We start from the raw sequence: 72,089 nt of genomic DNA, 5'->3' as shown, positions 1-72,089 counted from the left end.
GGTGATGGAATTTCTGTTGATCAGCACTCCAGTATTCTTGAATTCGGTACGGATGATCTTTCAGTACTCGATATTTCTTCTTATCAAGAATTTGGTTATACTTTATTCAGAGGAATCATGCTATATTCTAGACATCGAGGCAGCTGAAGACGCTCGAGACTCAAGGTCTGGCTCTGGACTTGAGCTCGCAGCGATCTTATTGATTGGAAGATTTGGCAACGTTTCATTACGAGGATATTTCCACGATCTTTTCGAATCTTAGAAGTTGAAGGATTTGTTTTTATTTTATCTACTATCTGATTTTGATTGTCCGATTGATGAAATATGTTACCGTATTCCGTACAAAATGACTTTCAGACAGGACCATATGATTGATATTTTTGTCAGAGGTCGTCTGATGTCATGTTTTGCCGAAGTCTGTCAGTTTAGACAGAGATCCTTGATGCACTCGTTCTTTCGGCATAGACTTCGAAGAGACATTTGTTGTTTGATTACAACGTATTTTATTTCAATATCCTCATAACGATGGACAGTCAGATCAGACGAGACAAACGTTAGAGGAGATGTCATGAGCTGTAGTGCTCGACTTAGCACTAGTTGGCAGAATCCTTGATTCTTGTGGAGAATTTGTACAACGACAACTATTTGATGAATTATTGAAGGCACTTTTCAAGAGTTGTACGGGAAGAGAGGAAGATCCCCATTAATTCGAGATGATTTTCTGTGTCACATGAGTTGGAACCAGAGATGATTCGATTTGTGACTGACATAGAAGGATTTTCTGACGAGAATGAGACGACTTTTGATAGACGAATGGAGTATTGCTGAATTAACCGACCAGAGTTTCTTATGTTCTTTAATTGTTGAGATGCCAAATTTCTTGAGACGAATGATTCAGAGTTTTGACCAGTATTAGAAGCAGCTTCGAGACTAACCGAATTCAGTTTTTGATAGTGCAGTGATTTGAGAGACAGAGTTCGAATTGGAGCAGAATTTCTGGACTTATTTATGAGGAGTGAATTCTTATTGTAGTCTTTTGATTCTATCTCGTCCTTGTGTTGAAATCGTATTTGATTTCGAGGACGAAATCTATCCTTAGGGAGGGAATTGTAATGCCACAAATTTATCTTAAGTGAATTTATTTGAGATAATCGGAGATTACAGAATTCAAGAGCCGATTTGATTTTGATCAGGGTCTATTTTGCAATTTTTGGATTTTTTAGGGACTAAAATGCAATTTGGACTTTAATAGATATTTATACAAGAGTTGACCTTTCTCCTTCACTTCACCTTCTCCCTTCACGCCCAATCCCCATTGAAGACGCCCAAGTTCTTCTTCAAGCTTTGTGATTTTAGTTTTTGGTCGATCCGTCTGTTAGAAATTAAATCTGAAGGTGGTTTAGCGATCACAGCATTGAGAGCTCCGTTCTGAAGTAAGATTCTTCCATTTCTACAATTTTTGAATTTTGAAGGTTGTTAGAATCGATTGATTTTTTGGAGAGGTAGTTTTCAAGCTAGCTATTATCGTTTATTCTCTGTCATATCGGAATTAGAGCGTCGTTCGAATTTGTTACGAATTTATTGTTAAATTTCAAGAATTTGGGTTTTGAGATTTGTTTGTTTTGAGTTGTTTTTGATTATGTGATATTGGTTTGAGTGTATTCGATGTAATTACTTCTGTCTGTGATTTTCGATTGATCAGAATATAGTCATTATGCCTCCGGTTTGATTTGAGGGCTATAGTTTGGTTTGAGTTGATTTGAGCCGTATTCAGTTGAGTTTGAATGTCGATATTGATCTCGAGCCTTTATTACTTCTTTTACAGATTCGTTCGAAGGTCGTTGAGTTGCGAGGTTGCAGGAGTTGAATCGTTTTGAAGATTGAAGTCGGTATAGTATCGATTTCTTATTATCGATTGAGGAAGTTTGAATGAGTTTTGAATGAGTAATTTGTTGTTTTACAGAGTTGAAGCTTGTAAAGCATCAAAAGAGGTATAAGACGACTTAGACCGGAATGGAACGAGTGACTCGAATCCGACTTGATTCGAGTGTTCCGGAGAAATCACATACTTGCATGTTAATTGAATTACTTGAATTTATTGAATGAGTTACGATTTGCACTTGCATTCATATTGAGCCAATTGATTCATTTAATTTTGAATTAGACGTTCTAAAAATTATAGTAGAGGGAATTGGTAGGCGATTTACTATAATGACCGACTTAACTCTCTATAATTGCTTCAGAGTCTAGAGGATTGAAATATGCACTATCCACCTCGAAGGGAGAGACGGCGTAATTTGTGGGATATTTCATCCTCGAGATCCCATAGAGGAAGAGAATAACCGGAGTACCTTTTGATTATCCAAACTTGATAATCCCGGACTTTAAAGACATGCACTTCATTTTAGATTCCTCTTGAATTGCATTGTTGATATTCGTATATCATGAGCTGATATATTAATTGATATTGCATGTTTGTTGCTTTTACTGGTAATATTATTCTCACCGGTTTATCCGGCTGTTGTCTTTTCTTTGTATGTGTGCTTGGCAACAGGTGGGGCAGGACCGAGTCAGAGTTCGCATGGCTAGATGGTTGAGTTGATAGAAGTGAGGACTTGGTGTTTTAGAATTCGAATATATAATCGAACTTAGATTGTATTCGTACTCGTTAAGTATTGTATTGAATAAACTAGACTGAAGCATGTTCTACTAGTTTGAGATTGTATAACTCTAGATCTACCATATACCTTTGTATGCATGTTTTATGAGTTTGTAGCATTGTGGAATTGAAGAATTGGATTGTGTTAGCATGGTTTTTGTTCTGTCATGCTTTTCCTTTTCTGGTGCAGCAGGGCACGGACCCCGTGCCACGTCCGTGCAAGGGTCTGTATCCCCTCGCAAGCTTTGGAGTCTGCCTTTGTTTTGAGTGCACGAAACCCGTGCCACCTCCGAATGAGGGTCCGTGTGGTCGGACAGAAACTCAGGTTTTTAGTGAAATGTTTAAGCACGGAACCGGACACGGAGGTGGTGCGGGGTCCGTGTGCGCTTCAGTTAAATGCACGAACCTGTGCACGGTTGTGTGCACGGGGTCCCGGCATGTTCTTTAAAAAAAATAAATTCTTTTATTATTTTTATTCTTGGATCTTGTATGCTTAATTATTGTTTAATCCGAGATTAGATATTTATAACCGAGGTCTCACATTATGTTTAGAACTGAGGTTTCACAAAGGGAGTCGAGACTAGCCTACGAACAAGGTTTAAATAATTTTAAGTCAAATTTTTTATTTGCACAAATTTTTATTTTAAATTTGAACTTGATATTTAATTTTAAAGTTAAATGGGAGTTGGGAGTGTTTTTAAGTTAACGGGCCAGCTTTCGGCCCATCAGTTTACTGCCAAGTCTTGCGTCAAATTATTTCTCCCTTAACTCACTCTTCACGCAGCCGTCTCTCACCTTTTCCCCTCAATTTATCTGCACATTTTGAGCAAGAAGATTCGTCGTTCGTTCATTCTTTGAAGGCTAGATCATTCTCAACATCCGGATTTCTCCCTAACAATGAAATAGACAAGTTTCTTCAAACTTTTGAAACCATCATTCAAGAATATAGATATATTGATATAAAAATATACATGTCATGTATATGTATTATTTATTGTATGGATTTTTGAGAGATTTTGAAGAGCATGATGTAAAGTTGTGAAACGTGAATCGTTCTTGATATTTTGCGTAAAGCTTTTGGATAACTGATGCAAGAGATGTTTGAATCTCAGATTTTGGTATGTGTATTTTGTAAGCAAAAGTTTTTATTCAAATCTTTTGAAGTGGGTAGTTTTCGTACAAATCGTTTTTGAGTTTTGAAGACTTTTTCATAGTTTTAATAATCTTTTTCAACGTGTCAATGAGTATGTTTGAATTGGGATTGAAAAGACCGAAAAACCAAAAATCGCATACCCTTTCCCCTTGCGCCGCTGTCTGGCATCCGGGGAAGCAGCAGAAGTGCCACTTTATAGGAGGCCCAACGTTGTTGGGTTGCTGCCATGGCGTAGGGGAGCCACTTTATAGGCACCCCCGCGTGACTGGTTCTGTTCGAAAGTTTTGTTTTGCCTTTTTGAATCTTAAATTCATGTTTGTGATATTTTAAGGTGTTTTTTAAGATTTTTCATGTAAAGATTTTCTAGTTTTGAAGTTTAGAACAAAGAGAATGGTTCTGTTCTAAAGTTTTGTTTTGCCTTTTTGAATCTTAAATTCATGTTTGTGATATTTTAAGGTGTTTTTAAAGATTTTTCATGTAAAGATTTTCTAGTTTTGAAGTTTAGAACAAAGAGAACGACTCGCGTGGATCGGTGACACTATGTAATGCATTATAAACTATTATTTTCTCATGAAATTTATCTTCTATACGAAAGCATGAAATTTATGAAATGTTTAATGGACATGCTTATCTCTTTTAATTTAACATGCATGATTTCTAGGACAAGAGATTCAAAGAGCATGACGATGATGTTTTATGAAACATGATGATGATGACGATGTTATGAAGATTCATGAAAAGTTAATTTTGATGTTTGAAGTGTACTTGTAGTGGCAGCATGGGATTGGTGCCTCAAGATGAGCTCCGGAGAGGTCCTTTCGAAAGAATGAAAGTTTATGAGCATATCGGTGATGACCGAAATGAGACGGTACGCATATTGGCTCCAGCTAGTATGGGTTGTACCAAATGTTATATGATGTTACACAACTATTTACATGATCATGGACCCAATAATGTGCTCTAATTTTTACCACAATTACATGAATCTCATCACACAAAGGAAATGAATGCCATGTGTTTATGCTATAGTCACGTCCTATGCATGTTTTAAGACTTTATTATGTATACATTATTACTTAAGTATGTTTTTTGAGTCTGTAGACTCACTATACTTGAATGATACAGGTGAGAAAGATACAGTAAATGATTACGATGTCGGACAAGATGTGGAGTAGCCGAGGAGGCGAGGAGTTGAATGCCAAGACTGTTTATGAACCGCGTTTTAGCAAAGATTTTATGCTTTCCAAACAGTTTCCTTATTATTGGTATTTTGAAATGGGTTTATACATTGAAAGTTTTTTTCAATTAGCATATTGATAGCTTGGAACACACAATGCTTTAGTATGCAAGTTGACACATATTTCTTTTTCAAATTTATGAAAAGTATATTATGCAAAATTTTCTTTTCCGTATTTTTTTTATTTATGAGAATGTATGTTGGTAACGTCGTGAGAGACGTCACATATGTGATTTATTATGTATACCATGGAATCCGCCTGATGGGTTATGACCCAATTTGATTTTCTCTCGTGTCCAAGCCCAGTGACTCAATTCATCTGAGTTTAATATTATTTAGTTATTTCTTTGGACACTTTATCAAGGCCCATAAATTCTTAAAAGCCCATAAAAGGCTTAAACCCATGAAACTTTCCAACTATCTATAAATAGCTCAAGTCCTCTCATTTTTAAGGTACGCCCTCTATAGTCACATGATCTAGATCTCTAGAACTTTTATTGGACAAATACTGACTTGAGCGTCGGAGTGTCTTCGCCAGACAACCTCGACGCCATTCACTTTGCTTTGTGATGCAGGTAACAGTTCACGAAGTTCTCTCTCTGGAACTGTTCGAGTATTAATCCGGCCACCCTGATCTCCACAAATTACCCAAACTTTCTCTAATCAGGTAATATCAAATTTTGGATCATCACCGCCTATCGACACCTAGTCCCCCCCCTAGGCACCTCTGATGGGATCAATTTGGGGGGGAGGGGGTTAAACTTCTTTGATGTCACTTGATAGGAATTGGTTTGGTAAACTGATTGGCACTGTAGCAGTTGACACCTTAATCTTCAAGATTGAGTTTAGTTGAGGTTGTTCAACTGAATTGTTTCATTCTCGAGTGTCGATGTTAATTTGAAAACAAATAATATGTGCAGAACGACGCCAACTAACAAATTAGAGTTGTGATCAAGTGACTTAGTGAGTAGGTGAGAGTGCTCGACTGAAAGTAATATACGCAAGTGTTTGTTTCTGGATTTTCGGAGATTTCAAAACTCCTACGTCACCCATTCTTCCACCTCAAAAGGATTCACTCTAGAAAACTTTGGCTATTACAACACTTTACAACAGCGCATTCCAAGACTAGGACTTATACACAATCGCCTATCCCAGAATTCCTAGACTCGAGAACTCAGCCCTCGACTTATTTTTGTTACAACAAGGTTTGCAGTACCTCAACTGATAAACGTAAATACAACACTTGTATTACAACTCAACACTTAGCACAAAATAATCCTCACTGATCTTATACACTGATATGCATGCTTGTGTTCTTCGGTTCTTTGAAATATTCTTCTAAGTCAGCTCTATTGAACGTTCTTGTGGGTAAACTGAAAGTGTTCAGTTTACCTCTGATAGCTTGAATATATGCGTGAGTTATTTTCTAAGGAGCCGGATGCATTTTCAAGCATCCCTTGATATGTATTTATACTTGACGGGCAACTACTCTTTCAAATTCAAATAGTGGTTGTTAGATTGTCTTTTCTGCGTACATTCTCTAGCATGATAGTACACTGTTGTGCTTTGGTTCTGCGATGTCGGATATGTACGGAAAAATCTATCCACAAGAGTTAGGTTGATTCAGTCTTCCTTACTCAGTCTCTTGGGCAGTTCAGTCGAGTATTCGTTTAGCTTTGATATTTTTGTTTGGCTTGACTAAAGAACTTTAGTTTGCTGGAGCAGTTTAGCTTAAGGGAAACTGATTCAGTTTAGCTCCTTAAACTGAATGCAGTTTACTTTATATCTTCGGTTGAGATTTTTTTGTCAACGGTCAACTCAGTTGATGTCTACAATTCAGCTCGTCCAATCTATGTCTTTGCTTCGCTTTACTTTTGATGTTGGGCAAGATCAGTTGACCAATGAATTTAGCTTAGTTTTGCCAATATCCAAAACCGCGTATGTTCCAACAATTTCCCCATTTTTTTGTATTGAAAAAACTCTCTGACAATTTTCCTTTTTGACGTTTATCTAAATTTTGTTGTGTTGGTAGTTCTTTGAATGCATTGATTTTTTCGGTACTTGACTGCTTCTTCATTTCTTCTGGCAATCCTTGATTCTGGATTTTATATCTTGCAACATCTTGACTGCTCTTTGGTCTATAACTTGTAGTTGTTATCTTTTGAGCATGGCATTTCCCCTCAATTAATGATGTCCTTCAGTTGAGACATTTGGATTTGATGAGATTAGTAGAGCTCATCGACTGACATTTCTTGTTGGGGTTTGATCTACTCAATTAACTTTTATTTGTTGACCATTGCAACACGTCTTCATTCTCCCTTAATCAATGAATCTTCTGCAACAAATGTGTTGTGAATCGTGTTATCTCTTCATATTCTCATGAGTACCTGAAATGTTTATAGAGAAATGTGAGAACGTGAGTGCTCTTCGTATTCGCAACTATGTCTATAAAAGAGACGCTCAAATATTTTTAGTTCAACTACAATATTAGAAACGAGTAGAATAATTTATCATGGAGGCGCTAATCAAAAGGTATGAAGATGATGTTGCCAGTAAGACAGATTCAGTGAATGCTAAAGTGGAGATGCTGCAATTGGTTTATGCTCCTCTTTTGCAGAATGAAGACAAGAAGCTAGAGAAATATAAGCAACGACTTGGTTCTTCCAAATCCGTAGATGTCTTCATTCCTGAAGGCATCTTCCTTTTCATGCTTATAACGGAGCTTCAGATGCTGAACAAGATTGCCGCTGTTCCAGAATTCCAGGAGGCTTCTGCTGGTGAACTGGGCCTCTGGATGGGTTTCTCGATGATGGCTTTGGAGTGGAAAATATGTATTACAAAGAATCATCTATATACAAATTAATCTTTACTTATTGTGTTGTTTCTCTTTTATTTTAGTTTATGCAACGTCTAGCTTATAAGTGATTGACACTAATATTACATAATCACATTTAACAGTCGTGAAGTAAATTAAATTAATGAAGTCAACTAATGCTTAAAATTTAAAAGGATAAGGATGAAAATGGTTTAGTCTTGAATCAAGATAATTGATTCATTTGCTGTCTTCAAGATTTAAACAATATTCTGCAAAGAATTTCACAATTGATGTTCCCCCTCACTTCAGTTTCCCTCCTAAATTGATATTCTCTCTGTTTAGTCAACTTTTGTATGATTAAACTGACTTCTTGAAATCTTCTTTGCCATATGTGACTTTAGTAGTGTGGGGACCTCGGGTGCTAATCTCATCTTAAAGGGCGATTAATAACAAGAAATATTCAATCAGAATATTAATCTGCTTAAAAATCAAATAAATAATACAGGATATTTGGCGACGCAAAACCACACATTTGGCGACGCGAAAACACGTCGCAAAAGATCAACAAATTTTTTTTTTTTTTTAGTAGACCTTGAGGCGCGGGTGCGCCTCATGTGGCGCGGGCGCGCCTAAGGCTCGGACCAAGGAACCCAAGGTGCCTTGGTTAGGCGCGGCCGCGCCTCTGGGCTGGGCGGGCGCGCCTGGCCCTCGGATTAGGCTTCCAAATAGCAGAAAAATAAAGGTTTTGCCCCTGTTTTGAATCTCAAACATCCTCTAACTTATTAAGCATGAATTCAACATCCAAATCTAGAAGAAAACATGTAAATCCATGAGCTAATCAAGCAACTAAACATGGAACTTGAAATACAACCCATAAGATCTTACATTGTTCTTATTCTTGCCAAACATACAAGTCTTAATGTGTAAGTGTTTATAACAAAACATATACAAGATCTAGATACAAAGGTTGACATCGACTCTACTGCATAAACCCGAGTTCACCACATGCTACTCTTGATCTCGTTCTTCTTACAATCTTCTTTGTCCTGTGCTCGCCCCATCTATTCCCATGCACACATACAAACATAGAAATAGCCGGATATCTCCGGTGAGAATTGAATCCCAGTATAAAACAACTATATCATGCATATCATAGAGTTTAAGGAAATACTCATATAAACATCTCAACAAGCATTAAACCAATCTATAGCAATGCATGACTTAAAAATCTGCTATCAAGTTCTATATCGGTTCTTGGGATCTCGGGGAATAAGAACACAACAAATCTCCCACCTACTCTCCCTTTTGGGGTGGCGTTGAGCTCTTTTCCTGGACTTTGGCATACTATATCAAGTTTCTAACCATAGGAGTTGATCTATCTCCTAGGTTCCTTTATATATATCCAAACGTCCGTATTCTTTTGGCGAATCTGCCATTTCAAATCTCAAAGGGTTTTTGGCTCAAGATGAATGCATCAAAATCTAGAAGCATAAGAGTAAAAGCCAACTAATAACAAGCTAAGTCAAACAAGCAAGTAAATGTGCAAATACAAGATATATAAGCACATAGTATGTGGTTTTGGAAAGGGCATTCAAGCAAAATCTCTTGAATATACAAGCCCTTATTCAAAGGTTATCTTATACCTTTCAAACTTGGTTTCAAAGCTCTTCAAATCTGATATAGCTGCACAACAAGAAAACAATCAAAATTTGCTTATACTCTTCTCAATCTTCAAGGCTAACAAGTCACAAACCTTGTTCTTTCGTCGATCGGTTTCGAAGTCGTGATTCTTAACTTAAAGTCCCATGTTTTCAATCTGAAAATACATCAAACATGTCTAAGAACATCAGCAAGAACTCACATAATACTCAGCTCAAACAATCTAGACTCAAACTTGATCATTTTTTAAACCGACGGCGTAACGGTACGGAATCGGTAACCGAAACTGAAATCCAACCAATCTATCATTCATATCTACTTCAAATACATGATATACCAGCCAAAATACATCAATATACCAGCATATCAGCAGCTACCATTTCGAAATACATGCTGAAAAATTCATAAGAAATAGAAACGGCATCCAATCTTCGACCCGATTGCGATAATACAACACATAGAATCTCAAGAACATATATCCATACTCAAATTCTGAGTTCTTCACACACACAATTTCGAAATATACTGAATCTCATCAATACTTACATCAATTCATATCTCTTGACGAGAGGATCGTAGAACTATGCCCGGAATTGAAATCGGCCGGACGGATCTTGAGATATTGAAGATTTAAGATGAAATCTCAAAGAAGAAAATGGGAGCTATCGGTTCTTGGCTGAAGGAGTTGATAAATTCTGATGAATTTCATACACATTACACGTTATTATGCAGGTGTAGACAAGTGTCCCACTCAAAAAGCCATAATTGCACTTTGGCCCTTCATTTCTTCACTATTTGAAAATTAGCCCTCGAAACTTCTTTTTAATTCAATTTCAATCCTAAATAATTTAATAATATTATAATTTAAATCTAAACTCCAAAAATTATCAAATTAAATATTCTCGGATTAAAATTAAATAATCTCAGGCCTTACAGGTAGGCTTTTTAAAGCGGTTAATATCTCAAGGCTAGTTGTAATGTTGAGAGATGAGGATTCGGTAGACATCTTCAAGTCGGTAGACATCCTTAAATCGGTAGATACCCTTAGTTGGTCGGTTGAAATCCTGAGCAGTTGACATCTTCATATAAAGCGGTTGACGATCGGTTGACATGAACCTATGTTACATTGAATTGGCGGCAATCCTATAACAATGATATATTGTTTTGTTATCACCAAAAATTAAAAATCAACAATATAAATACAATAAAAATTGAGTTAAAGATTATAAATAAATTAGATTAAAATAGAACAAACTGATAGTATTCTTTAAAAAAATATATAATAAAAATAATTTTTTTGGTCCATTAACTTGTCTATTTTTGGATTTTGGTACACTAATTAACTTTTAATTTTCGGTGATTTTGGTTCAATTGCTGACGTGACAGCTTGACAAGTCAGCATTTTCCGGTACCACGTTATATTTTCTCGATGTCACGTCAGCATTTTCCGATGTCACATCAACGTTTGGACCAAAATAGCCGAAACTAAAAGTTAGTGTACCAAAAATAAACATTGAAAGTTAATAAACCAAAACAAAAAATGAACAAGTTAATGGACCAAAAAAACTATTTTCCCAAAAATATATTACAAAGTGTGAAGAAAATGGCAAATCCGCGAAAAAAAAAATCTAAGCCAGTCATCCTCCAAAAAAGATACAATAGAGATTGAAAATGATGAGAAGATTGCTGATTTTAATTGAAGGATGAAGAATTTGAAACAAAACAAGGACATGGTTCAAAAAGTGAAAATTAATTAGCAGGAGAAGAATTTATAATGCTTTTTAATATCAAGAGTTTAGAATGAACACTATTCTTTTCAATATTAAAATTTCTCAATGAAGAATTAATCTTTTGTTTTTTCAAATAAATCTATATAAGTATCTATATTCCAAATATTACGTATCCCAATTGCAAATGGAGAATGAAGCTTTTGTTGTCACAAATAAGTCTATATAAATATCTAATTTTCATTAGCCTAAAAAACTTAATGTTAATTACCATGGTGTATCTCATGTGCAACGCACTTAACACTTACTAGGTACCGTTTGATACATTGGATGAAAGTGAGGTGATCCAAAAAATTTTATGCAACCCATTTTCTCTCATTTTTTGTTAACTCAATTATATCTCATGGCCCGGTATGATATTAGATGTTGGCTTGATAAGAAATACCTTCTAGCCCATGGTATTAGAAAAGGATGAGTTTCATATTGCTGAAATTTTATAGATTTACCCCTCTCCACAAAACCCCACACAACGTGATAAAACACTACACAACGTGAGAGACATTGAATCTGCAACCGCTACACATGGTACTCTGTCGACAATGCTTAGTAGAAGCGGAGTTGGGTGGAATGAAACTGAAAAGATGATCTATGCCACAAATGAAGCTTGGGAGTTCATTATTAAGGTAGTATCTATTATCTTTCTTTTCTGTGTTATGAATAAGTTATTTATTATTGCTTGGACTAATGCTTTTACTCTCTTATATTAAATTTTCATACAGAATGATGCTATTGCACGTATGATGTGCTACAGGCACTGGCCATATTAATATGATTGGTGCAAAATTTTTGGAATGACCGTGCCAATGGAAAAAAAGTGGAGACCTTCACTGAAATTAAGTACTCAACATGACTAGTGAAGTACTAGGGCTGGAAATGGAAGTTGAGCCGGATGACGTGCTTCGTACCATCTATGCTACTAGTGAATCTATGTATGGAACAAATCCACATTCATGGACTGTAGATAGCAAAAAGAAGAAAACTAAAAAGAGACAATTAGAAACTCAAGGTGAGGAGCATTTTATTGATGCAATCAATAAGTTCATTGATATGACCAGGGATACCATGTATGATCTTATAAAAAAGTTTGGCCATGAAATAGATGCAACAAATGATGTATATTATGCCTTAAGAATGATTGAAGAACTGATCAGGGAGGAGAGGTTGGCTGGTGCTGAGATGTTAGTTGAGAAACCAAAAAAGTTATCGCTGTTCTTGAGTCTCCCAGTTGAGGAAAGGCTAGCTTTGGTCAAGAAGCTACTGAAATCAAGCTACTGAAATCAATTGGGATGTGCTACTGAAATTAGGTTAATAAGCTACTGAAATCAGATAAACTGGATTTGGATGCTTTATATGCTTTTTGGTACCTTGTATTTAGCTGCCATCTTTCGATTGCTTTTGACAATCATGGTAACAATTTGTTTTGTCAATGCAAACAGCTAGCACAATTTCTTGATTCTAATAAGCATCGAACTTAATATCCTTTGCTTGTATGCTTTACTTGCATATGTTTCTTTTTATACAGCGTGTACTTGGAATATTTTAGGAGGTTTGAGGATGTAAAGGACTAAAAAATTGAGGAAATATAAAAATGTTCATGAAATGATGTTGTGAAAATTATACATGTTTTTTTAATATAAAAATATACTTTTTTGTTTTAATATTTTTGTTACTGTAAAGAAATATTTTGTTTTTTTATATAGATATTGTTATCCATAATTTTTATTTTTTTATGTTTCAATTCATGCAAAAGAGAACTTCAAAATTTAGGAAAATCTAAAAAAGTACAGGCAATGTTTTTGTAAAAATTATGCATGTTTTATTATAAAAAAAAGTGCCTCTAAATGTTTATATAAATATATTTATTTATTTAATATAATAATACTAAAAATAAATCGAGACTTTATTTTAGTAGGAAAAATTACCTCCCACATAAATGATTTCATATAGATCAAAAAATTTCACTTATTCTCCAAAAAAATTTATCATTAAAAAAAAATAAACTTTTATATAAGATTGTAATTGTGTGAAATTGGCAAGGGCAATTAAGAAAATAAACATAATAATTCTACAAAATTTAAAACATACAAAACAATATATTATTCATATCTATGTATTGATTATTCATACCTCATCATATTTCGATCATACTTTTACTTATCTCGCATACATCTCATCCATGATACTTAACGGTGTCCTAGTAGATAATAAAAGGAACAATTAGTTCATTAGTAAGTGTATTAATAAAATTTTAACATGACAAAAGACACATGTATATTCACGATTATGTAATTAAAAGCTTAAATTATATTTACAATTGCATGAAAACATAAAGAATTTAAAGAAAAAACGTTTTTTGGTTTATTGGTTTCGGCCAATTGGTTTATGGGATCTATTGTTTTTTTTTTTATAATGCATTCAAGTATTCTGAATTCAGACTTGCAGCAAAATTCGAGAATGTTAACTTCGAATAGAAACTGACTGTTAGACTCTCATTTAGTATCATTATTTGACATGATTTCGAGTTAATTCATCAATTAAAAGTCTGAATTAGCAACTTACTATTGACACATGCTGCTGAATTTCTTTGTTAGATCCAGTGGAAATCCATATGTGTCCCATAAGTCTGATTTAGCAGCTTATTACTGACACAGTCTGCTGAATTATCAAGTACAACAGAGCATTGAAGCGGATATATGCCATGCGAGATAAGGTCAATCCTTTATTTTTGTTAGAAATAGATGATAGTAATGAATGGTTGTTGGGAAAGTTGGATGATATTGATAAAGACAATGAAAAGATGATGATTTTGTCTATGAAGATGATGATTGGCGTTGGAGTGATGTAGCACTAGTGGCTGGGGTTGGTGAAAGTGCTTATGGTTTTCGATCTCGAAATGCATCTACTTCAAAAGGAGCATCATCATCCACTTCAGCAAAAAGAAAGCAATCTTCAGCTCGAACTAGTCTTGTTGATGAAGAAGAGATGAACATTGATGATGTAACTGAAGAAGAAAAAGAAGAAGAAGAAGACACCGATGGATACAAATCAAGCGATGGTGCTGATGACGTAGATTTGGAGAATGAAGATGATGACTGTTATGATATTTGATGTTTTCTATCACATTTTCAAAGACTTATTACTCTATTATTATTATTATTATTATTATTATTATTATTATTATTATTATTATTATTATTTTGTTTAATGTGATTTTTTCGAAAAGCGCGCTCTTCGCTTTGCGCTTTAAGCCCCAAGACAATTGAGAGCTTTTTTGTGCCTCACGCTTTTGAAAACTATTCGGACTTTAGAAATTGCTCATATTATTTTATCTAGAAATTATACGTGTAGTACGAGGTTAGAAGAAATCTCGGCTTCCCCACCAACCAGACGTGTAGTACGAGGTCGGGAGAAATATCGGCTTCCCTACCAACAAGAAGTGTAGTACGAGGTCGAGAGAAATCTCGGCTTCTCTACCAATTCAGATGAGCAATGTGGTGTCGGGAGAGATCTCGATATCCTTTCCGGCATAGTACTGTAACCATTGATCGATCAAAACTATAGTCACAATCGAGGATCTAAATTCGCAAGATAATTAAAAAGGAAATGTTCATGAATGTCATGTTTTCATTGCATATTGTAAAGGTTCTACTTCGGGCATGAGTCGTGTTTCATTCGGGTGAGTTCATCGTATACTTATTATTATTTTTAGTATGATGCATGTATTTTGAACCCTCGTTATTCATAGTACAATCTTGTTGAGTCTTTAGGCTCACTACTATGCTTGGTGCAGGTTAGACTTTGTTGAGATCGAGGGGCATGACTCTCGAGTGGACTACGATGCGGACACGACATTCCTCCAACCTATATATGCTAGTCTTCCGCAGAGTTTATTCAAACTTAAATGTTTAGAAGTAGTTATTTTGTTTGTTGAGTAAATGTAAATGTAATAATCTTTAGATTTGTTGTTGGCATGAAAATATTAAATTGTTAAATCTTTGGATGTTTGAAATGTCGTATCCCTTTTTTTAGATTCTCATTCATTTTTCTCGTTCTTGTCTATCTGTGTTGTTGTTTGTATTTTTAGGTTGCTGTATGTGACTAAGTGGGTTTTAATATAAACAGATAGGTCATGTCGAAGATTTTTAATTTTTTATTTATTTATAAGATTGAAATTTGTATATTATTTTTTTAATTTTTTGTTTTTTTTATGTGGAAAACGACAACGGATAAAATCTGTTGTCGTAGGGGGTCTAAAATTGTTGTAACTGATTATATTGTTAAAAGCACGCCCCTACGACAACGGATAAAATCCGTTGTATTTGCCCTCAAAGACAACGGATTTTATCCGTTTTTGTAACGGTATATTTTTAACAACACCATCAGTTACAACAATTTTAGACCCCCTACGACAACGGATAAAATCCGTTGTCTTTTTTTCTTTTTTCTTGTAGTGCGCATCTTTCTTTGGGAAATATGACCTAGTCTAGTGTGTCATCTATGCGCAGAGTTTTGATTATTTTATTTTCTTTTGTTTGTTGTTCTTAACGTTTGGACATTGTTTAATGAAATATATTTCAATTTTAATTTATATAGATCATTTTGTAATTTGTCAGTTCCAATCAAATATTCATTCTTGTGATAATTGCAAACACTTTTAGCAAAAACACAAGAATAATCATCTCTAGATCAAGCATTGAAGTAGAACTAATGTTTCTTTAACATAATCAGGAACATATAAAACGTCTCTCAAAATTAACTTAAAATTCATTGTTTAAAAAAACGTCTCATATGGTCTTGGAAGCAACCATTTGCTCATTTACCAAAATCTCATAAAGCTCTCTCACTCTCTAAGATTCTAGTCATCGTTTGAAAATCATTGCAAAATTGATAACCAATCTGGTATCCAATACCCAAGAAGAATTTATTGAGACATTAACAAAACACAGCCAGACCACTTCTGGATTAGATATTCCTTATAATGTCCATATGCTTTTCAATGGTAAATAGATTTGTTCAGTTTTGTCGAATTCGGTGGACTTTCTTGTTGGTCTCATCAAATGAGTTTGTGCACCATACAACTTCTGCATGTGAAAATGAATTTCAACTACATCCACAATTCTTCGAACCATCTCTATAGTTCTTTTGATATAGAAATCAACATATAACACTTTGCTTGCAGATCATAGTCTCATTATTTCTCAAGCTTTATCAGTTCTACAAGATTGACAATATTGATCATGTGCATCCGTTGGATGGCTTTAGTGAGTTCATATGTGATTCTTTCCGACATTAGAACAATCTTCAAATTTATTGGTCAGTCTTAATTGTTAGTTTTGGTTGATAATTATGAATAATGAATTAAAATAAATCGATTCAAACTGATTATGAAAACATATAAATATTGCCGACTATTTTAAATAATTAAATAAGATATAAAATAAGAACTTTAATTTTATAATTTTTCCTCCCACTATTTTTACATTTTCACCACCCTCTAATGAAAACGGAAAATCGTATTTTCTTAGTGAGCATGTGGAGTCCAATGAGACAATCATGATCTTGAATAATATCAGTCAATCATAATTTCTAAAAGGTATAGCCCAATTGCAATCCCATGCAACCTTCACGTGTTTCGCCTCACTCTTAAGAAGGACCCAATAATATGACGTCGTTTATCTTTGAGTGTCAAGCCGACCCATCAATGTTGAATTGTAGTGGACGGTCGTCATATGTTCCCTCAATAATATGAGCGAAGTCATGGGAGTTCCACCCAATTCACATCACCTATGTCAGTGGAAGTCACAGCTTTCCGATGTCCATGTCTCCCCAATAATATGAGCCAGACGCTGACCGCAGGTAGCGTTCATCATGCAACAGCCGTCGATGGAAGACAAGAATATTAAATTAAACTCTTTTAATTTTTACTTTTGTGGCTTGATATAAATTTTGAATCTTATTCAAAATGAGTGATTTTAAATTTGGAATTGTCTCATCATTTTATTTTAAAAATCGTGTGCCATGATGTTATATGTTTGTCAGATTCATGCAACTATATTATCTAATAATATACATACATTCATACTACTAGATATCATATATATCATAATATGATAATTAAATAAACAAGGATGATCGATTGCCAATACTATTTTGATCCATGTGAGCCAAATATGGATCCAAGCCCAAATCCTAGGTAAATGCAGGGATGCAAATGCAACTTATTACATAAGCTTCCAATATTTTACATGTCTTCATCTTGATCATTGGGTCCACTATATATCTTCCAATTTGATCTCCCACTAATGCTAATAATTACATTTGAATAGCCATGACACATAAGGGATACATCTCATGGGGGTGGGAACGGACCATAAACCAGGCCAACTTTTATTCAAAATAAAAGAAATAATAAAAAACAGTAAAATATCCTAACATACAACTAGCACTTGGTCATGGCTTTCGATCATCCTTCATGCATATAATATCACATATTATAAAATCCATCAAATCATGTATCTTGTAATTTTATTACTAACCGCCATAATTATTAAATGAAGTAATAAATTAAATAAACTCCTTTATTTAATTTCCAATTAATTCAATAATAATTTCCAATTAATTCAATAATAATTAATTTCTTGTAAAACCCATTTTACTATAATTAATTAAAATCACATTTTAATTATTTATTTCATAAAAAAATATTTATAATTTTACTAAAAATTAATTTTAATATAAATTAGTCAAATTTTCATAAAATTTTCATTTTAACCCAAATTAATTCACAAATTATCAAAATGGCATCGGGCCCGAACTTCTCATCCGAGCCCATTGTCGGGACTGCCCAAAAAAATTTTGGGCAGCCCATTTTTACCCCAAGGGATGCCCGAACGATTCGGGCAGCCCCAACGGTTCGGGCAGCCTCCATGATGTCACTGCTTACAAAATTCCTGGACAACTGGCATTCTATGACGATCGGAGCTTCCGATCCACTTCGGAACTTCTGAACGTACCAGAGCTTCCGAACCCAAAACTATGGCTCCGATCACTTCTGAGCTTCCGAACTCTGTTCGAAACTGCCGATCCTTCCGAAGCTCAAATTAAGCTCTACCGGACGATTCTTGATCTCTCTAGATCCATTCATCAATTCCTTAAACCCATTTGAGTATCCCTTAATCATGTATTAGCCAATTCAACATAATTAAGCATTTGATTAACTTAATTTGGAGACGGTTTACTACATATCTAAAAAGGGTTTGAGTGGGTGAGCGATATGATCGTCAGTCGGTAACCAGGGGTGATCCTCCAGTAATGAGGGGTATCCTCCCAGTTTTTAATTTTTTTAAAAAACATAAATCTCATATAAAGAAATCAGAGAAGATATCACACATTTTTCAGAAATAATCAATATTAATTTTATGCAAACGAAAAATTATGAGTGTCATGGCTAATAAACTGATATCAGTCGTCTCTTATATTTTAATCCTCTAAAAGGTGAGGCCGAATTTAGGAATTAATATGAATCAAACGTATTCAAAATTTATATTTCTACCATTTGGTCGTAAGTTTCAGTGCTTCATGAATATTTACATATTTCAAAATCCATACTTAATTTGAACACACGATATACAAGCTGGGACGGATTTAAATCATATTACAAGGTTTGAAACAAAAAATACACTTATTGTACTAAAATGCTAAACAAGGTTTCGGATGTCACTTGAAAAGATAAGCTCTTGTTACTGGACTGCTGCTCGAAATGCACTCCTATGGCTAGCTCGAAAATTATATATGCTTCCGAATTTAGATATTTTCTCAAAATTTGTTTAACACCAACTCAGAATTTAGGTGTTATTTATAGGAGGAAAACTGACTGTTAGACTCTCATTTAATGTTATTATTTGACATGATTTCGAGTTAATGAATCAATTAAAAGTCTGAATTAGCAACATAATATTGACATGGTCTGCTGAATTTCGGATGCGGAATTCTGTCCGCTGAATTCCATCTGATGAGAAATTATGAGCTGTTCAATTTGCTAGGTGCTGTTGAATTAATTGGTTGAAAATTTGGGTTATTCTATAATATATGATCATGCATGAGGGATGATTTTTTTTTATTATTAATTCTAGAATATAATTTTTAGGTAAAAGTGTATATATTACTATATATTGTTTGTTAATTGGTCACACACGCTATAAAATTTTATATAATTTTATAGATAATGAAAGGAACATTAATTTAATTCATTAATTTTAACATGACAAAAGAGACATGTATATTCACGATATATATATTATGTAATTTTAATTAAAAGCTTAGATTGTAGTTACAATTGTACGTACGCATGAAAACTCAAAGAATTTAAAGAACAAATGGCAAAACAGATCGAAAAATAGCTAGCTAGCTAGCACGCATGCACTATATTGTGATTTGTGAATAAATTCGATCAATTGACAATCCTGCAATTTTTTCTTATCTCACCATTATTTCCAGTAAGGACGTCAATGGAGCCCATTTTGATCATGGCATTGGCGAACTTGTTGACCCACAAAGCTCCATTTTTGGCGTTGCTCTTCACCATGGAAGCAGTGGAAGGACTAGTGGCAAGGGTCTGGTCGGAAGTGAGCAAACCACGTTTGATGTTTAGAAGGGAATAATACTTGTTATCCAACTTGTTGGGAGAAAGGAAGTCTAGAGGCACCGTTGGATCATTTCTAGCATTAATAATACTAGGGCACCTTCTTCTCAGTTGTCTAGCAAAGTTTGGGTCCATGGAAGGATCAACGGGATGAGTGGAATTGAAATTGTAGATCCTGTTGGAGAAAGAAGAGCAATGGGAAATTCCGATGGAGTGTGCCCCGGAAAGGGTCACCATTTCGTCGGTGGACAGTCCTTTTCTTGCGAAGTTTTGAACAAGTTGTGGTGCGTTGAAAAATGGTGGAGGAAGGTTTTGAGTGACTTCGTCTTCTATGGATACTCGTCCGTCCAGACGACCTGATGGGACCGCGTAGTTTATGCCTGCACCGAGCTTGTAAGCGCTGTCACGAGCCGCAAAGGCGAGTATATCAGCACACGAGACTTTTCGTGGGCAGGCTGATTCCAGCTCAGCCTTGGCTGCATCAATCACTTCGAAGCCGCGCAAGCTCGGGTTGTTGGCCGGGTGTTCTTTCTCTGAACGACGGCCTGGCGTGGAATCAAGGAGAACCGATGCGTCGCAACCCTGTACTTAACCAAAAAAATAAAAGGAAATTAAAATCTTATAAATCAATATATATATATATATATGAGATTACTAAAATTGTAAGATATATATGCATCATACCCTTACAAAACAATCATGAAAATGCATTCTGATGATGCCCGCACCGAGTCCAGGGTTTCTTGCCAGAGCTTTGTCAACTTGTTTTCTTATAATGGCTTCAGCAGACGGGCAACTATACTTGTAATAACCCACTTTAAGTGAACCCAATGATACTGGGGATATGATGGATATTGTAAGAAACAAGATTAAGAAGCCCAAGCCTCCCCAAAATTTATTACCACAAATCATCATCATCTTTAATTATTATTAAGATAAAAAGAAATCAAACAAAAGATTATATATAATCCCAAATATATATACTTTTTCGTAAGAATAGAGGTGATAATTAATGAGAATGGTTAGAAGCATTGGCAATTGAGGGGTATATATAGAAGAAAAAATTACTATAATATATAATATTATATCATACTCAATGAAACTGTAGTCTTAATTGTAAGGTGCATGTACTTTTATATAATTTAACAGCTTCTTGTTAGCTACGTAATTAAACAAATTGGTGTTTTATATATTTCTTTTACCGAGTACGGAATTGAAACCTTCTTTTACGATCCATTCGTATATATGTACGTAGACTCGATCAACTAACCAATGTCAGCGGTTTATTTCATATATTATCAAACTTCATTATATTATATTTTTTGTTCATAGTTGATCAATTGCTACAACCAACGGCGATGACATGACGCTTTTGAGACCTAAGTTATTATAAGAAAGAAAATCATTAATTATATATAACTAACGACAGAAGCACACGCAATTTCTTGTGTGATGTAAATCATGTAATCTATAAATATTTTATGAATTTTTTTATGAAATAATGTATTATTTAGTAGTTGAAAATTAATTATTGGTAGGATAATATAAATTTAATATGCTAATTAATATAATCAAATTGAAGTTTGAGAAAAAAAAAAGTTAAGAAAAAGGTGTACCACAAAGGGTAGAATTGGAAAATTATTTTTGGTGTGTCATGACGTACCAAAAAAGAGTTATTATATATGTCACTCAACCTTTATATAATAGTATATATTAATTACGCCTTTAATTTGTACGTACACTTATTATTATTATTATTATTTTATTTTCTACTTATGATTTAAACTAAATTTTATTTTCAAACCGAAATAATCTTATAATTTTTTTTATTTTATACTTTTGTGTATTTAGTTCAATTATCATTGAAGTTTTTGGTAATTAATATGTCAGATATTCGATGTCATGTCAACACTTCGGCGAATATCAGATTTACTATTTTTTTTAAAAAAATATGTTTATTGTGTTGAAAATAAATATTAGCCAATAATTGGTTCAAAAATTCATATAGACCTGCTTACAAGACTAATTTTATATTTTTAAATAGTTTTGATTTGAATTTTTTTATGTTAACCTTGTGGTTGATTTCGATATCTTGAGGTTAATGAGATCCTACACTATGAGTATTACCCAAATCATATATCCGACAGTCAATATCTGTACATATGATCATAATTAATAGTATATTGCATGTTCATGTAGCAAATCATGAGACATTAGATTTATGATTAGGGTAAAATCCTTAAGGTAGGTTGAACTCCACCGAGATATTGACTGTCGAATACATGATTTGGGTAATACTCATAGTGTATGATCTCATTAACCATGCTCATGTGTAGAGATATTAACTGTTGGATACATGATACCCATAGTGTAGGATCTCATTAACCCAATATCTCTACACATGAGCATAATTAATGGGATATTGTTGATGTGAAAAATTATAGGACATTGGATTTATGATTAGGCCGGGTAAAACCCTTAAGGTAGGTTGAACTCTACACTTGAGGTTAATTAATGAGATCATACACTATGAGTATTACACAAATCATGTATATAATTAATGGAGGTAGAGTTCAACCTACCTTAAGGGTTTTACCCAAATTACCATAAATCAAATGCCCCATGATTTGCCACATCAACAATATCCCATTAATTATGCTAATGTGTAGAAATAATGATCATCGGATGCATGATTTGGATAATACCCATAATGTAGCAAATCATTAATAGGATATTGTTCATGTATCAAATCATGGGAACATTGGATTTATGATGAGGGTAAAATTCTTAAGGTAGGTTGAACTCTACCGAGATATTAACTGTCGGATACATGATTTGGGTAATACTCATAGTGTAGGATCTCATTAACCATGCTCGTGTGTAGAGATATTGACTGTCGGATATATACAAGATTTGGGTATACCCATAATGTAGGATCTCATTAACTCAATATCTCTACACATGAGCATAATTAATGGGATATTGTTGATGTGAAAAATCATGTGACATTGGATTTATGATTAGGGTAAAATCCTTAAGGTAGGTTGAACTTTACACTTGAGGTTAATTAATGAGATCCTACACTATGAGTATTACACAAATCATGTATCCGACAGTCAATATTTCTACACTTGAGCATAATTAATGTGATATTGATGATGTGACAAATCATGAGACATTTGATTTATGATTAGGGTAAAACCCTTAAGATAGATTAATAAAAGTTTAGCGTCTCTTTTTAGCAATTATTATATATAGAAGTTAATGATCATTATTAAATTATACTCGTAATACTCATATACAGGTGATGATGAGAATACAGGTGATGATGAGAATGGTTAGAAGCATTGGCAATTGAGGGGTATATATATATATAGAAGAAAGAATTACTATAATATATAATATTATATCATACTCAATGAAACTGTAGTCTTAATTGTAATGTGTACTTTTATATAATTTAACAGCTTCTTGTTAGCTACGTAATTAAGCAAATTGGTGTTTTATATATTTCTTTTACCGAGTACGGAATTGAAGCCTTCTCTTCCGATACATTCGTATATATGTACGTAGACTCGATCAACTAACCAATGTCAGCGGTTTGATTCACATATTATTATCAAACTTCATTATATTTTTTGTTCATAGTTCAATTGCTACAACCAACAGCGTCACAGCGATGACATGACGCTTTTGAGACCTAAGTTATAAGAAAGAAAATCATTATATATAACTAGCGACAGAAGCATATGCAGTTGCGTGTGTGATATAATATATAAATATTTTATGAATTTTTTTTATGAAGTAATGTATTATTTAGTAGCTGAAAATTAATTATTGATAGGATAATATAAATTTAATATGCTAATTAATATAATCGAATTGATATTTGAGAAAAAAAAAGTTGGAAAAAAGGTGGACCACAAAGGGTAGAATTAGAAAATGATTTTTGGTGTATCATGACACAAAAAAAAACAGTTATTATATATCACTCAATATTTATATAATAGTATAGATTAATTACACCTTTAATTTGTATGTACACTTATTATTATTATTATTATTATTATTATTATTATTATTATTATTATTATTATTATTATTATTATTATTATTATTATTATTATTATTATTATTATTTTATTTTCTACTTATGATTTAAACTAATTTTTTTTTCAGACAGAAATAATCTTACAAATTTTTTGATTTTTATACGTACTTTTGTGTATTTAGTTCAATTATCATTAATGTGTCAGATATTCGATGTCATGTCAACACTTCGGCGAATATCAGATTTACTATTTTTTTTCTTTTCAAAAAATATGTTTATTGTGTTGAAACTAAATATTAACCAGTAATGGGTTCAGAAATTCATATAGACCAGCTTACAAGACGACTAATTTTATATTTTTAAATAGTTTTGATTTGAATTTTTATTTATGTTAACCTTGTGGTTTAACTCTACCCTTGACGTTGACAAAAGTTTTAGCCTCTCTTTTTAAGCAATTATTATATATAGAAGTTCATGATCATTATTAAATTATACTCGTAATACTCATATAGTCACAAAATTTTTTATTTTGAATTTATTACTCCTAAATTTATGATTTATAACGACATATATATTCTAGTGATATTTATTGGTTATTTTTGTGATGGACAATTATATCTTACTTTCCAACATCATTAGTCCTACTTTATACTCATCCAATCTAATTAATGAGCAGGTTGTTTGTAAACCGGTTTACATATATATATAGATTTGTGAGACTGGTCAACGAGATTCTGTTTATAATGATTTGATAAAAAAAACATTTTTTTTTTACAGGTCGGGTTGGGTCGTAGATCTGTCTCACACAATTATACCGTTAAACGATGTCATGGGATTTTTGAATTTAATCAAATAGATGACAAAGATTGTGCAATTGAACTTGTAAGTTGGTTTTTTTCCATGTTTTTGATCCTAAAATAAGTAACTTCTCAATTCCAGTATAATAACTCTATTCATTTTGTAGGTGGGGTTCGTTGCACCAAAATATATACCCTATGAATATATTGAAAATGCACACTTCACTTTTGTGAAAATTAAATGTGTATTAGCCTTTGTATTCTTATAGGTTAGCTAAACAAGAACAAATTTTTCTTAATACTTAAAAAAGGAAAAATTGCGTTTTTGGTCATGTATGTTTGTCACTTTGCGATTTTAGTCCTTTATATTTTCAGATTTCAGTTTTAGTCTGCTATCTTTATTTTTTTGGCAATTTTAGTCCTTTTTCCGACGTGGCGCTGGCGTGGCACCAATTCAATGCTGATGTGGAGCTGACGTGTACAGTGCCACGTAAGTATTTTTGAATAAAAAGGACCGAAATTGCCAAAAATCAGAACATGTAGGACTAAAACTGAAATGTGAAAATATAAAGGACCAAAATCGCAAAGTGACAAACATACAGGACGAAATTTGCAATTTCCCCTTAAAAATGGTTGAACCACAAATATAGTGCAGAAAATGGTCCAATAGCTTTTGTGATGATAATTACTCAAACAAGATGATGAAAGTACTAAGTAGATGACAAAAGAGATTATAGAAGTTCGAAGGAAAAATCCTTCTACGTCTCATCTTCTTTCACTTAGAAGGAATTCATTAGAAGATTTAGGTCTTAAAATTCTTTGCAGCAACGCGTTTCAATCTTAGGATTTATCCACCTCCTAAGTCGAAACTCCTAGTTAACTTCACAACAACGGTTTGAACAACAAGTTACACAACCAATATATGCAGTAACCCGATCCGGATCACCTATTTTTTAAACCAAGACATGCATGCAATTAATTTATAATTACAAACATAATCAGAAAAATTAAGTGTGGAAACTTAAAGCCAAGAAAACAAATCAAACCGGCAGAATACAGCTCGAAAAAAACTGAAAACCAAAAAGAAATAATTATTACAACTCGATTGATCAATCGAAGAAATACCATGAATAACTTAAAAATAAACTACCGGTAACCTCTGCTCCCATGCCATAGTCATTGACCGAACACTGATCTTAACATTTAACCACGTGGACCCAAAATCACATCAAAGATCAACTAAGTTTTTTGTCAAAAATAAATACACAATCATTTTTCCTAGAGGTCAAAACAACAAACACAAGACACAATCTTTATCAACTTACATATCCTATACAACAAGACATGCAAGAGAATAATCAATAATCATACTAAATTAATTCCTTATGATGCAAGTGCATTCTGAAAAAGTAAATAATCCTAGCCATAATGCCCAAAAGTAAAATTTTAACCAAACAATTCTATACCTACACGGATCTAATTTTCAACACAATTAATCAGAATTAACCAAAGTAGGTTGACTCAAATCACGAAACAAGCACTCAGTTTCATTAAAGTAAAATCCTTCTATTAACCCGATTAGGAAAAATAATAGCAGTCCCAAATCAATACTTTCTTCCAATAAATCACTCTTTTTAAAGGATACTCTTAACCAGATCAGATCCACCACCGTCACAAACCAAAAATCCCTCCGCTCAACAAAACATATTTTCTTTTAAATCATGATTATTCATAATTGTAAAAAAATCATAATTATAACTTTAAAACATAAATCTTACAGTCATAGAGGCAGGATCATTCGAGTCCTTGGCAAGAGTGCATGCACGAACTGGCTTACAGAACCAGAATCTCTGATACCAACTGAGACCTTCGTATTCTTGGACATTTTTAAGAATTAATATGTGGAAAATTGTGGTAAAATTTTTAAAATACAGCAGTGCAGGCATGCATCATGCTTGAAATTTATTCAATAAATCATGCGTGAAATTAAAATCTATTTAAATAACACTTAAAAATCTCATGAGTCAATCGTGCATAAAAGAATATAAACAAAATATGCAACCCTACAATCAATGAACGGTTCTTATACGGGCATGTCAAAACTTCTACTTGCATATCACAATCTCAACCGGCAATTAAAATCTTAATAAAGCAGATGAAAAATGAGTTTCAATAAAATAAACTAAGTGCGGAAAATACTTTTTAAAACATTCGTGAAACCAAGAATCAAATTATCATAACCAAATAAAAGACATAAAATGTTGAAAACTCAAAAATATTAAACCCATATTCACGAGACTGTCACTGAAAATACATAATTTAAACTTTTTTACCACTAATTTTTAACAGTCGTGCAACTAAAAATGTAATAACAAAATAACAAAAAACAGATGCAAAACTTCTCTCTTTAAACACTAGAGATTCGAACAGTCGTTTCATGCAATTCTTTCGCCTATTGGACTCTTAAGCCTTTCTACCAAATTTTTTACTTTATTTACTTCTCATTTTTAACTTCACCAATCAAGCATAGTGAGCTAACGACTCAACAAAAATTATTAATATACATAATAATCATCATGTTTTGGACATATAAAACATAAATATAAACATCATGCATAAAAACATAAAAGTATACTTCTTCATTCTGGGGTGATGAAATATGTGTAATTGTGGTAACCACATCTTATGAGCACATGAAATTCCCGTGATCACGGTCTTTGTACAACAAGAATATAGATGTACCGTCTATACTAGATTTGGCTACTATGCGAACCATGTGCACACTAGTCTTGGCCAATGTGCGCACCTTCATTCCTTGGAAAGGCCCTTCCAGAGCTCATCCCGGAGGACCAGCCCCATACTGCTACCACAAGAACATAGACAACATCAAAATATTTTATCATGCATCATCAAAACATCATCATCATCATAAACTTCGTCATACTTTCTTGTCATAAATATTTTCATCATAAAACTTCATAAAACATTATCGTCATAAAATATTCCTATCATAAACTTCATCATGCTTCAAAGATTTCTTTTATAAACATCATGAGACATTATCCCAACATATTAAAAATATCATGTCATCATGTAGGGAGTCTTCTAAATGGAGTAGGTTATCTCATTGTCTCCCATTTGAAAGAGAAACATAAGTTTGAGTGAATAGCCACACACTTCTTAGAAATGTACTTTCTTCCTTCAATCTGTCACTCATTCCTACTAAGCATATCATCCCTTGGAAAAAATAATACCTGATATCTTCCCCAAATATCCTTTATCATTGTAAATTGATTAAGTGGATTCAATTGCTTAATTTATTTACAAAATTGTGAAAGATTAAATGCTTTTCATAAGTTTGTGTATCAACTGTATTCAGCATCGGCATTCTAGCTCTTAAAATTGTGAAGAGAATGAGTAACAGAGGATTTACCTGTTAGACACATGCAGCTGCCATATTTGACCAACCCACCAACCAAATTCATTTCACATGGATTTGTCAAATGTTGAGGCCTACAGGAGTTGTCAGATTTGAAAATTGAATGGAGAAGACCGAGTGCAATTTCTTTGTTCACACTTTTTGGAAAGCCTATAAATAGATGCATCCGTCCCTCATTTCAGATATCCCACAGCGTAGAGAAAAAAAGAGAGATAAGAAACAAAGAGAGTTTCTTGGTATTTTTCTTGAGTGTTTTCTTGTGTGAGTTAGAGAAATTATTTTCTCGGTAATACTCGGGATTGGGATCGTGTGAGAGATATAGTATTTTGTATACACTTGTAATATTTCTCTGGTTATAAATATTGCAGCAGCTCCGTGGACGTAGCCTATATTGGGTGAACCACGTAAATCTTGGTGTTCTTGTTGATTGTTTTATTCCGCAATTATTATTATCGTCATGTTCGCTCCGGCATAATCCTTAACAACTGGTATCAGAGCAGTTACGGTGTCCGGGAGCCTTGGTGAAAAATTTCTTAAAATTCTGAGTATGCTCTGTGGTTGCAGCTTTGTCTGATCTTCCACATCATAAAAGATTTTTTGAAATTTTATTAAGGCAATAGAAGCGATGGCCGAAAATGACGGATCGGGACCTGGAATAAATAAGTTCGACGGTACAGATTTCACGTTCTGGCGCTTACAGATTAAAGATTATCTGTATAGCAAGAAGCTACATCAACCTCTATCCGGGGTGAAGCCAGAAAAGATGGAGGATGATGAGTGGGAGCTTCTTGACCAACAAGTGTTAGGGGTAATACGATTGACCCTAACAAAAAACGTGGCACACAACGTGGCGGAGGCAAAAACCACGGAGGAAATGATGTCCATTTTGTCAGACATGTACGAGAAGCCATCAGCAAATAATAAAGTGTTCCTCATGAAAAAGTGATTCAACTTAAAGATGGAGGAAGGTGCTTCGGTGGCAGCACACATCAATGAATTCAACACGATTGTTTCCCAACTAACATCGGTTGAAATTAAATTTGATGATGAAATTCGAGCCTTATTCTATTGGCGTCTTTGCCAAATACTTGGGAGCCGATGTGGGCAGCGGTTAGCAATTCTGCTGGAAAGAAAAAGTTACAATTCAATGATGTCAGAGATCAAATCCTTGGTGAAGAAGTTCGCAGGAGGGATTCGGGAGAAGCAACATCATCGAGATCTGCCCTAAATCTTGAAAACAGAAGTAGGGGCAGGAGTAGCGAAAAAGGTTCTAACCAATGGCGTGGCAGATCCAAATCAAGAACTGGAAAAGAAAAAAATACCTTTGAAAAGAAATTGAAGTGCTGGAGCTGTGGTGAAACTGGTCACATGAAAAAGGACTGCAGATCACCCAAGAATAATGCAAATGCTGTTACTGAGGATGTACATGATGCCTTAGTACTATCCATGGAAAGCCCGATTGATTCTTGTGTTATGGATTCGGGAGCTTCATTTCATACCACCGGTGATCGTGAGGTATTCAGTAATTACATTGCTGGTAATTACGGAAAAGTTTTCCTGGCTGATGGAAAACCATTGGAAATAGCTGGTATGGGTGATATCAGTTTTGAAAATGTCAAACGGATCCATCTGGAAGCTCAACAAAGTGAGGCATGTACCAAAGTTGACCCAAAATCTGATCTCAGCGGGACAGCTCGATGACGAAGGCCATAAAGTGACCTTTGGTGATGGCTCTTGGAAAGTGAGCAAAGGAGCCATGATAGTTGCTTGAGGAACAAAACTGGAACTCTCTACATGATTTCTAGTTGCAGAGACATGTTAGCAGCTGTGGATATTGGAGCTAACTCAAGTCTATGGCATTGTAGACTTGGACATATGAGTGAGAAGGGAATAAAGATGCTGATATCAAAAGGAAAGCTACCGGAGTTAAAAACTGTCGAACACAAACTGTGTGAAAGTTGTGTTCTTGGAAAGCAGAAAAGGGTGAGCTTTTCAAAAGGCGGTAGAGAACCAAAAGCAGCAAAGTTGGAGCTGGTTCATACTGACGTATGGGGGCCATCTCCTGTGACATCTCTCGGAGGCTCACGATACTATGTCACATTCATCGACGATTCGAGCAGGAAAGTTTGGGTTTATTTTTTGAAAAAATAAATCTGATGTTTACGAAACCTTCAAGAGATGGAAAGTCATGGTGGAAAATGAGACCAACTTGAAAGTGAAGTGTTTACGGTCTGATAATGGTGGAGAATATAAAGATTTTGAGTTCAAGAAGTATTGTGCACAGAACGGGATCAAGATGGAGAAAACCATTCCTGGTACACCTCAACAGAATGGTGTAGCTGAAAGAATGAACAGGACCCTGAATGAGCGAGCTAGGAGCATGAGATTGCACGCTGGACTGCCGAAATCATTCTGGGCTGATGCAGTTAACATTGCAGCGTATCTGATCAACAGAGGACCTTCGGTACCACTTTATTGTAGAATACCAGAGGAGGTCTGGAGCGGCAAAGGAGTAAACCTTTCGTTCTTGAAAGTGTTTGGTTGTCTCTCATATGTTCACATCGATTCAGCCAACAGAACGAAACTTGATCCGAAATCAAAGAAATGTTTCTTTATTGGTTATGGAGATAATGAGTTTGGTTATCGGTTCTGGGATGACCAAAATCGAAAGATTATTCGGAGCAGAGATGTCATTTTCAATGAGCAAGTTTTGTACAAGGACAAGTCAGACATTGCAGCAGGAGATAAATGTCCCGAAGTCCTGAAGTCAAATGAGGTGCCATTGATAGATATTCCTATGAATGAGTCGGAGGATAGTAACCAGGAAGAAGAAACTGCACAAGAAGTTGATCCACAAACTCCGGTGATTGAACTCAGGAGATCGTCGAGAACCATCAGACCACCTCAGAAATACTCCCCTTCACTTCACTATATTTTGCTGACTGATAAAGGTGAACCTGAGACCTTTGAAGAAGCGATGCAAAATGATGATTCAATCAAGTGAGAGTTAGCCATGAAAGACGAGATAGATTCACTGTCATCCAATCAGACTTGGGAGCTCACAGAACTTCCGAAAGGCAAAAAGGCATTACACAACAAGTGGGTATACCGGATCAAAGAAGAAGTTGATGGTAGCAAGCGGTACAAGGCGAGACTTGTTGTGAAAGGTTTTCAACAGCGGGAAGGCATTGATTACACCGAGATTTTTTCTCCAGTGGTGAAGCTGACCACTATTAGAACTGTACTTGGATTAGTGGCGAATGAAAACTTACATCTGGAGCAGTTGGATGTAAAGACGGCATTTCTTCATGGTGACCTAGATGAAGAAATTTATATAAAGCAGCCACAGGGATTTGAAGTACGAGGGAAGGAGAAAATGATATGCAAACTTCAGAAGAGCTTGTACGGTCTCAAACAAGCTCCAAGACAGTGGTACAAGAAGTTTGACGGATTCATGAATAACAACGGTTTCCTGAGGTGTCAGGCGGATCACTGTTGTTATGTGAAAAAGATTGATGGTTCTTATATCATTCTACTGCTATATGTGGATGACATGTTGATAGCAGGATCTTGTCTGGAGGAGATTGATAAACTCAAGAGAGAGTTATCAAAATAATTTGCAATGAAGGATTTGGGAACTGCAAAACAAATTCTTGGTATGAGGATCTTGAGAGATAGGGTGAACGGAGTCTTGAAGTTATCTCAGGCAGAGTACGTGAAAAAGGTGCTTAGCAAATTCAACATGGATGAAGCTAAACCGGTTAGTACTCCTTTGGCTAGTCATTTCAAACTAACCAAAGCCCAATCACCATCGACGGAGCAGGAGCATGCTTATATGAATAAGGTTCCTTATGCATCTGCTGTCGGAAGCCTCATGTATGCAATGGTGTGCACCAGACCAGACATAGCACATACAGTGGGAGTTGTGAGCAGGTTTATGAGCAATCCAGGGAAACAACACTGGAAAGCTGTGAAGTGGATTCTCAGATATTTGAAAGGTACTATCGGTTCATATCTGTGCTTCAGAAAGTCAAATTCAGGCTTACAAGGTTTTGTAGATGCCGACATGGGTGGTGACCTAGATGGTAGGAAGAGTACTACTGGATATGTGTTCACATTGGGTGGTACGACAGTAAGCTGGGTATCCAAGTTGCAAAAGATTGTTGCACTTTCGACTACTGAAGCTGAGTATGTTGCAGTGACAGAAGCTAGCAAGGAGATGATATGGTTGAGATCATTCCTTGAGGAATTGGGTCAGAAGCTTGAGGATAGCACATTACACTGTGATAGTCAGAGTGCTATTCATTTGGCAAAGAATCATGTTTATCATGCTAGGACGAAGCATATACAGGTTCGGTACCATTTCATCAGATCAGTTTTGGAAGATGGAATCTTGATGCTTGAGAAGATTCCTGGAAGCAGAAATCCAGCTGATATGTTCACAAAGGCGGTGACCACTGACAAACTGAAGTTATGTTCGACTTCAGTCGAACTGCAAGTATGAGAGAGGAAGCATGAGCTGCTGCATTGATTGTGTGAAGCCATGATTGAGATCAAGTCTTCAAGTGGGAGAAATGTTAGACACATGCAGCTGCCATATTTGACCAACCCACCAACCAAATTCATTTCACATGGATTTGTCAAATGTTGAGGCCTACAGGAGTTGTCAGATTTGAAAATTGAATGGAGAAGGCCGAGAGCAATTTCTATGTTCACACTTTTTGGAAAGCCTATAAATAGATGCATCCGTCCCTCATTTCAGATATCCCACAGCGTAGAGAAAAAAAGAGAGATAAGAAACAAAAAGAGTTTCTTGGTATTTTTCTTGAGTGTTTTCTTGTGTGAGTTAGAGAAATTATTTTTTCGGTAATACTCGGGGTTGGGATCGTGTGAGAGATATAGTATTTTGTATACACTTGTAATATTTCTCCGGTTATAAATATTGCAGCAGCTCCGTGGACGTAGCCTATATTGGGTGAACCACGTAAATCTTGGTATTCTTGTTGATTGTTTTATTCCGCAATTATTATTATCGTCATGTTCGCTCCGGCATAATCCTTAACGTTACCCACACTGATCTTAGCCTCAACCTTCATGGCCATGTACAGATCATGTACTGTTATTTATTTTGGTTATTATTATGAAAATTATCAAGTGAATTAATTTCTCATGTACTAAATTTTTGCAGGCATGGACACTTTATAAAGAAGGGAGGTCATTGGAACTAGTCAACACTTGCCTTTAAAAAATATAAGAAAGCTATTTATTTTTTTGTTTTACTTATTATTTTTAAAATCTCTTTCTTATTAATAATATAATTTGATACTTGAATATTTTTTATACATGGTATTTTTACATTGAATTTTTGTTTTTTTTTTGTTTGAAATTTTGCGGCTGCACAGGCTGCGGTGGCAGTTGTGAGGCTCACAACCAGGGGAGAGGAGCTTTGATGGGTGGTGGACCGATGGTGTGGAGAGGTTGGCTGCTGTAAAGATCCATAGTGTGTTGAGAGGTTATTTGGAAAGTGGTAATTGGATTCATTTTGGGCGGACTCTATAGAAATTTTAAACTGCAGTGAACACTTCAAACATTATTATTGGCTTCATGTTTTCCCACTTGATCCGAAGACTGAAATTGGTTCTATTCCAGGCCAGAAAATGCCTCAAAGCTCTATAAGGACTAGTGAAATTTCAAGCCATTGTTAGAGGCTATCTCGTGAGAAAACGGGCTGCAACAACTCTACAGAACATTGCATTCCTCGTCAATGTGTATGTTATCCATTAAATTTTGTTTTTGTCTATCCTCAAACTTAACAACATGGTATTTCTTAAACTAAATTGTGAACTGGTTTATTTTGTTGCTACTACAAGTAATTCTATTAGCCAAAATCAGATTACACTCATTGCATTCCTCATCAATGTGTATGTTATTTTCCCTACCAACGTGATAATAATAAGTCTTTTCGAAATATTCACCTTCTCTAATCTTAGTTCTTGATTTTATCAGAAGTAAAGGAAACATTTTTTTGCTACATATATGAGAATTAATTTGCTAGAAATAGAGAGAATCAATTTGTGTGGATTTAGAGAAAATATTAGGAGATTTAAAAATTTTGTCACGATTGATTACAGTCACAGGAGTTCTTTCACTTATGTGCAATGTGTTACTTTGTATTTGATCCTGGTACGTATAAGCTTTTGAATATACAATTGTGGTTTCAGATTTTTTTATTTTTTTCACTTTTCGATATGCATTATTGTTTGAGTACATCTTGGAATCTTGACTGTCAATCACATTTTAAAATATTCAAGGATTTCATGATGGTGTGTATTCAATTGACCAGAGAAAATTTCATTCACTAATTTCTTTCGTAACTTATTTTTCATCATTTTTCATGGTCATCATCATCCAAATTTCATGGCTAAATTTACTTGTGGATTTCCAGTAATGCTCTTATTCAAATTTCATTTGTTAACTTTGCACTTACTCTATCATACAGAACTTATTACAGACATTGGACGACCTAACCCACTATGCTTTTTCTGTTGTGAGTACCACCATCCACACTTGAACTTTACTTCTTTGGGCCTAATATTGTGGTTTGTTTATTCTTGACCAAATTTCATCATTTATCTTTACTCATAGCTCATGGAAAGGGAAAGACAAAGATATTACTTTGTTGTGGCATTGTTTCTTGATACTTGTACTGTAGGGTCTTTTCGAACAATCTAAGTACATAAGAAGATTTTTCATATGCACATTGGATTTAAATTTTGTTTTTGCAATACATATGGAGGAAGTTTAGGGTCCAACTCAAGCTCGTTCACGTAAAAGTCGGTTTATATCGGATTAGTTTCATATATTTTCTTCATTTTGAAAATTTTGGTGCTATTGGTTGTTTGATTACCAATTTATTCTATTGTGTTAATGTTATGATACTGCATATGTGATATCTATTTATACAACCATCGATTTTAGCTTCAAAATCCTACGTTTTAGTTAAGCTAATTTTCTGCATTGTTGTCTCACTGGTGCCACTAATAACCAACTGCGTATTAGACAATGAAATGTTAAAACCGTTGAATTTTACCGGTTGTGGGCTATGGGCATACAAAATTTTATTATCTTTTGGAGTTTGTGGTATATACTTTGTTACTTAAATTTGTCTTTTAAGATTCATTACTTGAATTGTGTTCATGGTTTTTGTTTTTCAAATAATTTACAGTTTGGATAGACAATTTAAAGGAAAAAATATTGATGGGGCTTTTATGAAAATCTCGGGTCAAGAAAGTGTAGTTATGAAATCAGTACTATTTCGAGCCGGCTGGTAATGCCTAATCCATGCTGAAGGAAGGGTTTCAAGTATATCAAGATTAGTTTATAGCTCTGTTTTTTAGTGTGCATTGAATTAGAATTTTAATTTTGAGTGATTTGTAATACTAGAAAATTGTATATTAAATATTATTTTTGAAATAATTTTGATTAATTTATAATATTGAAATTTTATATATTAAATTTGAATGTTTTTGTTTTTTTTTTGAAAAAAGACAACGGTTTTTCACCATTGTCGTAAGTAGTTTAAAACTTTTGTTGAAAGCATTGTTGTTAAAAAACGCTCAAAGTTTTCACTCTTTGAAGGAAAAGACCACGGTTTTTCACTGTTGTAAAACTATTGTCTTTGCCTTCAAAGACAACAGTTTTTTAATTGTTGTCTTTGAGCGACCTCTTTAACAACATTGTATTTAACAAAAGTTTTAAACTACCTACGACAACGGTTTTTCATCATTGTTGTTAGGATTTTTTTCTTGTAGTGTATCTCGAATAAAGTGCTTTAAAGCCTTGTACCAGCTATTATGATCAACTATCGGTACGTTGAGATATGCTAGGATTTTAGAACATCAGTACTTGGTCAGTTCGGAAGGTTCGAACTCTATCGACATCTGTGTTGTTCAATCACAGGAAACGTGTTTGGTGGCTAGAGATCGGAAGCTTCGATTAGGAAAATTGGAAGTTTCGAAGAGTGTTCGGAAGCTCCGAACAGAGAATCAGACGTTCCGATCGTTGCTTATATATAGGGTCGGACTTTCACTTCCATTGCGCATTCTTCTCTTCTCCCCCTCGTCCCTAATTAGTTATTGGGGGGTTTATAGGAGTCTTTTCGGAGGCTAGTAGATAGCAAGGTGCTACCGAGATCGTAGTGAAGTTATGCTTAGAGTTTGGGTCCATCGCTATCAAATGGCTGACGACGAAATCATGTATAATGCTAGACTATGATTAGCTTTTGTGAGTAGCTATTAGTCTAGTTAAGGCTTTTAGTGAGCAATAAGTGTTATGATATTATCTTATCTTGTAGGCTTGGACTGTAGACAATTGTACGGCTAGGCCAGTAGTTGTGGTACAGACGTACTATCAGAGGTATCTTGGTTGAGTATGGATATTCTATTTTTGTGTGGCTCGTAATATTTATGTTTTTGTTATAATATTCCTTCGTTCTCATCGTTTTAATATGCTTAATTGCTACATTTTTATGTTATTTTGTTGTTAGAGGGAATTTTCAACAACTTCAAATGCCATAGAAATCACCTTTTTATGTTATTTTGTTGTGGAGGGAATTTGATGGCCTTGGAGAAAATTTGGGCTAAAAAGGTGATTTCTATCGCATTTAAAGTTGTCAAAATGGAGTTTTGAAAGAAGGACAAAGACAGAAGAGGTCCTGAAGCAAGGCATGAGAACGCCCTGTGACTAATTTGCAGCTGCTTTAGACTGCATGGAAGTGCTCGAAAATTTGGAAACAAATACCATATTTTAGGAGTCCTATATTATGGTATTTAAAATATGAAAGACTTTTGAATATGAGAGTTTTTGGATAAAGAAATATTGTGGGGATTTTTATTCCATAAAACTCTCTAGATTATCTTGTAGATAGATTTTATTTTTTTCTAGATTTTATCTTTTCTTTATTTTTATTTTTTCCTACGCTCAGTAAATATTTTCATATTGGAGATTTTCTGCATCTTGTTCTGCATGTTCTGAACAGCGAGGGAGAAGGGCATAGACGCAACATTTTCTTCTTATTTCTTTTCCATAATTTCTAGGTTGGATCTTTTTTATTTTTAAGAAATTATGAAGCCAACTATGCTTGACTAAGGTTTTAATTTTGATTCAATGGAATTTTTTTGTATTTCAATTATATCACTGTGAGGTTATGGGTTTAAATTGATATTCTTGACAACTTGCAAATGTGATAGAAATCAACTTTTTAAATTTCAAAACTCCATCTTCACAACTTCAAATGTGATATAAATCACCTTTTTAGCCCGAATTTTCTCTAAAATCATAAAATTCCCTCCAAAAACAAAATAACATAAAAATGTATCAATTAAGCATATTAAAACGATGAGAACGAGGGAATATTATAACAAAAACATAAATATTACGAGTCTATCAGTTTGCATGTTTTATGACATGGTTTATATGCATATATTATGTAATGATTATTATGATGCTTGTATTATCATGTTGAGCATGTACCTTCATGTAACTCATACATTTGTACTGAGTGTGGTTATCGCTCAAGTCCGTGTATTTTATTTGGACACCCTATTCGGCGAAGCAGTTTCAGGTTGCTCAGGTTTTGGATTAGTGTGTAGTTGGCGACCAAGGGTTTTGGTCTCAGTTGATGCCAGCATTTTTAGTTAGGATTGATCCTCTTGTACCTAGGACTTTCGATTGGGTTGTATATTATTTCTGGTCCTATTTATGTTACTGGTTGTATACTGTCGGGTTAGTATTTGATTTCATTTTTCCGTAGTTACCTATTATTATTGTTGTTAAGTTTAATTGCGTGTTTAAATCTCTGTTAGTAGGTGATTCCGGAGTGGGTCAGTACAGTGACGAACCCGGACAATCCTTCCAGTCCCAGGGCTCAAACCGAGGATTTAATGATTGTTTCTGGAGAAATTCCAAACTACGTGACACTCAAATACATCATCAACTTCGTGCCGACTTAGTTGAGCATATTTGGGCACAATACAACAACAATCCGTGAATTTAGTTTATTACCAATTTCAAAACGTTTGATCTATATGTTGTTTTTTTATTTAATGCAATTTTTTTTTTCTTATGTTGTACTCCTTCATTCAAAATTATAATAAAATTTTGACTTTAAATAAATGAATCTCGTCAAATTATTAACAAAATTTTTAAACAATTTAATTATAAAAACATAATATTATATTATTTTAAATAATTATAATTTATATTTTTAAATGATAATAGTTAGAGCCCCAAAGGTCCTTTCATATTTTTAAATAAATTTTATTAATAATTTTATTAACATATTGGGCTATATATGTTTATTGAGATTCATCTCATACAAAGAATAATTGTTGACTTATTTCATATAATTATGTATCAAATGATTGAATATTAGAATCCCGAAATAACATTTTATTTTTTATATATATATTTTAAAAAAATTATTAATAATTTGATTAATTCATATTTATCGATACAATACAATAATGTATGAACCCCTTAGAATAACCACCTTGGTCAAATTAATGAATGGACAAAAATATCATTGCTACTTATAACTACCTTCTTTCAATTATATTTTTGAATTTTAAAATATAAAAAAATATTCATTATTTTTAGATATAATATAAACTATTTATGCACGCCAATTTTTGCATGCGTAGATTACTAGTAATTATTTAATTATAACAAATATAGAATAAAATATGCAAATCGTCCTTCATCTATTTAACAAAATTTAATAGTTAATCTGTATTTTGAATGTAATTTGTACCCGAATATTTTATCAATAATAATTATCTGATGCATAGTTGATGTTCTTCTTCGACAAAAATGTGAAAATACAAGATTTTCATATTTTAATCACTATTTTTGCTGTTAAATTGGGTTGTACATGAAAACATTTCGTGAAAAAATTACTTGATTTTAGTTTTTGCGTACAATATTTTGAGTTTTATAATCATCAAATTTAATAATAAACATATATAATGATCTTGGTATTCACTAATATGTTTTTAGTTGAAAGTATGATTCTTATAAGTTTTTAGATAGTTTTTTTTTTAAAAAAATATTTAAAAATAGTAACAATTTATTTTAGTTTTCAGAAAAAATCTTGAACTATTATTCTTAATATTTCAATATTATATTTTTCTAATTGAATATTTCTTTTTCCTTTAGACAAATAAAATTATAAATAGTATTTAAAAAAAAACATTAAAAAAAATTTGGACAAAATTTTGAATATAAAAATATTATCGGGATATTCTCTCCCTACCCGACGAGATCCTGAATATTCGAGATCCCGAATATTCTGGTCCCGACAAGTATCGGGTACGAGAGCAGGAGAAAAATAGCTTCTTGATTTTTATCGGGACGTGAATTTGGTAGAGAGATTACGGGATTGATCTCTACCCGATTTTACCCCTAAATGTGAATAGAGCTGTCAAACTGGCCAACCCGTGGCGGAGCGGGACGGCCCACCAAAAACCCACCTTTTGGTAGGTCGATGGCGGGCCGACCCACCATCCTGATGGGCTGAAAATCCTCAACCCAACCCAACCCAAGGTGGGTTGCGGGTTAGGCGGGCCGGCCCGCGGGTTGGCTCACGACAAATAAAAATAAATGAATAATATTATAATTAATTATAAATATCATTTCATAAATAAATATTAATAGAAACATATTAATAAAAATTTTAATTATTGATTTCATATGTGTAAATTTTATATAAAGTAATTAATACAAAACAAATTCATAACTTTTATTCAAAAATACATATATCACAATAAAAATAAAAATAAATTATTAATTCTTCAGGCCCGCGGTGAGCCAACCCGCGCGGGTCGCGGGCCTGGCGGGTTGGCCAATCTAGGCCCACTTTTTGTTGGGTTGAAAAAATTTCAACCCAACCCACTTAAATTATGTGGCGAGCCGGGCCAACCCGACAGGCCTAACCCAAATTGACGGCACTAAATGTGAATGTGTAGTAATAATTGTAATATATTAATATAAAAAGTATGTGTCATGTAGACCTCACATATTTTGAGGAGTTGGAATGTGAATTAATGCGGATTATTAATCCACATAAATACGGGTGGTGTTAGAAATGGTGGACATCAAATTTTTTTTCTTTCAAAATTGCTCTTATACTACATAAATATATAAATTTTATTCTATATTTACGTATTTTTCATAATTTTCTCAACTAACGATAGATAAGATAAATAAATTTTAAATTTATTCATACATTTCTTTGAAAATAAAAAAATCGTAATTAGTAAAATCAGAATTAAATTAATTAATTAAAAATATAATATATAATATTTATATATATAATATAATAATGAATATATTATATTATTACTGTAAAAAATATATATTATATCTAGACACACATCGCGTATTCGCTCTCATCAAATAAAACTTGTGTCATGTTGCACTAAATGTCATATTCACAATAAAGTGGTTAATTTTTAGTTATTACTAGCTACAGTGGCACACGATATGCGTGTGTAATTAATAAAATGTGATAGTACCAATTGTAAAAAAAAAATTAGATTGATGATAAGAAATCAAAAAAATTCACTATAATGAAGCATAAAAATCTGACAAAGATATGAAAGAGAAAAAACAAAAACAGTAGCAACACACCCTTGCATTGGAGAAAAAACTTCCTATATTTGCTTGATATTTTGGCTTTCAGAATTGGACGATTCAATTCTTTTTTACTTTAGTGGAAAAGTGTTGTCATGGATATGTGGGAAGGTGTGAGAGATAATGAAATAGGAAGATGGAGGTAAAACGAAGGTGGCAGAGAGAATGAAATACGAAGATAGAGGTAAAACGTGAGAAAAAAGTTAAAGTGAGGGTAAAATGAGAAAAAAAAAACATTATGTCATCTTGTCATACCAAATACAATTATTATGTATCTCTCAATTATTATAAGATATCATAGATATTTATATATGTTTGAATAAAAAAAAGGTGCCAACCAATAGTCGAAGGATACCTCCTATCTCTCCGTATGCTTCCTTTTTACTGTTGCGTTGGAACGTAATTAAGGCACTTTGTCATCACCTAACACTGATAACTCCACTCTTCCTTCCATTATATATATAATATATATATATATATATATATATATATTATATGTATATGGATGCAAAGTTCGTGTTCGTGTTCAGGTTCATATTCATATTCCTTAAACTGAAACTACCACAACCTGCAATTATGAACCCATAATTAATAACCCATTAAATATAAGCGCCATTTAGCGTTCTTTGTACCTGTACTGTCTCTGTAAACAGAACACCTTTGTTGTCATCCGGATAAGTGTCTTAAAAGAGTGGTGTCCAAAAGTACACTCCAAGAAAAAAGAAAATTCATCGAGATTTTTCCATCGGGGGAGTTGTTTTTGAGAAAATATTCGATTTTGAAAGAGATGTGGGTTCTTTGAGGTTGGGTATACGTTTGGGTGACAGGTTTGCTGACCATTTTAATGGTGATGTCGGGGTTTTCAAGATCTGGGCTTTGAAGGGTCATATTATTTATCTTCTCGGGATCTTTTTGAGATATACTGGTCACTGGTCAGGTACTTTTTCCCCCTTCTTTTCGTCTTATTTTTCGTTCACAAAGTGCATTTTGTTGTTAAAGGGCCTTTTTTTCTCCCCTAGTGTATTAATTTTCTGGGGCATAAAGATGTTAGAGATGGAAATTTATGCTTAATCTTTGTTTACATTGTGCTATTGATGTACTTGATGGTTAATGGGTCCTGTTATGCTCTTGTTCTTTTCTTACCTAGGCAATCATTTTTCATTTATTATATGATTGGTTCGATTTCTGTTGGAAAAGACATTGCTTGAATATGTAGGATATCGACTTTTACGGGGCTGATCTTAAATGCCGAAAGTTTAGGAGCAGGGACACATTTTTAAGCTGCATATTGTGTATCTTTCATGTATAATCTTTAGAAAAATGCAAGGGGCTCCGGGTGATCTCTGTTACTGTATTTTTAGGGGTGTGAAACTTGGACTTCTAAATAAATTACACATAAAATTTAAAAATTTATTCAGTTGAGAGCCTCCCTTGCCACTCATCGCGCCCGTAGGGTCTGCCCGATTAGAATGGTACACAAACCACGTCCTGACTAATGATGATGGTGTGAGCATGAACAAATTTTTTCACCGAGCGAGTGTTTCGATCCCATAGTAAAAGATTGAAATGATTGAAGTCCTGTAGCACTCTATCCATCTCTTGCTCAACTTTGTTGGTTGCATCATATAAGAGTCAATTTTGTGTTCCTTGTGCTGATTTTGATAATTTTATTTCCACATATTAAAGGATGGTTTCCGATCTTAACGCTGGACTCTCTCAGAATTCTGGAATTTTCGGTCTCGAAGTATGGCAAGTAATTGGAATAATGGTTGGGTTGTTAATAGTGGTTATCCTTTTAATGTTGACATTTTATCTCGCTTCAAGAAAAAAATCAACAAGTTCCCAAGAAAAGACTCTTCCCCTCAGCCAAATACCTACTGTTTCAAAGGAAATAACGGAAGTGAGAGTCGAGCGGGTATCAACCAATGAATTTGTTCCACGTGATGGGATTCTTCTCACCATTCATGACAAATCAAGTGACAAAGAATCAGACAAGGTTTTAGTCCATCTAGGAATGCCGAAAATGAGAATTGTTGACAGCAACAGTCAATCAAGTTCGTTCAATCATCTTGATAAAGATCATTGTGGATCAAAATCTGTGGAAGGGAGTTCTGGAACCTTTTCTGTACATAAACCATCTTCATCACACTCGATAGCTGCTCCTTCGCCTTTAAGTGGTTTGCCTGAATATTCTCATTTGGGTTGGGGTCATTGGTTTACTTTAAGAGATCTTGAACTTGCAACAAACCGATTTTCTAAGGAGAATGTTATTGGAGAGGGTGGCTATGGAGTTGTTTATCGAGGACAGCTTATTAATGGCACTCCAGTTGCTATTAAAAAGCTCCTCAACAATCTGTAAGTTCAAAATATTTTTCAGATACAGTTTTTTTAGTATTATCAAGCAATTTTGTCGTATTTCCTACATTGATATATTAATGGGTTTATGTTTTCCAACCAGAGGTCAAGCAGAAAAAGAATTTAGAGCAGAGGTTGAAGCTATTGGCCATGTGCGGCACAAAAATTTGGTTCGACTTCTGGGATACTGCATTGAAGGGACCCATAGGTATATACTATTGTTGAAATACATTTATCTTCTTTGCCATTCGAATCAACTTTCACTTTAAAAATATAACATTTGATATGACCTTATTTAACTTATTCTTAGTGTTTCAGGATGCTAGTTTACGAGTACGTCAACAATGCCAATTTAGAACAGTGGATTCATGGAGCTATGCGTCATCATGGATACCTTACTTGGGAGGCGAGAATGAAGGTGCTTCTTGGCACGGCTAAAGCGTAAGTTTGTTGCTAATTTTCCAGAAACAAATCTTTGGCCTTTTTTTGTTATTAGCATTACCGATATTAATACACGTGACACTTTTCCTGTAGTCTTTCCTACTTGCATGAAGCAATTGAACCAAAAGTGGTTCATCGGGACATAAAGTCGAGCAATATCTTGATTGATGAAGATTTCAATGCTAAGGTCTCAGATTTTGGTCTGGCAAAGCTGCTTGGATCTGGAAAGGATCATATCACAACTCGAGTCATGGGCACCTTTGGGTTAGTTTTCATTTTTCATGTTCGATATTTGATGGCCTTTCCTTGACTTTGGAGCCTCTACAGTGCTCCATTTCGAAGGTTGAATCCCTGTTTTTTTAAGTTATATCAATATAGAAACGTCCGTCATTCTCTTTTCTTTCTTTAAAACTATGTATCTGTGTATGCCAGTTATGTGGCTCCGGAATATGCAAACACTGGGCTTTTAAATGAAAAGAGTGATGTTTATAGCTTTGGGGTGCTTCTATTAGAAGCAATTACTGGAAGGGATCCAGTAGACTATGGCTGTCCTGCTCCAGAGGTATTTGTCTACTTTTTCTAAAGTCATTCTTCCTCTAGTGTTCTAATATTATATGTTGTATTTAGGTGATTGATTTATGCCTTTTGATACACAGAGAGCACTAGTTTTTACCAGAAATATGTTGACTTAAACATCGTCTGAAATTGGAGATTTGAACCTGTGAAGATGCATTCTGAACTTCAGTTGCTTTAAATGAGAAACTTGCAGGTTAATCTGGTCGACTGGCTGAAAATGATGGTGGGTAATAGGCGATCGGAAGAAGTGATAGACCCAAACCTTGAAACAAGACCGTCAACTAGAGCCCTCAAGAGGGCTCTTTTGACTGCTTTGCGATGTGTCGATCCAGATTCCGATAAGAGACCTAGAATGAGCCGTGTTGTCCGAATGCTCGAATCAGAAGAATATCCTATACCAAGGGAGGTTAGTGTGCAGTTTATGTTAACCAATCTTGTCATCTAAGTCGCATTCAATTGAATCAGACCCAACAGTACGATATTGTCGTTTTTACACTAGATTGGCATCAACTGTATTCTTGCTTATAAGACAATACTTTCGCCTTTTTTTTAGACTCTGAAACTTGGCCATAAAATTTCCTCCATCATGTGTCGTATCAACAGCTCTTGAATATTCTTGATTTTATCCATCTTTACAACACTCGAATTTCTTAGTCGAACATGGACAATGACTTGTTCTTGATGGTTAATATACTTCATCGTGTAGGATCGAAGGCATAGAAGAACCCGAGCAAGCAGCACTGAGATGGATACCCAGCAAGAGAACTACGACACTGATAAAAGCGATAATCAAGATCAAAAGCGATAATCAAGATCTTAAGTGAGGGATGAGCAAAAACAGTCGTTGAACAGGATCAAACTTGAAGAAATCTTGTGAATATAAATGTCTATTTGTGCAGCAAAAATATTAGTTCTGGCTAAGAGTTATTTGATCAAGAAATGTGGCCAAATGGTAGAATGAGAACTGTTTTCTTCTCTAATATTTTATTCTCTAATATTTTTTATATTGTGCTTGCTGGTTCCTGTAATTTTTTATATTTCCATTTACCTTTTCTACTAGGATTCTTGTTGTATTTAAAGGCGGCCCTTTTCCCAGTTGATAATTTATTTAAATAGCTTGTGATACAAAATGACGAAATTATCTACTCCCATCTATTATTAGGAGACAAGAAACAAAGGAAAAACCTTATTTATTTCCTATTCTTATCGCATGTGAGCATTCCGTCAGATAGGTTTTATATTTTTGGAGTAATTATTATTTATTTATTATTATAAAAATAATTTTATGAATTAAAAATTAAAAGAGAAATAGTATAGATTTAAAAATTAAATATTTGGAGTAATCAAATTTCACCGTTGTGTCGTTAGTAGAAGAATACGATGAAATCATTTTTTTTTAAAAAAAATTTACGTAATTTTGTGATGATAATCTGTATAGAAATTATCAAGGAAAACAAATTGCTACTTTTGAAATTTATTATTAGATTATTATTTGACACGAAATTTGCAGCATGTAAATGTACCAAATAAAATGTGATAAATGATAATATGACTTTCTAATAACAAGTAGAGCTGTCAAAGGGGCCAACCCTTGGCGGGCCGGCCCACCAAAAACTCACATTTTGGCGAGTCGATGGTGGGCTGATCCACCATCCTAGCGGGCTGAAAATCCTCAACCCAATCCAATCCAAGGTGGGTTGCGGGTTAGGCGGGTCGGCCCGCGGGTTGGATCACGACAAATAAAAATAAATAAATAATATTATAATTAATTATAGATATCATTTCATAAATAAATATTAATAGAAATATATTAATAAAAATTTTAATTATTGATTTCATGTGTAAATTTTATATAAAGTAATTAATACAAAAAAAATCACAACTTTTATTAAAAAAAATACATATATAGCAATAAAAATAAAAATAAATTATTAATTTTTCAGGCCCGCGGCCCTAGGCGGATTGGCCCATCTAGGCCCATCTTTTGTTGGGTTGAAAAAATTTCAACTCAACCCACTTAAATTATGTGGCGGGCCGGGATAAACTCGACGGATCTAAACCAAATTGACGGCTCTAATAACAAGTGCCTCGTAAAATATCCAAATTTCTGTTTATCACATCTCTCCTCTAAAAATTCTAAAAAGAACATAAATATCAAATTATCAATATTGAACGATTAGCGGAAAACATTTTAAGATTCGAATGAGTATCTCTCAGCTCTGAACTGCTATTCTCGCAAGCAAACACTACTCAATCTTCCTTACCTAATGAAATATAATAAGCTTAGAAGCCCAACTAGTTATTTCGTATAATAACAAATAAACATGTAATAAAAATCACATGCATTTCTCATTTTTATAAAAACTTTATATTAAAATAATTTATTCTCAACACGTAAGCTTCAAAAATAACTCATAAGTCATAAACTTAATAAGCCATTGACACCTCAAACATTAATCATAAAAATTCCTCGTAAAATATCCGATAGACCTTTTTCCTCCAAACTCCTTGTATAAACATTTTTAATAAAATGTAGCTCAGAAATTCCATGGGAAATTTAGCTACATAACCCTCTCACACCAACTCTTTAGAAAAATGACTTCTTTTTTTAAATTGGCATGAAGGCCAAAATTACCCCACCCCATATATACATATATTCAAAATTAAACTACTATATCTAACAAAAGAATTTAAAATTTATTTGCATAAACGGGTCAAACAAAAGAAAAGCAGGAAACGGGTCATTAAAAATCTTAAACCCCACCCTTATTCTCTCCGCACCCCTATTCTGTTCTCTCCCTCAAAATTCAGCGACACCCATTTTCTCTTTTCTGGATTCAAAATAACGTTGCTTACACGGAGGTAATATTGGAAAATAATATTTTTATTGTTATTTAATGGCTCTTTACTTGTGGATTTTCATTTGAGAGTTGTTCTTATTTTTTTGTGTATAATTTTTTCTTTTTGATTGGAAGGCGTCACAAGTGAAGACTAAATCAAAGAAAAGTGAGAATGGAGCAAGAAAAAGTTTGGGTAAGTGTAAATATGGCTACGTTTGGTTGCAGGGATAAAGGTAGGATTAGCTTCTTGTCCTGCATTTGACTCGCTGATTAATTTTTCGTGGGATAACCTCGGGCCCGTCATAAAAACACTGTTTTTGGGACAAACTACCGGATTACTGTCCTTTGTGGACCCGTGGTATTACAAAAAATATATTTATCCCACCTTTTATCTTCACGTTAATAATCCCATCATACTTACCAAGCATAGCCTAAGGTTATCGACACCTAGGATTTGTCTTGATGAATATAATTTTATTTACCCATCATTTGTATTTATGGGTGAAAAGAAATGTCATGAGAAATATAATGTGGCGGACGTGAATATGTTTCTGGGATTGAACAAAGTTTTCAATTTTTTTGTATGCATGCACTTTTAATTGGATTCAAGATTGCTAAGCTCGTGAAATCTTTAATTTCACGATTATGTTTTACCGTTGGATCATCTTATCATGAAAATTTAGTTTTGTTTCCTTGTTGAACAGATAAAAAATTCAAGATATTAATTCCTAGTTTCGGTTGCTGTGAATGAATTTTTCAGCCACTTAAAATTAAAATCGGAGACAATTGATACATTTTTTTGTTTGAATATGTTTGATTAATAATTTTTTTTGCTTATCAATATGCATGCATATACAACTAATGACACTATTATCAAGAAATAGACACTTCTATTGTAAAATTTCAGTGCAATCCACGTTACAATAAAATATCAAAAAACTATATTGCAAACTTTTAATGAGGTCGAGCTTGATTTCATGATTTTGAGGACTCAATTTGGAAATCTAATAAACTGTGCTGAAGATTTTAATATATCTATTCAAATTTTGTGGTATTTACTGCTCCAACAGACATATATAAGAAATAAAAAAGAGTTTTGGATGGTGGTCCGCAAGATACTGATAAGGTTTTCGATATTGGAGTATGCTTTGATAACATGATTTGATTGTTCTAATAATTTTCCTATAATTGTGGATAACATGAAATTTTATCAAAGATATTTCAATAGAATGAAGCAAGTATTTTTTTAATGATGTAAAGGCTCGATTAGTAAAAATTAGTGATGAACATGCGGATGATGTAAATCTAGAAAAGGTGAAGTGGTCCTGTTTGTTTTTTATTGCTGATGTTCTTAGGAAAATAAAAAGAATCCATCTATAGATATGAAGTTGATGTAGTTGGTTTAAGATTTAGAAAATTTTAACAAGTACATGTGGGGTACTGTTACAATTATCCCACATTGAAATACTAAACTAATAAAGAGTTAGTTATAAACCCTTGAGGTAACCTCACCCAATAGGCAAGCTTTTTGGGATTGACATCTCATGGGTTTATAACCTAACATTTGGTTCTCTCGTTGAGAGTCGGCGTAGCGAAAGGGGCGACCTAGGAAAGGGGCTACCACCAAAAAGAAAGGTGAGTGAAAGTCGTCTACAGTGGGCCGTCATGCAGAAGGGGTGACTAGGAAAGGGCTACCTCAAAAAAAAAAAGGTGAGTGAAAGCCGTCTAGATTGGGCTGCCACGGACGTCGGATTTTCAAGGGGTCGGCAATGTTACAATTGTCCCACATTGAAATACTAAACTAATAAAGAGTTGGTTATAAACACTTGAGGTAACCACACCCAATAGGTAAGCCTTTTGGGATGAACATCTCATGAGTTTATAACCTAACATGTACAGTAACATTTAAGGAAGTTTTGAGGAGTTTGAGAAAAAAATATGAGTGGAAAAGGAAAAGAAACTTATAAAATCAAAGAAATCAAAAAAATGTGACAAAGGTGCGAGTTATAATCTCAGTGGATTTTTCAAACCATTACAAGTAAGTGAAATTAATGTATTATTCGGTATGGCTTATATTAGTGTTTATATGTGCATTAACTTATCTTATTATTTACTAATTTAAGATACTTGTCTGTGAATGTATACCTGGTATTGCGAGCACCTTCGCTAAGTAGAAAGAGGGCAATGACTTACAACTTTCTCAAATGTGTCGATGGAAAACTAACAAATAAAGTAAAAGGCATCACCGACACATGTGAAGATAGTCGCAGATGCAAACTCATATGAAACGGAAAGTATTAAATTATTTAAAATTTATGTAGTTGATATTATATGATATTTAATTCACATTTATAGATTTAAATTAAATTAAATTAAATGTGGAGGATATTGTTGGTATGTTGACACCAACTACTGATGAATTATTGCCCTCGTATTGTATAAATGGTAAATTTATAGATCCTTCCCCAGATGTAGTTATGAAGAAAATTGTTGAGTTGATGTTATAGGGAAAAGTTGTTTACTGTAGCCAGTCCCCGTGCAGATGATGGTGTATCTACCCAACCATGTCCTCAACACAAGTCTACTGTAAATGATCCATCCAAAATCCGTGATTATGTTGAAACAAAGAGTGCCATTATGGAAACAATGAAACACACAGACTCCAAATTAGAAAATATGGAATACCTTATTGAACGGATGGAACTCCACTATAACGGAAGATTTTCACAATCAGAGAAAAAATTTCAAATAGTGATGGGGCATATGAGAAAGTCCACTAGAGGACTAGAGCACGCACCAGTACAAGAACCCTTGAAGGTAGTTTTGATTCTTTTTTTTTTTTTTTTTTCATATTTCTGTTATTGCATTTTTACGTAATTTAAGAATACTAACAGATCATGGTGTTATTGAATTGGACAAAGCGGTTATTTTCCCGTCACATGATTCTTTGGACTTTGTGACTCCACCAGAGAAACAACAAAAGATAGAAAGTTCACTACAACACATACCTCTACAAAAGGCCCTCAAAGGTAGTTTTGATATATTTTTTCCATATTTTTGTTACGTATTTTACGTGATTTAAAAATACTAACAAATCATGGTGTTTTTAACTTGGACGAAGGGGCTATTTCCTCATCACCAAGGGCGGAGGCACGCTTAGTGCCACCCCGGCTTTAGCCCGGGTGGCCCATTTTCAAATTTTTTTCATGTATTATATATATTTTTTGAAATATTTTTTTTGTATTATTTTTGAATCAATGTTATATTAGCCCGGGTAGAAAAATTTAAAAAATTAAATAGCCCACATGTAGCCCACTTAAAAAATATTAAATAACCCATATGTATCAAAATTGGGATTTTTCGTCTTTGTCATCTTGATTAGATTTGATTAAATTTAACTTTCATCTATGTCAATCTCCGTCTTTTAAATAATATTTCCACTTCTATAATGTAGATTTCTTTTTGCTGAGTAATTTTTTTATGCTTTGTGATATTGCTTTATTTTAAAATTGACTGCATTGCAATAAAAGAATTTTTTTATAATTGCAATTTTTGATTTCATAAAAAAGTTTAATGGTTTTTTCGGTTCAAGTTTCTATTTATATTACATTATGCATCATGCTGATCATATATTGTTGATATGATGTCATATTGAAAACAAATTTGAATTGTGATATCAGTCAAAAAATTTTAAATCTTAAATACGATTCCAAAAAAAATTATCCAAGATTTTATTAATGAAAAACTTTTTAAGACTATAATAAACAAGTATCTTATTCATCGTTTTAATTCTTATGCATTATTTTTTGTTTCTCGTTAAAAATTTTAGCCCGGGTGGATTTCAGATCCTGGCTCCGCCATTAGTAATCACAATCCATTCCAATTTTGGTTCCCATTTAGCTAAACGTGGGTTAAAAGCAACATATGGTTACACCTCAAGCATATGTTAGCACACACAAGGTTTCTCGATCGTTATATTTTCTGGGGACACATCAGGAGGTGGCTCATACACTAGAAAAAAAAAATGTGGATATAGGTGACCAGATCCCGTAACCAAACGGGTCAAACCATCCACTCAAGAAATCAGGACTGAGCGACCCAACTAAGAGTTATATCAAGGTACAGGCTCGATAATCGTGACATAATATATGCACATAAACTATGCCATAGAAACATGCAAACATAGTGTAGTGACCTGCTTCGAAATCACCTACTAATTAAGCTTAAGCATGCAGTAAATATCTTAAAGCACAATAATCAATTAAAACCAGTAGAAACTCAAACAATTTAACCATACCACCGGTTGAATACAACTGTTGCGTATTTTTCGCTCGCAAGCGCACGATGTCAAGTTTTAATGTATGATGAGTGGAGTATTGTTTCCACGATGATTAAAAATTTATATTCATACCAAATCTTATAATTAAAATAATCTCAACTTTGTTTAGAAAATCAAAGTTTTAAATAAAATAAAATAAAATAAATTAAATGAACCAAAATTTCAAGGACGGCTTTAGGTACACGATCTGAGACGGGTTCTAGATACAAGATTTCACTCAATTTTCATTCATGTAAATCATATCAGCTGATAATATCACTTATTCCAATTTATAGGCCAAGAACTCTTAAGTGTTATTTTCTGTCTCTCTCGACTGCCAAGTAAATTTATTCTAATATCAATTTTGATATCCCTATCAGAAATCAAACAACAAAATAATTTAATCAAGTTCTATGGTTATCTTTCAATGACCTCAAAGGAACTTCATGCCTTTCCAAACTCTACAAAACTCCTAGTTTGTGTTTTCCTATGATCCTATTCAAAATCCCCTATTCCGAGTGCCAAATTTCAAATAAATTTAACATTCAATTTATGACCAGTAAATTAAAAGGCAATCAAAACTAGAATACACAAATAAATTGTTACGAACAAATAATAATAGACAAAATAATATTCAAAACATGAAAATCAAATCAAGATCCGTAAATCTCTAAAAACAACCAATAAGTTTATAATGAAATAATTAAACACATAGACATATTCAAAAATCTCATAATAAATCAAGGCAGATAATAAAAATCATAAAGTAAAGTTGATTCTCCGTCCCCAGATGGATTTCCTGTCTCTTTTGATTCGATTATCCCTTGTCGTTTTCTCTCACGTCTCAAATCCGTGTCCCAAGCCTCCTTGAATGCGTAGTTGTGTGTGGTTCTGTTGTTTGGGTGCCGCTTCTTCTTCTCTCGATTCTCACGTGTGTGTTGTTGTTGTGCCGCTTCTCACCTCTCTATTGTGCGTATGATTCTCTTTTATATCTCCCAAAAGCCCGTAGAATAAAGCCCGACAGCTCAAGAATTTTAAAAGTTCGAAAATCTATTGTGTTTCTTGCACAGGTAGCGCTGCAGCGCTTCCTGTCTAGCGCTACAACGCTAGTATTTCGAACTCCAAGCGCTGCAGCTCTTTCTTGAGGCGCTGCAGCTCATCTGCTTTGTTTCCAGTGCGTAACATCGGGTTGAAATTTGGATAGCAGCTTCATAACATCTTATACTTCATTTTGAATATTGGAGATCGAATTTGGATCTTTGAAAAATCGGCAATAAGTTTTGGACAATTGCTGCTTTGTGATTGCTTCTTTCGCCTCTTCTCGGTACTTAACTTTCATTCCTTACATATCACAAAAACAACAAACAAATACGCATAAAATCGCTCGATACATCACAAAAGCCAAGTCAAATCATATGCAAATTAAGTGCATAAAATACATTTATCAAATCCCCCCAAACTTAGACTTTTGCTAGTCCCGAGCAAAACACTATGCGGACAATGAAATTGTTCACATGACCAATAAAACACACATGAAGAAAACATAATATTGTTCAATACAATCGGCCTCCGAATTTTATATTATATAATTCAATGCACAAGTCGGCTAATTTTTTCAAGAGTTCTCGTGTGTGTGTGATTTTCCAATCTCATCTACCCACCTAACTTTTGATAAAATCATGCAATTTGTAAGCTTCATAAATTCATTAACTCCGTCCTCAAGTTTCAAAATACTCTCAACCAAGTTCGACATTTATTTGGACAGATCAAAAAGACTTTTTTGGTTAATATTAGGTGCAAGCAAATTAAGCAGAAGATAAGTATCCAGATATGCATCAAAGAAAACAGGAACTCAGGATTCAAGCAAAGGGAATTGGATATTTTCAATTTTTGCAGTATTGAGTAACTAAAAATATTATTTGCATTGCATTGCCAGATAATTATCTTGGCTTCCTTCTACTCCATACATTCTTCATCTTTTTGCCTTTTATTTGGACTAGAATATGGGAGCCACCTCCTGATGTAAAGGCCCAATGTTCTATATAACATGGCGCCTCTTGTTTGGGCAGAGTTTTCTACTGTGATAGGTTTCCGGTACCCGTTAATTTGCATTAGCATTCATAGCATGTGTATACTCATACTTTCGTACTGAGCATTGTTAGCTCACATCCTCGGTTTTTGATTCTATACACCCCATTTTGTGGGACAGGGATTTGGTTGGATGGACCGGGAGGTAGCGGTCGTTGAGCTGCAGTTGTGTTGGGATTGTTCCGTACCAGATTTATGTTAGTGTATTTTAGTATTGTCATTCGATCGGGTTGTATAACAATTATCTATAGTTGATTTCGGTACCGATTGTATTCCGTCGGTGGTATTGTTGTATTATTTGAGTTTCCGCTGGTTTTAATTGATTATTGTGCTTTAAGATATTTATTGCATGCTTAAGCTTGATTAGTAGGTGATTCCAGAGCGCGTAACTATAGGTTATCTGTTAGAAGAGCGGTTATGTTTTGACTGAAAATTTTATGATCTTGTACTGACCTTGTATCAAAAAATTGTCGATTGCTATCAAATACTTGTACAATTTCATTCGAAAGGATGTGACATTTGGTTTTTCTACGAAAATGGAGAACGACCCACAATGCCTTTGGTGTCAGCTCTGAGATTCTGTCGTGCTTTGGGGTCAGGATTGGAAGGCTACCTTATCTTCACAGTCGATGCAACCACTGGAATTTTGGACATTGAGAACATACCGGTTGTCAATGAATTTTCTGATGTATTCCCTAATGAGATTCATGGTTTGCCTCTAGTCAGAGAAGTGGAATTCGGGATCGATCTTGTACTAGGGACAACTCCGATTTCTAGAGCTCCGTATAGTCTGGATCTGTCGGAGATACGAGAGTTGAAACAACAGTTGCAAGATCTTTTGGAGAAGGGATATATCCACCCTGGCATGTCCCCGTGGGGAGCACCAGTCCTATTCGTCAAGAAGAAGGATGGATCCATGCGTCTATGCATTGATTATTGCTAGTTGAATCAGGTAACCATTAAGAATAAGTACTCTTTGCCTCATATTGATGATTTGTTTGACCAGTTGCAAGGTACTTTTGTGTACTCAAAGATTGATTTGAGATATGGCTACCATCAAATGAGGATTCGTGATCCAAACATCCCTAAGATAGTGTTTCGCACTAGGTATGGGCATTATTAGCTTTTTCGTAATTCCATTTGGGTTGACTAACACACCAGTTGTGTTCATGAATTTTATGAACCGTGTCAAACAACAAATTTTCTGGTTCTATACCAAATTGTCTCGATAACATGACAGTCATGAGTTCAGAAACCAAGCTGCTGAGTTTCAACGGTGACATTACTTACTACTCATATTTCTTGGGAATTTTTATGGAAAGTGCATTGGTGACAACAAAATGGAAAGAACTTGAATATGACACCATTCTTTCACAATTTAGCAACATCGATCTTTCCAATAACAAACTCTTTGGAATCACCAACCTTGCTGGATTGAGATCATTAAATCTATCAAGAAACATCTTAGGCAGAATGATCCCAAAAAATATTGGTAACATGATAGAGCTGGAATCTCTTGACCTTTCAAGAAATAGCATTTCTGATGAAATGCCAAATAGTTTCTCGAGCCTGACATTTTTGAGTTATTTGAATTTGTCCTACAATAAATTGACAAGGCGAATTCCGCTCGGTCCTCAACTCCAGATCTTGACAAAATCCTATTTTACATGGAATGAGCTATGTGGCCCTCCACTGGAAAATTCTTGTGCCATCGTTGGTAAAACATCGAGTCCAGGAACTGAAGAACATTATTATTCAGGTTCATAATGCGAATTTGATTGGTTTTATGTATTCATGGCTTTAGGTTTTGCGACAGGCTTCGAGGGCTTCTGTACAACATTGTTATGTAAGAAAACTTGGAGAAATGCATATTTCCAGTTTTTGGATGAAATTTTTTTAAACAAACTTGGTTTTCCTTGATCATTCAGCTTGATGATGTAGTTGTGCTAGACATTGATGTGGAATTACTTATTGGGCTTTATAGGATAGTAAAATTTAAAATGAGGACATGTCAAATGATTGCACTCCTTCTAACGGGAAGTGTAGATGTCTTAAGCCGCAACTAAACGTAGATTTAGAGATAAAATAGTTTAAGCATATTCTTGATTCTAGAAGACTTAATTTTATATGCGATGATTGACATTAAATTTACTTTTGGGTTTTATGAATAAACAATACTCGAAATTTAAGACTTGCAAGCATTCTATATTTGTTGGTGTGCATGTAAATAGATCAGTTGACGTAATTTTGCAATGAAAAGCAAAGGTTCAACTTGAGGATGTTAAATTTGTTATAGAAGGCTACTATGTGATTGAGATAAGATTGTATATCAATTTTATTGTTCCAAAATATAAATTGATTATAGGGTAAATAACTAAGCATGTGAACATTAATTAAGTTGAGTTATTCAACTTCCAATTTCTTGCTTCGGGAGTAGAACCTTAGAACATCTTGGTTGTAATAAATTTTATAAATGATACTTTCGGGATTAGGATTTCCAATTATACTTCAAAATAAAAAGCTGACGAGCATTTTATGTATAGAATGCCTTGAGATATTGGTATATGTCAAAGAAAGTATATGTTTGAACTTCCATATATGGTACTAAGAATGGTGAGATAAATCTCGAGTTTAGAGTAAAGCGAAACAAAATTAAGTCTTCATAGCTCGTTTAAGGTATGGTTCACAAATAAAGGTTTATAAAAGCTAAGATCGATTAAGATGGGGAAAAGCACATGTGTGCGATAGGGAATATATTATCAGAGCACACAATAGAAGCATGTGTTGATGGGATACTAGAATTTAGTAGACAAACATGTAAGTGAGGATTTTATAATTAGATGGGATGAAAGCCTTAGTTGTTGGAATTTGGGTAAGTCGAATTTCGAGGACAAAATTCTTTTAAGGCGAGGAGAGTTATAATGTCCAAAAATCTAAAAATCCACTCACGAGAATTTAATTAATTATTATGAAAAAATTATGTGTTTAAATATTTAAATTATGAATTCTTATGAAAAATTTAGTTTTTGATATTTGTCAGCTATGGGTTTAATTCCGGTGACGAAGAAAATTGAGATTAGCCTATGAGCAAGATTTAAGAAATTTTAAGTCAAATATGTTTTATGAAAATTTTTATTTTAAAAATGGTGCATGATATTTAATTTTAATTTCTAGGGAGGAATATTTTAAAGCTGTATTTTTAAGTAAATGGGCCAACTTTCGGCCCACAGGTTTTTCCAATTAAAAAAAGTTAAGAGTCCAAACTTTACGCAGTTAAAAACTTAACATGAAAATCATTTCTCCTTTCTCTATTTTTCATGCTAACAGTCGTCATCTCCCCTACCCTAGTTTTGATATTTTCTTTCCAATTTTTCAAGGATTTTACATCGTTCGATCATAAAAAGGCTATAATCGCATTTTTGGATTCCGGATTTCCATACGAATCAAATAAATGGAAAGTTTCTTCAATATTTTGAAACCACCATCCAAGAATATAGATATTCTGATATAAAAATCGTCATGTTAATGTATATGTATTATATATAGTATAGATTTTTTGAGAGGCTTTGAAGAGCATAATGTAGAACTGTGAAACGTGGATCATTCTTGATGTTTTGTATAAAGAGTTTTGGGAATTGATGCAAGAGATGCTAGAAATCTCAAATTTTTGGTGCGTGTACGTTGTAAGCAAAAGTTTTGATTCAAATGTTTTGAAGTGGGTAGTTTTCGGACGAATCCTTTGCGAGTTTTGAAACTTTTTCAAGAAGGTGATCGACTTTTTCAACGTGTGAGTGAATATTTTTTTTATTTAGGATCGAAAAGGACCAAAAATCACGTAATTTTTCCTCTTCGCGCAGCAAGCAGGAGACGAGGCACCAACCAGAGGCGCCTCAGCGCCGCCAAGGTCGAAGCCCTAGCGCCTAGGCGCCTCGGCGATAGGGGCTGCCACAGGTTTCCTTTTTAATTGTCATTTTGAAGTCCTAAATTCATTTTTTAAGGTCTTTTAAGGCGTTGAAGTTTTTATAAGATGTTTCATGGAAATATTTTCAAGTTTTGAAATCAAGAACGGAAAGAACGACTCACGTGAATCAATTTAGCTATGTATGCATCTATATGTTATTATTTATTCATTAAATATATGTTCTTATGAAAGAAATGAAATTTTATGAAATGCTAGGGGCGTGCTTGCTTTTATTTTGATTTAGCATGCATGATTGTAAGCATGAAGAATTTAAAGAGAATGCATTGAAAGAAGTTTTATGATGAAAAAGTTTATGAATATGATTATGTTTTACGAAATGATGAAGTTTAAGTTGTTTTACGAATTATGATGAATGACGATTATGATTATACGATGATACATGAAAAGATAAATCTTGATGTTTGAGTGTACTTGTGATGACAGCATGAGATTGGTGCCCCGAGATTAGATTCGGGGAGGGATTTTTAAAAGAATTAAAGTTTATGTTCATATCAGTGACGGTCAATATGGGCCGGTATGCATATTGGCTTCGGCTAATATGGGTTGTATCAAATATTATACTTACGTTGTGCAACGATTTTCATGATCATGGGCCAATGAATGTACTCTAAGAGTTACCACATTTGCATGCATCTCATCACCAAAAGAAAAAAAAATGTCATGTTTTTACGATACAGTCACGCCCAATGCATGTTATAAGGTTTAATTATGTACTCGTTATTATATATGCTTTTTGAGTCCTTAGAATCACTATGCTTGGATAGTGCAAATGAAAACGAAGAAGTTGATGATTTAAAAGTTGATCATAGGCTGAGTAACCGAGGAGGCGAGAAAGAATTGAATAGCACACTGTCTGAGAACCATATGTCAAGCATGTTCATGAAAATTTTATGCATTCTATTAATGTTATGCATTTTTAATTGAAATCATGTTTTAGCATACTATTTTTGAGATCGAATATTTTATATTTTCAAGTTTTGTATAATGAGAAAGTTATGTCGCTTCCGTATATATGTTAGCATCATTTTTTTCCAAATAGATTTTATAAAAGTTTTGGAGTCAAGAGATTTCTGAGTCGTTTGATTGAACTTAATTTTATGCATGGTATTTTATACCTACGAACACGACGCATGTTTTACAAAAAAAATAAAAAATTATTCTGCATGTTTCCGCATCATATTTTCATAATCATGAATGAGAAATACGGGACGTCATAGAAAACTTATCAAAAGCATCTAAATGTGTTTTATGTACCAAATCATAACATATTCGCGCGTGTGTAAATAATGAATCTCTTATTCCTAATTTCTTATTTGTGTGCCACAAATGTCCAAGATTGTTTCCAATGATTGACAATTCGAACCTAATTTACGTTAGCTCGACAAGGTCTATCTTAGTGACCCAAAATTTTATCCCAGAAAGTAAAATATTATATGCACAATTAATTCGCTTATGTACTCTTATTGCTCATGTGTTGTGCCACATCGCATGATCACACATTTAATAGTGGAGTTCAAATACAAGCATCGACTTACAAATTTCTCTAATCGATGCATAAATATCTAATTCAACAACAGTTTAAATTTAGAAGTACATCTAATTATGAAATTGTTTACATTCGTCAATGGATGATATCGCCATATGCGATCTCATTTTATAATTAACAATATATTCCTTTTCTACATTTGGAAAAGTACATTATATGAATAATACTAATGTAATTGGGTGACGATTCATTCGTGATTTTTTCAAATTAATTTGGAATTATTCCAAAGCTAGAAAAATTCGAAACTAATTTATTTTTATTTGGCAAAGATCGATCTTAGTGGCCCAAAACTTTATCATGTTAAATGGAAAATTTTACAATCAATTAAGTTACATGTGTATTCTTATTTTTTTTTTATGTATTATGCCTTAGTAAGTCGAAATTATTTCAAAGTATTAACCATTTAATCTTAAGTTATAATCAATTTATGTATATATATATATACATGTATGCGATTCTTAACTGTCATTATCAAACTTAACCCGATCATAAATTATTTTTAGTTGGTTAACATTATATATCTTAGTAAGACCAATTTATCGACTAGGGCAGACGAATAATTATACTAAATTATACAAAGTATGTATTATTATCTCAAATTTTTGTACTAAAAATACAAAATACACATACAATAATACAAATTTATTTCACTGAAGCTTAAATAACAGATTGAACTACATTGAATTTATAAAATGTCTTACTAATAATTAATTATTTTTGTACTTACATCAATCCAAACACATAACCATAATAAAAATCATTCATACTTGTTTTTCAGCAATCTATGTTCATCAGATAATATACTCACAACAACACGAGCTCAATAAGTGTCCATCTACATTGAATTCATCTGTGTCACGGGCTAGACACTCTAATGAAACTACAAAATACATTAACAAACAAAAATAACGTAAACAAGAAAAATAACCGCAATCAAAATCAAAACCCTAAAAATTTGGGATTAAAGGACTCAATCGGGAGTTCGAAAAAGAAACAAAAAATCAATACCAAAACTCAAAAAACCTTAAATAGTTGCGAAAACAACGATATTTTGGTCGATTTTCAAGATGGGATCATATTTCAACAAAAAACTTTCGAACCTTTTCTAGATTTCATATCCTTCTTCACATTCGACGATTTGTTTTCCTTCGTAGTGTCTGTGACTTTCTTTAATTTAAAGATTTTCTTCGCTTTGTCATCAATGATAGCGTGTATTGTAAAAATTTTCGCCAAGATCACTGTTTTTTTCTTGTCCATGATGTTTGAGCATTGGAAAATAACCATATTTTTAGAGACTTTTTTTAATTCAAAAACTAAATAAAGAGTATTATGGAGTTTCAACCAAATTTGAGATCAATTAATTTCTAATTTGACCTCAATTAGTGACCTCTAACAAATGACATGATTTTATCAGTGTGTGAAAAAACATAAATTCTGATTTTGGACCGACAACAAACTTTTCTTTTGTATTAATGATTTATTTATAGGGCAAATTATTTTAAACTCCCCACTACCAAACTTATCTTTAACTTAACTCCCTACCCACCCCTTTCTTTATTTTCACTCCCTAGTGGTTCCCATATTTGAATTAAAAATAATTAAAACTAATCCTTTGTATGTGACTTTGTTATACCTATCGAACCAGTCCCGACCATGCAAGACTATTAGTTACGCAAGATTTCCAGCCGATATACTCCAGATTAGGGTCCAACATGCTTTAGTAAGATGAATTGAATTTAAATACCTCTTTGACCATAATGTCGTCGGACCATACCTGTCGAGTTTTATGAAGTGCTCCTCACACTCCAACCACGCAGTAGCAACAGATGGTTTTTGCACAAGTTCCTTCAACGACACCCAGCATATCCTTAATTCATTTTCTACCTTAAGGCGTATGGTATATAAATTTAATTATAATATATGAGCATGAAAAAACGAGGGATTTAGGAAATTTATTCAGACATAATATTATTACATAAATAAACTCCTTTGAAGAGGAGAAGACAACTTGTTTAGCTACTCATAGTAGCCTTATTCTTGAAATACATAAAAGAAAACTTAATACAATAGAAATAGAAATATTAAAACAATTTATTTGTAAGAAAACTGAAGGGAATGATCGATATCTTCTGCTTCCTCAAATGTTTCTATTTATAGCTGTAGTTCCACTCGTTTCACCGAGAAACTTCAGGAAATCTCACAGATGTCTTGTATTTCTTTATGTCATTATTGATGGCATCTTTTACTAGTGGAGGAGGCAGTTGTCTTGTATTTTTTATGCCATTATTGATAGAATCTTTTACTAGTGGAGAAATCACATGTCTGCCACTTTTTTTGGCTTTATTCTCCTCACATGCCTGTTTTATTGTTGTTGGGGCATCTTTTGCTTTTGAAGTAGGCCCCTGTGAAAACGCATCTTCAGTGGTCCTTGTCCACCTTTTCTTGTCTCGGAAAAATCCTTACGATCCGTTCGGGGTCTAAAGGTTTTTCCAAATTCTGGCTCCTTCTGATTTGGGAATTCTGGGCAGATATTCTCTGACCATCGTCCAATATGATCCATGTTACAAAATTTTCTGCGAGTTTCTTTACTCTCCGGCAGCTTGTTGTTCCACAAAAGATTTCTCTTCTTTTCGAAGAGTTCTTCCGCAAATGCTGTAGTTTTCCCTGTCATTGTGTTTAACAGGAACGAACTATTTACAGAATTCTGATAAATTTGAATGGAAACTTGACTTTGTCCATCTCAGTAAGACAGACCCAAATACCACATGCCCTTCTGGTTGAGATCTCATTTTCTTCGAAAGTGGACACCAAGGGTATTTCTTCAGTTTTAGGATCATTAATAAATTTATGACTTTTTAAGTCAGGTCTTCTCAACTTGATGAAATGAAAGGGTTCGTGTGATCCTTTTACTGTTAGTTCTGGAGCTGCACTAAAAAAGTATAACTCAAGCACATCTCCTCTGGACAAATGATCATTATTTGCCCATGTTTCTTGGACTGCTTCCTGGATCCATTTTGGTAACTGTGATATCTCCGGGAATCTTGGTGACGTTGTATAAACTGAGGCCAAAGCCCCAAATTCATACCAGAGTTTTACATCTTTAGGATTGACATTGTTTTTTAGCCAAACCCTTGGATATATTCCTGCAACATCAACTCTGCAAGTGTTCGGGTTGATTTCACTCCTTGTATTCACTTTCTCCCACCTCTGTTGATAAACCTGGAATGGAGAAATAATAGATGAATTAGTATCAATCTTAGATTTTTCCTTGTCAGTGTTGGGCCTAAGATTGATCTCTTCCTCTTTTACCCCAGAGGCGGAGGGTTGACTTGATGAGTTCTTCTCATCAATTGTTGCTTCATCCAATTCATCAAAAGTTAATCGTAGATTAGCACTTGTATCTTGGGTATTAGAATTTTCAACATCTTGTTCTACAACCAGTGGCTGTATTTCTTCTTGTAAAACCAATGGTTTTATCGTTTCTTGTTTATGAGAAACCAATGGTTTCTCTATAGCCCTCACAATTGGCCCTTGAATAGCAGCCCATAGTTGAGTTTGGGCTTGCAAACATCCTGTAATACGATTAGATACTTTGATCCGATCAGCTTGTTGTAACCTGCCAGCCATTTCTGCATTAATGACTAACTGGTTGAACTCGGTTTGAAGCAACCCAAGTTGATCCCTGAGATGCCTCTGCATTTTCATGATGGAATCTACATCACTGCCTTCCATATCTTGTTAAGAAATCTACAAGAATATTTTCATGAGATTTAATAAAAACAATATCAAAAATATAATTTTGACATAATGCTTGCCATCTTAATAACCTAGCTTTCTCAGGTTTAGATTCAATCTTATTTTTTAGGAAAGCTTTTACCTGGGTGTTATCAACCTTCAGCGTGAATTTTTTTAGCAAGTAAAAATAATGGCCATTTTTCGAAATCGCTTTTAACTGCAAAAAATACTTTTTCGTTGATATGTCATCTGATGGCCTCTGATTCTGAAAAAAGACCGCTACAGTATCTACATGGTATTTCTCCATCTGGAGTGATCTTGGTAAGGACTGCTGCCCACCAATCGTCACTGGCATCCGTAAATAATACCAGATCATCTTCATCTACGGGTATAGCCATTTTTGGGAGATTCTTACATATCTCCTTTAATTGGTTTACCCCTTTAGTATGGTCATCGGTCCATATAAACCTAGCATCCTTTTTCAACAAAGGACTGAACACTTTTCTGTACATTGGCTAGGTTGTTAATGAACATCCCTGAAAAATTAACTACTCCAAGAAAACTCTGGAGTTGTTTTACGTCTTTGAGTTTATCTGAAAAATTCTTTATCTTTTTCACAATATGGGGTTGTAGAATTATTCCAGTTTCATCAATCTCAATACCAAGGAATTCAATTTTCCTTGTTGCTATGACTGCTTTCTTTTCAGATAAGACTAGTCCCTCTTGTTTACAAATTTTAGAGAAAATTTCTAAGTGTTTAACGTGTTCGTCTATGTTTTTTGATGCTATTAGAATATCATCAATATAAATAAACATAAAATTGAAATAATCTTTAAAAAGGTTATCCATCTTTCTTTGAAATATCTGGGGTGCATTAGCCAATCCCATAGGCATAACTTCCCAAATATAGTGTCCTTGTGGAGTAGAGAAGACCGTGAATTTCTTACTGCCTTCTTCCATTCGAATCTGGTAAAATCCAGACTTACAATCGAATTTTGAGAACACTCTAGCATTTCGTACATAGCTAATTAGGTGTTCTCTACTCGGTATGAAGTATTCCATCAAACTCCAGGATTTTATTAATACTTTGGTAGTTAATAACTAACCTGGGTTTCCCTCTTTTTATTTCACCATGATTTCTTACCAAAAAACCTGGGATGCTATATGGTGAAACTCCTTATTTGATTAGAACAAGGTCCAAATATTCCTTGATAATCATTCTCATATCCCTTTGATCTGTTATGTTCATCGGGATAGGCTTATATATGACGAATTCATACTCTTTGCCTTCCTTTAGAGTAAGACTAGCTTTGAGTTGATTTCTATCCCACCATGCCAAAGGATGCTCGTTGTAACTTTCTTTGAGCCTCTTTTTGACATCTTCAAGGGATACCTTATTTTTTAACTCTATATCTCTGTGATTTAGAGTTACCTTAAGAAGCTCCATATGAAACGACCCTAACTCTCTAATATAAATAATTATGTGAATTTTTTTTTTTATACTTACTAAATAATAATATATACACACATGCCCATACATATATGCACAGAATAAATAGATTTAAAAAATAAATAACTTAAATAAAATGCAACCTTTAATAAATTAAATATCTGAGTCCAACATTTAATAAAATACTGACAAATAAAATACTGACATAAACGGAATAAATAAAATTTGCATGCACTGAAAATATTTAAATAAAATGTATAACCATGATAAAAATATTCATAACATGACATAGACTCAGACAACGGTCACGGGGTTACTGCATGTCCGCTCATAGGTCCTCGCCGCCGGTGGGTACTACGTCCTCCTCTACGTACTCACCTGCACCATATCAGTGTAGTGAGCCTAGAGGCCCAACATGCTAACATAACAAGGTTTTAAAATAATTTAAAACACTTAAATACTAATACATAACATATACATGAATGAGAATTCTTAAAAGAATATCATGACGAAACATAACTTAAATTCAACTTAAATATCATAATAATACATAAACCATGTTGAACGAAGTATTTTCTAACATCGAAAGGTCGCATCCATAGTGTAACCATACATACATTAAATACTGATCAGCGTGGTAAACCAACGTACGTGGCGGTGACGAATCACCTCTTAAATTGGAAGTAAACTGCCCTTCAATAGTTCACATGTGGGAACAAATCCCCCTTAAATTGTCACACTACTTCAATTTCCAACATAAAAATTATTTTATTTTGCTCAACCTTAAACATTAAATCATCCATAAAAATTATTTCATGAATGCATGTACATAACTAAAATGTGTGTCCTTCATATATATTTAATTTAATTTCATACTAACATATAAATATTAAAAATAACTTCCATGCATAAAAATAACTAAATATATATTCAGGACACATGCAATTTCTCATGGATTGTACTGAACTGCTGGCCCTAACACTCAAGCCCAATTTCTTAAATTCTGGCCCATTAATCCTGAGACTGGCCCATTAACATTCTTTTCCGGCCCAATGAGCCCAAAAGCCCAAAGACTGGCCCAATAACTTCCATGGGCCCCCAAGCCCATAAAAATTATTGGACTAACTTAACTAAATTTAAATAAGCCCAATAATAATTAAATTTAACCCAAATAATTAAATGGAACCCAATTAAATTTTTGGATTTAATTAGGCCCATTTAACACTTAATTATACTTAATACTAAAAAAATAAAAATACCCAAGCCCGACTCACTTAACCTGGACCCGGACCCACTAGACTTGACCCATGATTTATTGAGCCCGACTCGGACCCAACAACCCGACCCGGACCCCTCAAAACCTCTAACCCGATCCCCCCCTTTCCCGACTTCCCCTCGGCCGTGAGCAGCAGGCCTTCATGGCCTGCTGCCGGCCAGCTCCGGCCAGGGGCGCCGCCCAGATGTAGCCCACGTCTGGGCGGTCCTAACCTACCATGGCTCAGCCCGAGCCACGGTCCCTACCTCAAACCCGAAGCCCTCTTCCACCGAACCCTAAACTGCACCCCCCCCCTTGGACCAAAATCGAACCAACGTGCCTCAGCCCCTTTCCAGCCCAAACCGGCCGAACCACACCAACCTAGGGACCCTAAGGAACCCCCTGCAACCTTTGACCAGCAGCCATACAAGTCATGAAGCAAGAAAACGTGAGCATGGAAGAAAAACATGAACAAGGTGCATAACAACCAAAACTAAACAATTTTTCTGAAATTTCCTTGAATAATTCTAATGCATACACACGCACACTATTAACCACTGATATGACACGAAAATTTGAGAAAGAAACATGCCTTGCACCGTTAAAGGAAGAGATAGGAGCGTGTAGAACGAATCCGGGACAACGGGACGACGAGCAACCTTGAAACTTCGAAGAAAAATCGGCTATGGAGCCTTGGAGATTTCTGATCGATGAAGAAGATGAAGAAGAGGGGGAGATGTCGGCTGAGAGCTTGGAGGCGTGAGGGTTGGGTAGGTTTAGGGTAAGGTTTTAAATTTAAAAATAGGTTTTTAGGATAATAAAATATTAATAGGGATTTTTAATTATGAAATATATAACTTAAAAACTCTAACTAATAATTAAAATCTGATAACTAATTTAAAAATCCCGAAATAAATAATTAATGAAATTTTAAAGATAATAAAAAGTCATAATTTTGGCTTATTTTGAATAAAAATGGACTACTAAAATCATATAAAATTAAATACTAATAATTTTGAGAAAATAAAACTCAAAATAATATTTTTGGGTTCTAAAAATGCTCATGAAATAAATTGGATAGAAAGTTGTCATCTCGTCCATCCACGGTCCCGTCTACGCGATCAAAACAATTAATTTCCATAAATCGTGAAAATCACTAATTATGGGTTAAATGCTTAAAAATAACTTAAAACATGCAAAAATAATTTCACATAATTATTTAACCCATAAATTTAAAATTTTAAATAAATAAATTTCCTAATTATGCATGCGAATTTACGTATTAAAAATACCGGGTGTTACAATTCTCCCCCCCTTAAATTGGATTTCGTCCTCGAAATTAAAGTACTTACCCGAACAACTCCGGGTAGCGAGTCCTCATATCTGCCTCGGTCTCCCAAGTAGATTCCTCCTCCGAGTGATTCAGCCACTGGACTCTGACCATCGGTATGACCCGCGTCCTCAATCTGCGCTCCTCCCTAGCCAAGATCCGTATAGGCCTCTCCTCAAATGCTAACTCCGGTGTCAACTGAAGAGGCTCAAAATCCAACACATGTGACGGGTTCGAGATGTATCTCCGAAGCATGGATACATGGAATACATTGTGCACTGCCGCTAGCCCTGGTGGTAGAGCTAAACGGTAGGCCAACGTGTCAACTCTCTCCAAGATCTCGAATGGCCCTATATATCTCGAATTAAGCTTGCCTCTCCAGCCAAATCGCACTACTCCCTTCATAGGTGACACCTTCAGGAATACGTGATCACCTACAGCGAACTCCAAATCTCGTTGTCGAGTATCTGCATAACTCTTCTGACGACTCTGAGCAGTCCTCATGCGATCCCGAATCTGTGTCACAATATCAGCTGTCTGCTGCACAATCTCAGGACCAAGTAAAATCCTCTCACCGACCTCATCCCAATGCACAGGAGATCTACACCTCCTCCCGTACAATGCTGCATAAGGAGCCATACCTATAGACGACTGAAAACTGTTGTTATAGGTAAACTCCACTAATGGCAGTCTAGTCTCCCACGAGCCCTGAAAGTCGATGACACAAGCTCTCAGTAGATTCTCGATAACCTGGATCACTCTCTCAGACTGACCATCTGTCTGGGGATGGAACGCTGTACTGAACAAAAGTCTAGTCCCCAATGCAGTATGCAAACTCTTCCAAAACGCAGACGTAAATCTCGGATCTCTGTCTGATACTATCGACACTGGTATGCCATGCAGTCTAACAATCTCTTTGATGTAAAGCTCTGCATACTGTGTCAATGAGTAAGTAGTCCTCACCGGTAAGAAATGAGCTGACTTGGTGAGTCTATCCACGATCACCCAAATAGCTGTGCATCCTCTGGCACTCCTCGGTAAGACAACTACAAAGTCCATCGTAATATTCTCCCATTTATATTCCGGAATAGGAAGAGGTCTAAGAAGTCCTGCTGGACGCTGATGCTCGGCCTTGACCTGCTGACAAGTCAAGCACTCTGCCACAACTCTCCCGATGTCTCTCTTCATCCCAGGCCACCAATACAATAGCTGCAAATCTCGGTACATCTTCGTACTTCCGGGGTGAATGGAGTACGGAGATGTGTGAGCCTCTGCTAGAATCTCAGATCTCAACTGATCGACGTTTGGTACCCACATCCTACTGAACAATGTCATCCACAACTGTATACAGAAAACCACCCTTGGCCTCATCTCTCTGTCTCCAACGCTGCAACTCCTCATCAGTAGGTTGTCCCTCTCTGATCCGATCCCGTAGAATCGGCTGCACCGTCAATACTGACAAGCTCGGTGCATGACCACTCGAGTAAATCTCCAAATCAAACCTCTGAATCTCACTCTGCAGTGGTAACTGCACTGACAAACACGATACCACTGACGACTTCCGACTCAAAGAATCGGCCACTACATTAGCTTTACCTGGATGGTAGCTAATGTCACAGTCATAATCCTTCACCAACTCCAACCATCTCCGTTGCCTCATGTTCAACTCCTTCTGAGTGAAGAAGTACTTGAGGCTCTTGTGATCCGTGAAAATCTTGCACTTCTCTCCATACAAATTGTGCCTCCAGATTTTCAAAGCGAAGACCACTGCCGCTAACTCCAATTCATGTGTCGGGTAGTTCTGCTCATGAATCTTCAACTGCCTCGACGCATAAGCAATAACCTTACCACACTGCATAAGTACTGCGCCTAAACCTGAAAGAGTGGGTGCCCGGATAGCCAACTTGTGTCTAAGGGCTTTTATGACTCTTTGTGTAAACAATCTTTGTTTAATATAATTTACATTTTATTAATGGCAATGACTTTATCTTTCTTCATATTGTTATATTGTGATATACTATTGTTGTTTTGATAAAGACCTTGAATATACTATAGTGTATGTAAGATGTGGTAGTACATGGGGATGACTATCATGAAACACATCTTATAGTCACTGTATATTCTAAACAGTTCCTAGTCGATTCAGCCGTCCGATAATAAGGATAAGGATCGCTCGAGTTTGAGACTAGCATTTGCGATGCAGAGTACCACGTTTCATTGGTAAGGAACATAGAGATGTTCGAAGCATGCAAATGGATATTAATATGATGAATGATCGAACTACCCTATTCGGACTTTCCAAGTGGTTATCACTTATCGAGTGGATAAAGTCCGCGGTTTTAGTTGTACACCATTAGTCCTTATTACTTGAAACATCATTGAGACTCTATATGCTAGTACTGTGCTTTGACTCATTTACCGACTCTATGGGGGTCATCAGGTGTCGGGATTGGGTACAGTTACGACGCATATAGGAGTCAATGCTTTGTTGTCAAGGATTCACCACATACTTGCGAGTGTGGATATCCTATGCGATCTGAGGAGATATTAGTGTGACGAATCTCTGGCCAGAGTACATGATGTGTTTTAGGTTAATGGTTATCCTAGTAACACATGCGATGTCACTAATAGATCTCCAAGATGTTGTGCATAGTTATCGAATCTCGAACGACTCTCGATGCACCAATGGTTGTTGATTCGATCGGGATATTTGGTTGAAGGGACCGTACTGTACGCTAACCAAAATCTACTGGTTCTTGCAGGCACTATCAGTAATACCTAAGGAATCATGAGGCGATGTTGCTAGATTGTTGTTCCGAGTCACAAGGAGTTGTGAGCCCACGGCTAGCTGTATTCCTGAACCATTGAGGGTTACACAAGTAATGGATTACTAAAACCCCGTAGAGATAGTTAAATTTAAAGAGTTAAACTTAATGAAAGAGAAGTTGGACTTCTTGACTAAAGGAAGTGAGATTTCCTAAAATGACATAGGGATGAGCATTTTTGGAAATCACTGAATTCGGATTCAGAAAAATTATCTTGACTCTAAAAGATGCAGAAATGGTTTCTGTGCACATTGGTGAAATCAGTTTATCAATCGGAGTCACGATGAATTTTATATTAATTTTTAGAACAACGGGCTTGGCTTGTTGGGCTTAAGTTATGGATTGTAGGCTTTAAGGAGTTAGAGTCCTAACACAATTATAACTTAACCTAGTCTAGAAATTATCTATAAATACATGTAGTGGGTTCGAAAATTGTGTGTGATTCAGTCTTAATTTTCGAACACTGCATATTATTTTCTAAGGGTTTTTCGAAAATCCTTGCTCCTTTTTGAGAAAAATTCGGATTGTGATTTTTGTGAAAAATTACAATTCTGAATTAACAGATCATATCTGTTTATTCTCTACGCAAAACTTTTGATTGATTTCTAGTGCAGTCAGTCAGAGGGTTTCTGTTTTCTGTTCGTGGACCTTATTCCGGTGATTGATCGTGACGCCATCGGTTCCCGGGATATACAAGAAGAGCAGATTAAATTATGTTGGTGTCCATAATCTCGCTTCGAGATTGGATGTAAAATATTTAATTAATTATTATTTATTTTACTTGTGTGATTTAATCGTTAAACGTTTTGATACCTATGATATGAAATTGTTTCATATCAAAGAAAAATAAATTTTTTAAACTTCCGCTGCACCGGGTATCGATTCAATTGATCTGAACACGGTTTTCCAACAGTGGTATCAGAGCCAGGTTGCTTAGATCAAACGATTAAATTAATCGATTGTACAAAATTTTTAAGCCTCAGTTTTTGAAACAAAACAAATTTTTAAAATTAAATTTTTGACGGGCAAAACACGGGCAGCGATTGGATCGCTGCCCAATGGGCGGCGACGGGCTGCCCAGCCCGAGCCCCGGTCAGGGCACGGGCTCCCGGGCAGCCCGAAAAAATTAAAAATTGATTTTTGAAAATTTTGAATTTTTGAAATTCTAGTGTTTGATCCGATCGAAAAATGTTTTTGATAAGATCACGAGGCATCGGATCGAATTGTTCGGGTCCGAAATTTTTAAAATTGATTTTTGGATAAATTTGAATTTTTGAAAAATTTAAATATTTTATCCGTTAAATTGAATTTTGAAAATTGATTATTTTGGTACAATTGATGATAAGATGTGATCTTATGGATGGATAAGATAAAATATGATTTTATCTTTTAAATTATGATGCCACAGCATGTTTATCCAATTATTTAAATTTTGAATTTAAAATTGGATAATGGGATGATCGATTGCCATAACCAATTTTGTAGGTGTATGTTAGAAATTTACATTTGTCTTATTGTTGTTGGTGTTTATTAATGGGCTTGGTTTATAGCCCAATATGATTGTCATATGTAATAAAAGTAGGCCTGGTTTATGGCCCGTTCCCACCCCTACAAATGTATCCCATATTTGTCATCGAAATTTATTGTAAATTTATTAGACTTAGTGGGAGACAAAGATTTGAAGAAATGGTGGGCCCAGCAGACAATGAAGACTGAAAAAATGTAAATTGGAAGCTCAATGTAATAGGATTGCATTGCATACCTGCATATTACCTAGGATTGGACTTAGACTTGTGATTGGCAACCACGGGTCGAATAGATAATGGGATCGATCATCCTTAAATAATATATGATATTATTGATGTATGCATGTTTAGAACAAATTGTATGAATCCCGCAAGCATACATAAAAATGAATGATGAGACAAATTTTCAGAAATTAAAAATCCCTCATTTTAAATATGATTTAAAATTTATATCAAGATTAATAAAAGGGAATTTAAATATTGTTTAAATTTTCCTACCTTCCATCAACGATCAATGTATGAGATGCTACCCGTGGATATGGTCCGGCTTATATTATTGGGGGGGCCCGTTCATCGGAAAGCTGTACATTGGATCGACAAATGTTGTAAGTTGGGTGGAACTCCCATGGGATCGGCTCATATTATTGGGGGATCCACATGGCGACCGTCAATCACAACTTAATATTGATGGGTCATCTTGACATGTCACAATAAACGGCGTCATATTATTGGGCCCTTATTGGACATGAGGTAAATACATGGGAGTTACTTTGGAAGTAATTGGGCTCTACCTTTTGAAAATTATGGTTGGCTGATATTATTCGGGACTATGATTTGTCAATTAGACTCCATGTTCTCACTAAGGAAAAAGTTTCCCATTTTCACTAGAGGGTG

General features: G+C 34.4%; 2 protein-coding genes and 1 long non-coding RNA gene across 5 annotated transcripts; 2 read left to right on the top strand and 1 right to left on the bottom strand.

Moving 5' to 3' along the window:
- Positions 1-19,616: 19,616 nt before the first annotated feature.
- LOC140884914 (peroxidase 5-like) lies at positions 19,617-20,945 on the bottom strand. The gene is made up of 2 exons (XM_073291805.1): positions 20,636-20,945; positions 19,617-20,533 (listed from the first exon to the last, which is right to left on the bottom strand). Exons 1-2 carry the CDS (start codon positions 20,867-20,869, stop codon positions 19,760-19,762), a joined length of 1,008 nt encoding a protein of 335 aa, XP_073147906.1. The 5' UTR covers positions 20,870-20,945; the 3' UTR covers positions 19,617-19,759.
- Positions 20,946-32,194: 11,249 nt separating this feature from the next.
- On the top strand, positions 32,195-35,629 carry LOC140884142 (uncharacterized). 2 transcript variants are annotated; one of them, XR_012150566.1, is made up of 3 exons: positions 32,195-33,232; positions 33,427-33,765; positions 33,888-35,629. It is a non-coding gene; the product is annotated as an uncharacterized lncRNA (long non-coding RNA). The 2 variants fall into 2 exon arrangements; XR_012150565.1 differs by having other exon boundaries at positions 32,195-33,340.
- Positions 35,630-41,458: 5,829 nt separating this feature from the next.
- Positions 41,459-45,435, top strand: LOC140885556 (probable receptor-like protein kinase At5g18500). 2 transcript variants are annotated; one of them, XM_073292537.1, is made up of 8 exons: positions 41,459-41,860; positions 42,615-43,283; positions 43,387-43,491; positions 43,602-43,724; positions 43,818-43,988; positions 44,157-44,286; positions 44,494-44,706; positions 45,007-45,435. In XM_073292537.1, exons 2-8 carry the CDS (start codon positions 42,616-42,618, stop codon positions 45,106-45,108), a joined length of 1,512 nt encoding a protein of 503 aa, XP_073148638.1. In that variant the 5' UTR covers positions 41,459-41,860; position 42,615; the 3' UTR covers positions 45,109-45,435. The 2 variants fall into 2 exon arrangements, with proteins under 2 accessions (XP_073148638.1, XP_073148637.1); XM_073292536.1 differs by having other exon boundaries at positions 41,459-41,865; positions 45,007-45,434.
- The last annotated feature ends 26,654 nt before the right edge of the window (positions 45,436-72,089 follow it).

This window comes from Henckelia pumila, chromosome 2 (genome assembly GCF_033568475.1).
Source record: "Henckelia pumila isolate YLH828 chromosome 2, ASM3356847v2, whole genome shotgun sequence".
NCBI classification, from domain to species: Eukaryota; Viridiplantae; Streptophyta; class Magnoliopsida; order Lamiales; family Gesneriaceae; genus Henckelia; species Henckelia pumila.
This window is presented reverse-complemented; position numbering and strand designations above follow the sequence as displayed.

Bases quoted from the DNA above. Each gene is read 5' to 3' on its own strand.
- LOC140884914 (XM_073291805.1), bottom strand. From the start codon at position 20,869: ATGATGATGATTTGTGGTAATAAATTTTGGGGAGGCTTGGGCTTCTTA. The intron at 20,534-20,635 runs GTATGATGCATA...GGTTAAGTACAG, and splicing joins TTCATGATTGTTTTGTAAGG to GGTTGCGACGCATCGGTTCT.
- LOC140885556 (XM_073292537.1), top strand. From the start codon at position 42,616: ATGGTTTCCGATCTTAACGCTGGACTCTCTCAGAATTCTGGAATTTTC. The intron at 44,287-44,493 runs GTATTTGTCTAC...AGAAACTTGCAG, and splicing joins ATGGCTGTCCTGCTCCAGAG to GTTAATCTGGTCGACTGGCT. The intron at 44,707-45,006 runs GTTAGTGTGCAG...TTCATCGTGTAG, and splicing joins AATATCCTATACCAAGGGAG to GATCGAAGGCATAGAAGAAC.